This window comes from Amblyomma mixtum, chromosome 8 (genome assembly GCF_055824585.1).
Source record: "Amblyomma mixtum isolate Tamu chromosome 8, ASM5582458v1, whole genome shotgun sequence".
NCBI classification, from domain to species: Eukaryota; Metazoa; Arthropoda; class Arachnida; order Ixodida; family Ixodidae; genus Amblyomma; species Amblyomma mixtum.
In genome coordinates, this window is record NC_143019.1 from 90119303 (window position 1) to 90185631 (window position 66329).

Genomic DNA, 66329 nt, shown 5'->3' on the forward strand with positions numbered 1-66329 from the left:
TTTACCTTCCATATCAGGTCCTCTTGCATTGTGTTGGAATGAGTGAAGAAGAAGAATGCGGCTGTTGTCAGAAAATTCAGGAAATTTCTCAAAAGTAGAGGCAGGCACGCTGCTTCACGATGACGAAAAAATTCAAAGATGTACGCCTCAATAAAAGAGTCTTAGGAAACAATAGGAAAACAGTGAATCATTGAGAAACGACAGGGGCTCTGTAGACAAGTGAGAAGGAGCACATGTGTGAGCTTGGGCAGTTTCACTAACTTCCATTCTCTATTTGAAGAAGATGAGGCATGCTGCACATGGACAACTTGTGTACATTGTCTGGAAACGACTGCGCAGGCTGAACAGACAAATCTTGCCAAGCTGCGTGTTCAGTTCTGTACGAACAGTATCCAGCTGCAGATGGCAGTTGCACAGGAATCAAGCATTCTAACACTTGGTGACCGAAGTACACATTACGAAGGCTATAAGGTTATGCACGCAAGCCGTTCGTAATGTGTATTCATTTGCCCTCTATCAGAATTCGTGCAATTTCCGAGTGCCTTCGTGAAACAAATTTTCATTCAGGCTTGGCGACACCAGACTTCTGTGTACTGTTCTTGATAAAGATGCGACCGTAACAAGCAGGGAGACGCTTTCAATAAATTTGTCATTTATTTGTGAAGCTTCGGTAAGTGGCCGGTAGAAACAATGTTAGAGAATGAGCAACATGGGAGCGAGACAGTACTTGCCCATTCCAAACAGTAATAATTCGGGTGTTTTATTTCTAGTGGTTTTTATCATATCTGCAAAGACAAGTCATGGCACTCCTCTGATTTTCAGAGCTCGAAGCGATATGATATTCTCACCATTTTCCAAACTGAGCACTACATTAGTTCATCAGCTCCACCACACTGTGCTCCATAGCAAAGTCCTTGCACCTACAACAATACTTACTCATTGCTTCAAAGGCAAAGAAAAATGTTTATAATTATTGGCTATATTAATCAAAAAATGAAAATATTCAGCTCGTGTTGCTAGATTTGAACTGTGGATATAGGTTATTATTGATGGCATACGGGTTTTGTTTGTGGAGTCACATTAAACGGGAAAACGAGTACATATGCCGTGCACTGTGAATCCCTCATAATTCCCCACAGAGCTGAATAGCTTTAAAACATCTCAGTAGTCTCACTGAAACAGGGACAAATGGAAGCTATTTCTTACGCGGCCAAGCCGTAATTTGCAATGTAAGAATATAAACAAAACAATACCAAAGCTAAGCAGGAACACCATGGGCAAAAGATTATTACCATACTTCACATCACTCTTCCAATGGCCTGTAAATAACCCTGTACTATGCCAGCTGTGAGAACTCTACCCAAAAACCTCCTAATGTCACCTGTCCCCTCCTTGCGCATTTAACGGCAACACCAGCATCCCCATCCAACTCCAGGCGTTCGTGCCGTGCGCCGCGTGCGCGATTAACAAGTGACAGGACACTACGAGCCCGTAGTGTTTTCTTTTGTTTATACGCGTATATGCGCAGTGATCGCTTGCGCGCAGCTATATTTTGGACTGTGTCCGGTCACTTGCTCGCAAGCAGCCCATACTTCTTTACTTTTTCTACTCTGTAAATAGCGTGCATAGCTCTCCCCTGTCCTTTCTCGTTATTGCGCCCCTGTGTGCTTTACCTCACTGTCCTCTCCCTTACCTTTCAACTACCGCCGAGGGCAACCGGTGTGGTCATGATATTTGTCATCGCCTCTCACATTTACGGTTTCTTTAGAGCGCGAACACCTTTGCACATTTTCGCACCTCGCCGACGGGCATGTGTACGCGACAAGCGAAGCTACTGCTACAAAAGCAACCCCCAACCCTTTTCTCACGTTTACGTGAATTTGTGCATCTAGTGCTCTTCTTGAGGCGATAGCTTGTCATGGAGGTAGAAACGGCATTGGAGCTTTGCGCGAAGGGAGTGACTGCGCCGGCCTAGAGCCGTGCGGAATTTACTGCTATGCCCACGTCGCGCATGAGAAATAAACTCTGCAAATAGTCCGTGTCGCGAAAGTGGCCCGAAAACACTATGCTGCCGCTAGACGGCTTGAAGTCTTTTCGCTTGATAGCAGCCACCCACTGAGTTGCAAGCTTTTCTTTTGGGAGCCCATGGTAAACAACGTCATCGCTCTCGCTCGTGTCTGAGCAGCCGTGCGCCGAATCGAAGGACGGTATGGACAGTGTGGTATACTGAGCATTCGGGAAAAGTCCTCAGCGCTTCTGTACAGTAACAGCCGAAAATCGCCAACAAAAGCGCGGAAACGAACACCGAAATAGATCAAGACAGGAGCAAAACAAAGCAAATTCTTGTGCCGAAGTGAAAAGCGAGCCCCACATACAGAAAATAGCGCAGTTTCTGCTTCTCGTCTTTCTCGTTTTCTCTGTCCGAGCACTTTCGGCTGGTGTCGCGCGCAGGGGCGGGGCGACGGCCAATATTTGCAGTATTGGCCGCCAGCTTCGCAATCGTTACTGCAGCAGCTTTGCAATGGAGTGTTGCAGAGCTGCTGAAACATAAATCGTATAAAACTGCACAATTACATTATGTCCAGAAGTGATTTCAACCACCAAGTGTCCTTCCAATTCGGTAACCGTTCTAGCTTCCCTTTAGAAGGTACTGAATGCCGTAAATACAATCTCCTGCTGAGAGGTGCCTGAAACTTCCTTGTGATCAGACAGAGCACCCTGAATCAAGTCCATTGTTATGTTGCGGCCAGTTAGTGTTGATATCTAATGTAACAAACAAGAATTAATGCAACTACATTGAAGTCTTAAAACATTCAGAATGCCACTGTATACTTGAACGAGATCATGCATTTCTCTCTATGCCTTCATAGAAGTAACAGTCTATGTGAAAAATGTACATCCAAAATGGTCTCCTTCTAAGGCGTACAGCACATACCCTCTATCAGATTTGCCAGCCCCAAGCTTGAGAGAGTTGATGATGTCAATAATAGACATCTTCGCAAGTTCAAACGGTTGTATTTTAAATTTACCTGCATGAATGAACACAATATAAAGTAGACACCATAAGCGCTTAAACTGGCGATTGATGTTTATTATCACGTGTTTGCTTTAGTAAAATTCAGTGACTAGTGTTAGCGCTTGTCGGATCACTTCATGTTCTTGGGCTTCGCGCTGGTAAATTTACAATGAAGATGCGGGCTCGTCCTGTCTTCAAGAGATCAAGGTCACATAAAATGTAAAGGCAGCCAGATGCACTGCCACGAAGGAATAGCATTGGGCTGCACAATTCTGATCAAGGCTGCCCTTTGTCTTCGTGGTGTTAATTGCGAATTGTTAGTTTTCAACCAGGCTGAGAGACTGCATGATTCGTTCCTTTTCTTTTGTTCAATTTCTCTGAGCATATTGTCTGAGAGGCTTATTGCAAGGCAATCGGTCCACAGCACATTTTTGTATTTTGTATTGCATAACCGAATTAGATTGCAGAATGTAGGGTTTTATGTCCCGAAGAGACACAGGCTATGAGGGACACCGTATTGAAGAGCTCTGGCTCAATTCGACCACATGGGGTTCTTTAAACAGTGTTGACATGGCGCAGCACACGGACATGGTAGTATACCGCCACCTGAAATTGGCCGCCGTGACCGAAATCGATCCTCGGGATCTGGGATAAGCAGCCGAGTGCTTGAGCCACTGATCCGCCACCGCGGGCTATTCATGAAGAGAACGGGTAGTCATTGGCGGAAAACACACGAAGTACGCTTCCTAAAGCCTAACGTATGAGAGCGGAAGCATTCTTCCAAAGGTAACTTCTGCGACGGAGTACATTAAAAAACTCCAAGCGAGGAATTTTAAAGCTTTATCGGATCGCTGTAATGGACGCTTGGCTAAGAGGAGAAAGACTGCCAACAATGTTTCTGTGGGCCTATAATGTCCTTATTTTTTTTTCTGCTAAGCAATAAAGAACACCAAGACGCGCTGACGTCAGGAGCTACCATCAGTCTGTTACTGTATTGTCGGTGGACATTTTCAATAAGGCCACGCGATTAAAAATCCTTTCTTGTCACCCAGGATGACAGCTCAGTGTGAGACCTATAGTTCTCTCTTAGGCCACCCGCAAAACTGCCTTTTTTTGTGGGGACTCAATGAGATATCTGCAATAAGCCAGAAATTTAGGCTGGAAAAAACCCGTTTGGAAAAGAAGTAGTTTTGAAAAGAAATGAAATTGATGCTTGCTTTCTATAGTGCGCGTATGTCTTCGATTTCTTCGTGTTATTGATCAGAAGTGTCTTTAGAATTGCGGGCTGCTTAACTGCAGAGACTGTTCTGTGGTTCAAGAGCAATTATTAACCAATGTCTCTAGACTCCTAATGCGGGTACGATTTTTGCTGCCCCATGACTTTTTTCAGGCAGCTTTGCTGGCACCGTGACTCTTTTATTAAGTTATGAAGCCTTGTGATGAACAGATTACTTAGCAAATGCCCTGAGAATTATACATAATGGCGGCAGACTGCTTCGAAACGGCCAGCATTTAGTTTTTGAAAACAATAATGGCATTGTAAGCAGAATGCAACTGTGATTATATGAAAAATGTAGAAGTTATGGGAAACTGGTAAGTAGGTTTCATTAATAATGGCCGCGCCTTTACTTCCTTTCTTAATTTAAAGCAATGAGCTAAGACATATCTAAAATTACCAGCTATACAGCAGACACCTAAATTAATTTTTCCCTTGCGTTCGCGTTGGCGAGAACCACTACTGCATTCCAGAGAGAGAACAGACTCTTTTTGCTGCATTTGACGAACGCTGTGCAATTCTCTGGTGAGTTCATATGAAAACGATGTTAGAACGCTTGTGTAAAACAAAACTTGTCCACTTTTGAACAGCACGTGCAAAAACTGGACGCTTACTATTCGGGACAAAAGTAAATGACCATCCGTCCAAGTTGTTAACCGCGCCTACTGCATGCGGGTGCCGCCTGAAGATATACGTGTGGTGTCGAGACGAGGTTTGTTGGATTGGGGGTCAGCTACTTTTGCCTCCGAGAGTACACCGTTCATTGTAGACACCGGGAGATCTTTCTTTCAAAGGTTTTTCTTTTAAAAGCCGCGAGATAGGCACCTGTGCAGGCTATGCAGGAAGAGAGTACAGCAGTCCGGACATTTTCGCCGGATACTAATCCGATTATACGTGAAAAATTGCCTAATACATGTATGAAATGCTTTGCTTGATTTCAGAGGGCAAGATTAGATTGCAAAGTCGAGGGTGTCGATATCGAAGAAGACCCCAGTTTTCAAATTTTCTAAATTGCCACGTGCTGCGAAATGTCAGTGGTGAAAAATGCACTTTCGAAATCACGTTCAGTCGGCTTTTCTGCTTAGGAAGTGCACAAGTTGCCTTGCTTCACGTGGCTTCGCGGCAATATTCATGTTTTTTTTAACTTCCCCAAATACAAAAAGTGTGTATTTGCTCAAGGAGATAAGAGACCGGTGCCATTCTATCAATATGAAACGAGGGAAAGCCAACTAAGCAACCATTGAAGAGCGCATTTTTAACCTGTCATATATAAAATCAGAAGGCAAACGCTGAATATATTTAGAATGGCTCTCACGTTCCCAGTTACGAACCTTCGATTTAAAAGCTGATTAGAAATTTTAGCTAGTTATTTGTCAAAAGTTCGGCTCTGTCAAGCACATATCTGCTTTGCTCATAAATCGAACTGCACAGGCTACATTGAGGTAAATTACACTATTTTTAAAGCAACAATTTCTGAACGTCCCAAGACATCCCCGGCTAAATGTGCTCAAGCGCCTTGTTTGTTACGTTTTTATCGACGGCTGCTGGACCTAAATTTTAACCAAAATACCCCGATAAATGCCCTGAGGGAATCATGGGGTCCGCTCTTGCCTATATAGCTACATATGTTGCTGTGATACGTTGATAAAAGGAAGGTGCGGTCACAGTTTCCTCAATATTCATGGTTTTATAGGATTTAACGTGAACTGATATCGCGGGTTGACACGCCTCTAATATCCCGCGGCAATCCATATGTGACTGGCGCGGCCGGGATCGAACCTCTATTTTTTGGTCAGCAGCTGATCACCATAACGAGTCAGCCACCACGGCGGCCAGAGTTTATCAGGGCTAGTTTAATGTTAATTGTGTATATATCAACCTATTGAAGTCCACGTGCAGTGATGATTTCAGGCCTTCCATATACGCATTTCTTACGGTTATGCCTCGGTGTGAGGTTATGTGAAAGGTTTTTCCACTAGACTTCTGCGAGATGTGGCTCCCTGCAGAGTCGCCTTTTCTTTTTTTTTTCTCTTACGTGGCGGTTACAGCTGGGGAAAAAAAGTAAGTGGAGAAGACAGCAAGGTAGCCTTCGCGATAAAAGCAAACAACCTTTCACCCGCTTGGTACAGAGACCAAGACTCAAGCGCAGAAATTCGGCGGCGTCCACGGTGGCTTTTCAGCTCGTCTGTCTTCGGATCACAATTTCAGTGATTATTAACTCTACGCTACTGAAACTTCTTGGCGTCTTTCCAGACAATGTGATTTTGTCACAAAAACACACTCACAGTCTCACAGTTTGTGAGACTCACAGTTTGTGACACTCACAGTCGCAAATCCTCTCCACCTCGTCGTAATTTCTTGGTAACAATATATACGCGTCTAGCGAGCCATCGCAGTGTACCCAATTCGCGCGGTGAACATAAAACAACAAAACCATGTGTTTCAACAAGAGATGTCGGGCTAGCTGGCTTGACACTTGTAATGCCATGAAAGGTTATGCGCAAAAAAAAAAGACGAGCGCCTCAGGCGCTCAGGCGCCTCAGGCGTCAATTTGTTGGCCTTCCTTTGACCTCGCACTCGCATTTTCGAGCGCCTCAGGCGCTCGTCCTGTCGTGTCTTCTCTCTTCATGTCGTCCTTTCTTTGCGCATAACCTTTCATGGCATTACAAAAACCATGTGTGTTGGAAATATATGACAATGTTTTTGCCAATGAAGCCAAGAGTAGAGGCCCATATACAAGGCTTTTCTTCCCACGTAGCGAATATAGTCCCCAGCTGAAGTTATTTGCATTCCTTTAAAGCACATTATACGGTAACACTCATTAATTATCGCATATTTCTTAACGTAAATGTGCATCTCCAGCATTACAGGATGTCATAAAAAGTTACAAACACAAATACCCTACTTGTCAGTGAAGTTCGGCCACGTTAGTCATGATACAACCAGACATTGCCCAATGGAATCATTTTGCGTTTCCTCTCTCACCTTTATTTATAAATCTTTGCCTCCCTCACCCTCATCCTCACTTCACAAAGTTCTTCGATCCTCTTTCGCCCTCAGCGTCAATTTGTTGGCCTTCCTTTGACCTCGCAATCGCATTTTCGACCATTTGGGTTTCTTTAACCTGCACTGAGATCGCACAGTATATGGGCCTGTAGCCTTTCGTCTCCATCGAAACGCGGCCGCCGTGGCCGGGATCGAACTCTCCTCTTTCCTCTCAGCACCCGAGCGCCATAGCCACTCAGCCATTGCGGTGGATATAAAAACAGTTGGATCATGGCGGCTTCATGCGTTGCCCACATACATACATTGGCTCAGTTGGCAGCCTTCCCTGTAGAGTCAGCATAATAACTCTATGCGTCTGTGTGCGCTCCGAACTCGGGCAGTGATCTTGGATGATCGAGTCAGTTTTCAGTGCTCTGCCCGGCGAGTATCGTGGTCAATCGCTGTGTTTTCACCGGACACTCGGATCTGCTGGGCTCGCTATCATCTGAGTAACATAATTTCATGGTGTATAACTGTTTCCTAGACATGTTCCGATATATTCCGGAGCGGAGGGGATAGAGGGAAGCGGTTGTAACCGCAGTGCGGTGTCTGGGGGCTGTACTTCGTTAGCTGTCCAATCTAAGTTGGCCGTTTCACGTCCGCCTGGTCCTAGTTCTTTAGTCCCTCATATATACCCGCGCTTTCAAGTGTCTGCATATCGCAAGCGTCATATTGCATATTGCAGACAATGAAAGACAGAGGGCAGGTGCGGTCGCCTGCTGTTAGAGCTCTGAGGCTGATCAAATGCAAGCCAGAGGTGAGGCCCGGTCACCAATCAACCAATAGCCTGGGCGCTTTCCACAGTCGCTTGACGGCCGTGGGTATACCTGAATGAGCAATGACAAAAGACCAGATGGACGCAAAATGGTGACTTCGAAATTGTTTTATGTTTTGTGAGGTTTAACGTACCAGAGCAGCTCAGACTATGAGAGACGCCGCAGTGGAGAACTCCGGATAATTTCCACCACTTGGGGTTCTTTAAGGTGCACTCACATCACACAGTGCACGGGCCTCTACCGCTTCGCCTGCATTCAAATGCGAAAGCAGCGGCCTTGATTGAACACGCGTCTTTCGGGTCAGGAGCCGAGCACCTTAACTGCTGAACCAGCAAGGCGGCTAGTGTTGTATTGGTTTCACGAAATTGCAAATGTTTTTCCCAACAAGGTGTACCTTCAAAAACGAAGTTAGTGAAAAAAAATTTCACCAAGAAAGATTTTTCTAAAACGAATTTAACACCATTGCGATCCGCACATGTTTTTGTCGGGAAAAGCTCATCAGGCCAAACTTGAGCCCTCCACTTCAACGGAAGTGTGCAAGTGAGCCGTCGCGATCGCTCAGTAAGTATGGTGCTCGGGTGAAGGCTCGAAAGGCGCGGGATCGACCCCGGCCGCGGGATAGCATTTATATGGAGGCCGCTTGCTGGAGGTTTGTGTACTCTGCGATGTCAGCGGACGTGAAAGAACTTGAGGTAGACGATTTTATGCGGAGCGCCCCACTACGGGGTCCCTCCTCTTAGTCACTTGAGGACGTTACGTCAAATTAATCAATCCAAACTGCGCCGACTTCTTGGTCGCTCTGGTGCGAAAATACCTGGCATTACACTCCGCATAGGTCGACATCCGGTAAACAAAACAGATGAGGCTATATTTACTTTCCAATGTAAACGTACATCAAAACCCACAGGAAACGTCAAAAGGCAGACAGCTGGGTTGTATGTCATTTGGAGCCAAAAAAATACAGCGAAAGCGGAAAAACAGGAAAATTCTCTGAAAGACGCTCCATGTTTTTTTAATTTTTTCCCCAATTGGTTCGTCGCTTGTGGCTCACTTTTGTCGCTTCTTTACCGTGGGTTTCAGAAAACACGCGCCAGGTCATACGAGGCGTTCATGGGCCACTTTGAATTTCATACGAGGAAGGTGTGCGGTGACACGAGGCACATATCTGATCTCATGTGTGTACATGCGCGTATCGTATCATTTGCAGTCTTCTGCATGTTGTTCATATGGACACATTTGCAACGCGTGTGAGGAGAATGTTACATATGAATACACCCAAGACAAATTTGAGACTGGAATGTACTCGTACAACCACATATGGGTTAATTCCGCATACGAGAGTTTAGTAGAAACATTTAACTTGCATTTAGCATATTTACATTAATACGGGACATGGATCTACGGATATATTATGAAAACTACAGGAAAACTCGACATCCTTATTCGGTGTTCTTATAACGAAGGAGAACTCTAATGCATTTAAGGCTGCAACTTATGAAATATGCTAATGGCTCGATCAGAATGGAAGACCACGATATAAAAGCTGAACACACAGAATACGAAATGTGTTGCTGGAAATCTAAGAAAATAAATTCTCGTTTTACCTACAGAAATCTGATATTTATGACCCAGACACGAAGCATACATGTATAGCATTCTGTTATACACATTGTTTTCACACTAATTAAAATCTGACATCACTATGTTCTTTGGCTTTGCAATGCTCCCTTCCAAAACACCATGTGGTTAGTTTTTGTTCTGTTTGAAAACTAATTACAGAATGTAGCGCCAACTCCAGCATACCTGTAAATCTTAATAGATGGCAATTTTTGCAATTACAGTGCTTTCACAACCAACTGCGCAAAATCAAGAAAAATAAAGAGCTGGTGAATCATTGTGTAATACAGGCAAAAGCAAAATAATGCGAGGAATTTATTCTTAACATGCCACGTATACAGCCGAAAAGCCAAAACCATTCGCATGCATATAATATTTTGGCCTTCAAAATAAAGAAAAATAATGATAATGATTCATTTCAACCGAAGGCGGCACGCACAAAACAGGAAAAAAAAGAGAAGACCAAAACAACAACGTTGTGTCATCATCTGAAATTTTTTAAAATACAAAGCACGTATATAAACACTGATCTCGCATTTCTTGCGGGGTATGCAAATGGGGAAAAATGTAATTTCTGATCTTAAGCGTTCAATAAACACCAATTATTTTTATGCCCACTTACATTAGTTTTACTTACGCATGTGTCGACTGCTTTTTTAATGTCATATGCCTCGGCTACCTTAAGTGTCATCACATCTCCATGCCTGAATGGCACATTCGTGCAGTTTCGGTTTTCGTGAACACTCTTGGTACGCACCACAATGCTCCGCTATTGTGCTACGTAGTGCGTAGAGGACAGACAGGTAGCTAGCTGCCTTAACACGCGTTTTTTCAAACATTTCCGATCCGTATCGACCAGATCGTTGAGTGACTTATCTGATAATTGGGGCTCGTTCAAGGAGTGTTCAGCCCATCTGAACCAAACGATGTGCAATTCAGGCTAGAAGACATGTTAACATGCGAGGTATCAGAGGCATTTCAGATTAAATGACGCGTGCGTAAGCACTACTACTGCTGAAAGCGGAAATCATTTTATCAATAGCTTGTAATAAAAGGTTACCTACTGCACCATCTGCGCAATGCATTTGCTATGCGCGAACCGCGTCTTTTTAAATATGTTAACTGCATTAAAATTTAAGTTGATAGTTGAGCGCCGTGTTGTGCTTCCCGCCTTCTTTTCGATCTGCACGTGCCGGATTTCTTTTAATCCAAACCAAATAACCCATAATTCATACGAACTCGCCAAGTTGCACATTTATAATGAGAAAATAAACTCAAATTATTAACGCTTTCATATTGGACACCGGAGAGCGCTCACTCCGTATAGTAAGCCTTCTGTAATGAAATGCTCAGCTCCTCAGACTTCAGGACGGACATATTCTGGACATATTATGTCCAGACTTCAGGCTGGACATAATACACTGTGTATTATGCATTGGAAAATTTTGGTGCCACTGGAAGGCAGTAGTGCGAAATGAGAACATGAGTGTTCACGAGGGCCTAGTTCCTCAAATCACCTACTCATTTCCTGTTTGCTTCGAACAGGTCTGACGTACAAGGCAGCCTGAAGGCCTCCGCTGCTATCCCTTGACAATCGCTTGTACTCGTCGGCTGTTTCCGGTCGGCCAGCTGCTGTCGCTTGCACACGTGGCGTGATGGTATCAAAGCTGCCGTCACCGGCGTCCCTGCCTTGATGCTTTGTGGCCGTTTATTTCAGTGATTCCTCTTTTTGCCTTGCGTTCGTTCATTTGGTTCTTTGCCGCGGCTAACGCGTTGACGCTGCAGCCGGGCTATGAAGGGGAATGGAATGAAAAGTTTAGCTTTTTTTTTTTACTACATGGAATACTTCCGCATTCTGTGACATCTCACACAACGCGGCCATTTCCGCACTTCGCTTGGAACTTCACCTTGGCACTTTAGCAAGGTCCTTCGACCTTGGCTGAAGCATCCCTAAACGGAAATAAATCAGCCACCGCGGCGGTGATCTATGTAGGCATCAAATGTTACGTAGTTTTTCGTCTGCCTCACCGTTTTTATTTCCAAGGGAGAATAGAGAGATGCACGACTGCGATCCAGTACGACTGAACAAGCACGAAAAAATGGCCGCAATAAGTACAGCTTTTTGCACTGAATTTAATCCTAGTATCAGCGGAAATAATCTGAGCGCCGACATATATAATCTGAGTGCCACGCAATTTATTCTTAGTGCAACGCACTTAATCTGAGTGCCAGCGTGTTTAATCAAAGAGCCAAGCTGTCGCTGTGACGCACCCCATCGACACTGGCGATGCCCCTCCGATCCGCTGCTGGCAATATCGGGTGTATACGGAACGACAGGTTATCAATGCGGAGGTAACACAATGCTTTCTAAGAACATTACTGGGCGCTGTAAGAGTACCTGAGATTGTCCAGTCATCCTAGTCGAGAAAAAATAATGGTTCGTGGCACATTTGCATTGGTTTCCACTATCTAAATAAGGTGACTAAAAAGGATGCATACCCAATTCTTCGAATCGATGATGCCTTGGATTGTGTCTACAAGGCCAGGCACTTTTCCTCCATCGACCCACGATCCGGCCATTGGAAAATTGCCATGGATGAGCAAGACCGTGGGAAGATGGCGTTTTTTACTCCAGGTGGGCTATACCAGCTTAAAGTTATGCCTTTCGGCGTGTTCATCGCTCCAACACATTCGAACGCATAATGAACGCCATATTGCAAAGTTTTAAGTGGTCAGACGTCTTTGCTATTTAGATGATGTCATTGCCTTTTCACCAACATTTTCACTTGCCTTTTCACCACCTCCGTATTGAGGAGCCTTTCTCGTAGCAGCTTTCCAAGCTTCATGGCAGATAGGTTTCCAAATGCCCACCTCACCCGCCTGTCGGTGCATGTTTTGATTCAGTTCAGGAAAGGGAAGACACGTTGCGAAGGTGCTGAAGTGGTGGCGCGGCGTCAAACGGTGGCTACCTTACCTGCCCACTATTGCGGAACTTCTAATGAAAGTCGCGGTAAAGTGTTTCTTTGCTGTTTTTTACACAGCTAAGACAACGTTGGAGGCCTTTGAACCGCAGTTAATGGCAGGCTGGATAAAATCGGCGGAAATAGATTTCAGTGCACAGTATCACATAAAACTAGGTTCACCACTTCTACGAAGAACGTGCTTTATGACATACCGCTGCCTTGTGGAAGGAACTAATACGGGCAGACAGGCAGTTGTCTTAAAGTGAACCTGAGCGAGCACTTAACTCGTTGATGGGGAAGGCGACCTCAAATGTAGTAGTAGTAGTAGTAGTAGTAGTAGTAGTAGTAGTAGGTTTATTTGGCCATATTATATACAATATGCCCTCGAGGTGAGGCTAAAGGAGGTAGACCAAGCATGCCTCCTGACAATTTCGCAAATGTAAATTGGAGGACCACCTGACAGTTTACACGCCGGATATCCATGACACTTAAGAGGTGAATGAAACTGACAAAGAGATATCTAGAAAGATAGTTGAGGCATACTATATAACTAAGCATAAATACACGTGTGTAGCAAACCAGATGGTCAACCTTCACCTCATGGAATTTGTTTTTTTAGACGTTTTGCTAGCACAACGATGACTATCATTCAATATCCTCCCTTTCATTACTTGGGTCACGTGCAATAGACAGCGCAAGGGGTTTGCATCGAATAATAGGTGGGTGCAAGGTGGAAGTTCACTGTGCAGGGAGGTGGGATTAGCAAGAAATGCAAATATTGCATGAGCACGTAAAAGTGCCTATGGATACCTGTTCTCGCTACAAATGACGCGAAAATAAGAGGCAAACACGGTTTTATTTCTGCCCACAACATTTAAACACGACGGCTCCAGTGGAAAGCACAATGTCGCAACATTGATGCCCCCCCCCCCACAGCACTTCCGTCGTGACGCCACTGTTTGCTCTGCAAGAATCAAAGCGGTTTCGTGGAGAAAACCAGGTACGACTTTCCGAACGGTCGCGTTTTCGATCTTCGACGCAAAGAATCAGTTGGTCAGGGCCCAAGCTACTGCTACGTTTTTGGTCAGCAGTAATAGCACCGTACAGTCCTTCGCCGTTTGCCTGCGGGTAAGCTCGTGTTAACTCACACCGTGTTTCTTCAAGGGGATTTTGCCGGATAGTGTACCGTGCTCAGGACTTTATAGACGCTATGCGTTCTTTCATCAGCTTGAGTAATATTAGTTCCATCGGGCAGTTTCAGATGTTTTGTGTATTGATGGTTACCTGCAAGTTAGCGTAAGCAAAAGCCTAACTCGTTAGTACCAGATGACTACAAGAAAAAGCACTGGTGCATCATAATTCTTCCACAGCTGAAGGCAGTCAAGATCAAACTCCTCTGGCTTCCAGAACTTCTAGAGGATGTGCACATTCGGGGCGCCCTACGATTTTGTGGCATAGTGACATCAGTCATGGCTGAAAACCGGATGGTCACAAACAAATCGAGCAGATGCAAGCATTGAATCGGGCTGTTGTGTTGACACTGGCTGATGGTATTATAATCAGAGATGTTAGCAATATTTTGACTGTCGGTGGAAGTCAGTGCCTGATTTTAATTTCTCCAAAGCAGTCCTTCTGTCTACGATGCTACAAAGGGGCCATATTCGATGTCACTGCATACTCGACGTTGCGCTGATTGCAGGCGTTTTGGCTACTCTGCAGACGAATGCGTCGTTTTCTATGCGGTCATGCTGCGGAGAGGCCCTCATCTTACGGACGAAGCCCTACACGAATTTTTCAGGCTTGCTGCTGATGCACTGGATTCGACTGGCGGCCTACCAGAAGCAGCTCCTATGGGAGCAGGTAATGAGAGAGAGAGAAAGAGAGAGAGAGAGAGAGAGAGAGAGAGAGAAATGGACGGAAAGGCAGGGAGAGACAGAGGGAAAGACAGAGAGAGCAGGTAATGAAGTCTCGTCTAAAGATTAAGAGGTGGTTTTAGTGCAGCAAGCGCTGCACTAAAACTGCTGCTCACCTTTTGCAGAAGGGCAGCTGTCTCCTGACGCCGAGTTACTCCCGGATTCCGCTGCAGCGGAAGAACCTCTCCTGTGCATCAGTGCGGAGAAGGCTGTTGAGTTCCCGACTAAAACGTGGTCTGTGTTCTGCAATGCAGTTTGGTGGCATGGGTAGGTGCACCATGGAAGAGTCTTATGAAGCCTTTTTCAGGTGCTCAGAACCCCAGCATGGACGCCGACATCACGGCAGCAGAAGTCCGCGCCGCCTTCAACCAGAATAAATCCACCGCCGCCACCAGCGACGACCACATAACCAACAAGATGCTTCGTAAACTCGACGATAAGTCCGTCGAGGTATTCACGGACCTCTTCAACCAACACTGGCATGAGGGTCGCTTTCCAGACACTTGGAAGCATGCCAAAGTGATTTTCATACCTAAGCCAGGCAAGCGACTCGAGCTGGGCAACCTCCAGCCCATCTCGCTCACGTCCTGCTTGGGAAAGGTCATGGAACACGTCATACTCAATAGACTCCACACTCACGTAGACCAAGAGGACCTTTTTCCCTCCACTATGATCGGCTTCAGGGCCGGCCTCTCCACTCAAACAATTCTGTGGCAAACCTACACGGCATCCTCGATCCGAGACCCATCCGAGCTACACGAACCATCCTAAGCCTAGATGTCAGCAAGGCTTTCGACAACGTGTCACATGCTTCCATCCTGGCAAACCTCTCACAAATGAATGTAGGCACTCGCACTTACAACTAAATTGCCGAATTTCTTCATAACTGTACAGCAGGACTTCACATTGCAGACCTCCTCAGCCAGAAGATCACCCTACGCACCCGAGGAACACCACTAGGAGCAGTCCTATCTCCGTTCCTTTTCAACACTACATTGAAAGGCCTCCCTCAACTCCTGGAAGACATATCTGACGTTAAACACTCAATATATGCCGATGACATTACCCTCTGGGTCAACTCAGGCTCTGACGGGGAAATACAAAACTTCCTCCTAACAGCAATCGACAAAGTACACTCCTTTGTACAGGAAAAAGGGCTCACATGCTCCTCCACGAAGTCCGAATTAGTAGTCATCAGGGACAGACGAGTTCGCTCCGGTCCCCGACCCGCAAGAACCTGCTGTGCTTCAAATCGATACACATCCCATACTTCCGGTCCGCACCATCTACGTGCTGGGTATGGTAATGCAGAACAACACGCAAAACTCGGAGGCCATTCAGCGCCTCCGCACCGCAGCCAATCAGATCAACGGCCTTATCCGCCGCATCGGCACCCGACGCAGAGGTATGAGGGAGGATGACCTCTGTCGGCTCACGCAAACTTTCCTCATTAGCAGGATAGCCTACTCCTACCCCTGCTATCCCCTCCGCCGGAAGGACGAAGTAGCTGTGAACAGCATTATACGTTCAGCGTACAAAGCGGCACTGGGGCTACCCCAGTACGCCAGCACACAGCATGTCCTCCAACTCGGCATCTACAACACGCTCACAGAACTCATAGAGGCACAGAAGACCGCCCAAATCCACCGCGTCTCCCGCACTAAACACGGGCGGCTCATACTAGACCGTCTCAACATTAACCCCATATGCGACGTCCACCCCATGACGCTCATTCCGATAGGGGTCCATAGCCGCCTAGTTATAAAACCAATCCCCAAAAGCATGCTACCTGGCCGCATGATACGCCGTCAGCTGAAAGCCCAAGCACTAGATGCCACATACCTTGCCCATGAACACGGAATATGCGTGGACGCTGCACGGTAAAGTGCAGACACATACGTGTCTTGTGCAAACACGCCGCAATCCACTCTCGTCACCGTCGCCACAGTAGGAGCCCACTCTCCCACAGCGGCACAAGAAACCGCCTTCGCGTTGGCCATCGCTGACCCACGTACGCGCACAGTCGTAAGCGAATCCAAAAGAGCGATCCAAAATTACTCGGCAGGTTTTATCTGCCGCCCCGCTGCACGCAACCTTCGCGGCTACACTCCCGACCATAAGATCAACCTGGTTCGGGTATCGCCCATACTAGACACTATTGAAACGAAGGGGTCGACCGATTAGCCCGAGGAATAATCAACCGCGCGGCCGGCCCCATGGACCCATACGCTGTTGCCGAGGCTCCCCAGACCTTTGCCGAAATCATCAACATCCACAGAGAGATGAGACGCCAGTTCCCGCCTCCCCACCCCGGCTTAAATCGAGCGCGAGCCACCTTGCTCCGCAGTTTGAAGGTACACTCTATCCTTAGCCATTCTAGACTTTCACTCATCACGGACGGGGAATACGACCCCGTCTGCCACCCAGGCGCACATCCTCTGGGGTTGCGCAGGAAATCCGCTCCCCTCGAACCTTACTGCCAGCTCCCTCCAGCATCCAACTGGCACTCATTTCGTGGACGCAGGAAGTCGCCCCCACCTGGGGGCCACACTAAGCCCACCTGCCCTAAATTCCGCCAATCTATGGCAATAAATTGCTTCTCTCTCTCTCTCAGAGGACGAGCACGCGATAATAATTGGCCATTAAGTTCAGCCGAACCAGAAGGTTCCATTGATCAGCTGCCACTTTAATGTGTATCCAGACGGCGGGCCACGGTCTGGTCTGCGGACCAGTCACGTGGAGTCTACCGTGCGTGACCCGGCCGGGCCCGTCCGGCGACAGCAGCCACACTACGGACAAGAGCAGCAGGCGACCAGGCGGGCCAAGTTAAAAGCTCTGTGATCCGATTGCAGCAGCGCTCTTCTCACGGCGCGTTGACGCTTCGACATTCGGCGGCGAGGGCAAGCGCAGTTCGCCGCCGCGGCAGCGATTCCGCCTCGATCGGTCGATCGGTCCTGGACCGATTTCTGCCGCATCGAGGAGGAAGTTGCATTTCCACTGCAACAAACATGGCGGCGCGCTTCGAAGCAGGACCGCTCGCTTTGGACTCAAGTCGTCGTTGTTATTGCCTTTTTTATTGCGTTCACTGTCCATAAATGGGGCACCAATCTTTCGCTTTGTCTCACCTCGCCTATAAGGAAACTTATGTGCGTAAAATTTGCTTTATTTTTTATTTAGAGTGATGAATCTGCGGCTTCTAGGCTAAAGAGGAGCGTAGGTTTGTTGAGAGACATGGTTCCCGTCTTAACAACTAGATGGCGCCACTACACTTTAAACACTTTAAACTATATCGATTCTGGAAAAGGCAGATCAGGAAAGAATTTTTCTATGATAACTCAAGAGGCAGTGCCCTACTTTTTGAAGCTAGATCAGGGTGTCTTAGAACGCGCAGCTACAAAAAGAAATTTAACGAAGAAGATGACACATGTGCAGTGTGTGGTAGATCTGTGGAAACAATTGAACACCTCATAATCAAATGTGATGGTATCCATCCGGATGTCGATGCAGGCACAGTCACTCTTTCTGAGGCCCTAGGGTTTAAAGATAACAATGGTCATGTAAATAAATCTGCAGTGGAAGTCAGCAAAAAGCGATTGGAGGATTGGTGGTTGAAAAGCAGAGATGTGGCATAAGGTTAGAATAGTAGGAAACCGTAGGCAAAGTTGATGGAGAATCTTAATGAGAATTGCAACACAGTAAACAAAAAAATAATAAATAAAGAAAAGCTGAGCATGGTGGCAATTGCCACCACCCCGTTTCAAAGGGGGCGCTCCTATCCATCCATCCATCCATCCACGAATACACCTATATGGGAGTAAAAAGGGAGTAAGTTGTCCTCTAGTGAACACCCTTTAAAGAAGGGTGTGCACTCAACTAAACGTGGGAAATGTGAAAATTGGTGTAATCCCCCCAAAATACTGAGTTCAATGGTGCGTAGGCAGCGTCATTTTATGTTATTTCCTAAACATATCTGTGTACGCCGCAAGCGGTGTCATGGCGGTGACGACGTGCGTACGAGGAAGCATTTCGGAGACGGTGGATTTCGCTCGCTTTCATGCCGAAGTGTAAACGAGCCACAAAGCTGTACTGTACTTAAAAAGTAAAATGTAGCATCTTCAGACCAAGCTGACATGTCGACAGTGCGCGCAAGACTGCAGCTTTCGCTGGTGTCGCCTTGGAGCGCAGAATAATAGCAGTGGTGAATCGATTGCCTGAAGAGACAAATGTTACGTGGTTGCCAGACTTGAAGTGAGCCAGTAGGCCACAAAGTCCGTGGTCCACCGCCAGAAAAAAATGTTCTCGCACTTCTCGCGCGATTCGGCCCGCGGACCTCGTTGGCCGGAAGCTAGACCCCACGTGACCGCTAGTCTGCGGGCCAAAACAGGTCCGTGGTCCGTCGTCTGGATGCACCTTTAGAAGACAAATGGGCCTGATGTACTTTGTGGAGAATTTTAAACCGCCTTAAAGCCCCTCTTGAGTACCATTCTACAGAAAATTACCACTAGTGTGAATATCGGTATTCTGCCGCAGACGTTGAAAAAGTTACATTATATTTATACCAAAAAGAACTGACCAGAAAAATTGCGTTATGTACATTGGTCGCGTTCGAGTAACTGGGTTCGAACCAGACCGCGGCGCCGCGTTTCGATGGAGGCGAAACGCAAAGGGCGCCCGTGTGCTGTGCGATATCAGTGCACGTGAAGGGTCCCCAGGTTGTCGAAATTATTCCGGAGACCTCCACTACGGCACCTCTTCTTTTCTTTCTTTTTTCACTTCCACCTTCCTCCCTTCCCCTACGGCACGGTTCAGGTGTCCACCTAGATATGTGAGACAGATGCACTCCATTTCCTTTCCTCAAAAAACAATTTACCAAAAACCAATTTGGGCGGTTATATGCCCATTACGTTATTTAAAGTAGTCTAAGATTTTTGCAAGTGGTTTGGTGGATCGGCTGCACTTTGCACTGCCGACTGTCACTGAACCTGGGGGGGAAATCTGACTGTGCAGCCTGCTCGTGGCCCCCCCCGCCACCGAATACGGGCCGGTGTGGTTTCGGCTACTAGGCTTTGTTTCGGTGCAATGCCAGCAGTGGGGATGGGATGGCCGGGACCCATCCTCTGGGGATGCAAACCCCCAATGGGAGTGGCAGCGACTCCCAGACGACTGTGAGGGCCAGTCGTGCACGTGAGGTCCGATGCCTGAGCGGAGGCAGGCCTGGGTTTATACTCAGGTTGGACCCACGAAATCCGGCCCGGAAGGCATGTCAAAACGCCAAAAGGTTTTCGAATACATGCTACCTTCCTTCCTCTGCGCGCGGGGGCGTGCAAGTCTGGCTACCGACGCGTCGGTTTCTGGTTACGGAGAAACCAGGTCCGCGCGGGGGTTCATAGTGGCCAGGCTCTGAGGACCGCCGCCCCGGGGAAGCGGCCTTACGGCCGGCCGCAGGCTTAACCGCCTGCGGGATGCCGGGGGATGAGGGCTTAGTACTGCCTCGTAAGAGTCTGGCGAAAACCGAAGATGTGTGGAGTACCGGTGGAGTAGGCCCGGGTCATCTCATCCTAAGCCACGTTCTTGGTTAGTGGCCCGGTCGCCCAGCCTTGAACACTCTCTCCTCAGTAGGAGAAGAGTAAGCTAGGAGAGGAAATAAGTGCATGGATGGTTGGAGGAAGCACAGATGGGCCCCCCGGAGTCTGACCGGTTCTGAGGCCGCGAGGCCGTTGACGAACTGGGCGTCCACTGGCGTGGACAATCACACATACTTCCGGTGTCCGAAAAACCGCGAAAAACCTTCAACGGCTAGTAGCCGGCAGGTGGGAAAAGCCTTCTAGTGAGCGATGAGGAGCCCCAGGTAGCTACTGACCCCGTGTTAGGTTTTCCTGTCTCCGACGGTCGGAGCCCGTTGCGTATGGTGGGTGGTCGGGCATCCCGTGAGTGGGGCCGCACCATTGGGCAATCTCGATGCTCTCCCTGCCCTGGCCAGGCGGGCCAGTAATGGAGTCGAGATAATTGAAGGATCAGAGCAAAAATCTCGCTGTCCCCATTCCCTTCCCACGTCCCATTTCCCTTTCCGCTACTTCCCAGGGGAGGTCAGGGGAGCCTCCCCGGGCCCGCTCTCTCGGCTGTGGGTCGCTAATGTAGCATTATCCCTAATATTTTATTTTTCCACCCACGGGTGGTCAAATTACAACTTTCCTACGGGCATCCTCTTTTATTTTCCAATTGGGTTAAGCCTGTTGTGTGTAAACGGTGCAGGCAGGGGCCTATTATTTTTATTTCCTTTTCGGTTGCCCCAACCTATTCAATGTCACTGAACCTCATCAGACATGTGGTTTCAAGGACGCATTCATTCAAACTAACCTACATATTGCCCGACCAGGCCTACAGTTTTAGGAACCTCAGGAACAACCAGCAATGCTTAAAATTGGCCTTGGAACGGCCTCTGATCGTGGTCGGCACAATGTTCTGTTCTCAATTTCAAAACTTGTTAAGTTTAGTTCAGTTGTCTAATAAAGAATACATCTTTGTTACAATAATTTCTGCGCCCGCTGGATTGTGAATGGCTTTCTTCCACATACTGTGCCCATCTTTTCGCCCAGCAAACAGGAACGTAGTGCCACTCTAGATTTCCATATCAGAGATAGTGAGCTCAAAGCATTAGCTTATGCAAATATCTTGCATATGCACAGACAAGCCTATCGTGGATCCAGCTGTTCGCTTGACTGAGCAACTTGGAACAGTGTCGGATGCCCACATGAATCGTTCCAAAAGTGGCGATCTGTTGTTTGGGCTGTGTGAGGACTCTGTGTGAAGATTGCAGGTCTTATTTTTAAATAAACACAAAAGTATAAACAATAAACGAGGCGGCTTTTAACGGAAAGGAAACCAATTACAATATGAGCGAGAAGAAAGGAAAGGAACAAGAGAACAACGCAACAATACACGGGAAAAACACACGGGGGAACAGAACAAAGTGCTTATGATAAATGCAGGAAAAAGAGTCAAAGAGGAAAGTTCACACTACTTGTCTTATTTGAGCAACGAGCGGCGAGGACTGGCTGCGCGTCGGGTAGTCAAGGAGTCTCTTGGCGTTCCAAACGCCGATGCAAGGCTACCGCAGCGGCAGCGTTCGTGGGCTCCCGGCACGGTTTCCAGGTCTGGTATCCCGGAAAAAGGTCACGTAGGCGCCCGAAGCGGCCTATGTAGCGCAGCTGACGGATGGACGGAGAAGAGTAGCGCCTGAGCCTGGTGGTTGAGGCTCTCGACGATGGAAGTCCAGGTCTGGTGGCCCGGACGTCTGCGGCTAAGGCCCAAGCCCGGAACTCGGGGAGCCAGCAGAACTCGTCCACGTCCGTCGCCCACCGCGCTCTTCTCTTCTCTGCCACGTAATCCTCTTCGACCTGCCCCGCGTTCCCCTCCGCACGCGCTCCTCGTGCTTTGTCTTCTTCTCATGAACGCCGCTGGGTGGCGCTATCTCCTTACAGAAGGCCCCCTCTTCGGAAGTTTTTTCCAAGGGAAAGAACTCGACTTCAGGAGAGCGACACCAGACGCGTTCGCCGATCGCAACACAGAACACCGCACCACAGCGCGCACACTACACACCACACACAATACGACGGTCGTCAATGTTCGAAGCGTTCACAGACCTTCGTACACACAGCACAGAGAGCACATGGAAAGTCAACGTAAAGCGTCCATAGAGGGCGAAGAAACACGGAAAGCATAAAAAATAGATAGCCGACACTCAGAAACAAACATGAACAAACAAAAACAATTCCAACAACAGGTGTGGGCTACATTCTTCCGTATTCCATTGTTCACATCAAATCACATCACCGTCGCGAGAACTTTTTCGGCTAGTACTTCCGTTTTCCTTTGTGAAACCGTTTTCTCCAAACCGACCTCGGTTTCCACCATGATTTTACATGTTCCCGTCCTACGATGTTATACACTCTGTTCTCCCTTGCCTTCGACACAGTCTGCTGACACATATCACACGATCTGACATAACTCTTAATGTCAGCCTGTACACCGGGCCAGTAAAACTCACTGAGCACCCTAGCTATTGTTTGCCGTATTCCATGATGGCCGGATAATGCACTCTTATGCGCCAACTTCAGAACTTGCGTGCGTAAGCCCTTCGGTACCACCGCTTGCTCAACGACTCGGCCGGGACACTCTTGGTATGTCCGGAAGAGAACACCTTCATCTGTATCAAAAGAGTGGGTGGTCTGTCCCTTGCCACGAAATATTTGCCCCAACTTCCTGCGACACACCTCTAAAGTCGGGTCTTCTTCCTGTTTCAAGCGAAACTCCGGCCGTGACAAGTGGAGTGTGTTCAGAGTGGGGCTTTTACTACTCTCTGAAACATTTGCTGTCACCATAAGGGAAGGAACATCGACCGCACCCGTCATGGCAAGGGAAACTGCCTGATCAGTGAGAACTGGCGGGTCAACCAAGAATGGAGGTTTAGCCCCGGGGACATTGCCTATTATAATGTCGTATAAGGGTGTAGACAAGCAGCGCGCGATGGCCTTACCCGAGAAGTATGGAGAAGAAATCACCACCTCCGCTTCCGGAACTTCTACACGAGTCCCATTGGCCAAGAATAATGTGGCCTGTTTCCCTGTAAGCGCCGCTGCCGGTACAAGGGACTCACGCACAACAATGCCGGTACTGCCCGTATCCCGTAAAACCGAACCAGGCTGGCCGAACACCTCGCCGTGCCCCACTGGCATAGCAACTTCCACCGGGTTGGAAGGACAGACCATCTCCCCCAACTGGCCCTCTACGCGCGTTACCTCTGCAGGGTTATCGGGATGTGAGTATCGAGGTGTCATGCAACAGGAGGACTCCTCACGGTCTCCTGGCCTCTTAGCTTTGCACGACTGGGCATCATGTCCTACCTTGCGGCACCAGGTGCAATACGATTGCTTCGGCTTCGTCCGACAATCCGACGCCTTGTGCCCAGTCTTGTCACAAAGAAAACACCGAAGGCGAGACTGTGGACCTGAAACCTCGTCCTTGGCTTTATTCACCGTATGCTCCCCCTGTTCTTTGAAGAACAACAAGTTATTTTGCCGCTGTACTTCAAGAAAATGATCGGCAGCCTCCGCCAGCTTGGCAACTGTCTTGCCCTCCCGCTCACGTAAGAAAAGGGCTAAACGAGAATGACAGTTGTTCAGAAATTGTTCGCTCACAACCATCTCGCGAACCACCTCAAAAGTGCGGCCTTCACCCCGCATCTCGACCCAACGGTCAAAGAAGCTAAACAACCTGGCAGCATATTGCGAGGCCGTTTCTCCATCCTGGGGCTTGCTCTGGCGAAACTTCTCTCGGTAACCTTCCGCGGTGAACCTAAACCTCTGAAGCAAGGCAAGCTTCGCTTTGTCATAATCCACGGAATCCTCAGGCGAGAGCCGACCGAAGACCCTAAGTGCTTCGCCGCCAAGGCACAAGCTCAACGCCGTTGCCCACTTTTCTTTTGGCCAACCCTGCCCCGTGGCCACATGCTCAAACCTCTTTAAGTAGGCATCGAGGTCATCCCGCGCTTCATTGAACTGTGGTATGAGGCTGTGCGGGTTAATGGAGCTGGTCGATGAGACGCTACGCTCTCCACGGTCACTCGGAAGATTTGCGCCACCCTCCATGAGCCTTATTTGTAGCTGCAAGTTCCGCGCCTCTAACTCCAAGCGTTCCTTCGCAGCCTCTCGCTCAGCCTCTACATTCCGTGCCTCTAATTCCAATTTCTGCTTCGTAGCTTCTCGCTCTAATTCCAATTTCTGCTTCGCAGCTTCACGCTCAGCGGCTCTCTCTTCCCGTGCCTTACGAAGCTCGTCCTCCACCCACGCTCGTAACTCCGCGCCGCACAAGCCCATGCGCTCGCCCAAAGCAACCAAATCTGAAGCGCTCATATTGTTCCTAAATTAACACAACAGGCGAATAAATAAAAACCGACCTCGTCCTGTCGTAGTGGACGCCAAATTTGTGAGGACTCTGTGTGAAGATTGCAGGTCTTATTTTTAAATAAACACAAAAGTATAAACAATAAACGAGGCGGCTTTTAACGGAAAGGAAACCAATTACAATATGAGCGAGAAGAAAGGAAAGGAACAAGAGAACAACGCAACAATACACGGGAAAAACACACGGGGGAACAGAACAAAGTGCTTATGATAAATGCAGGAAAAAGAGTCAAAGAGGAAAGTTCACACTACTTGTCTTATTTGAGCAACGAGCGGCGAGGACTGGCTGCGCGTCGGGTAGTCAAGGAGTCTCTTGGCGTTCCAAACGCCGATGCAAGGCTACCGCAGCGGCAGCGTTCGTGGGCTCCCGGCACGGTTTCCAGGTCTGGTATCCCGGAAAAAGGTCACGTAGGCGCCCGAAGCGGCCTATGTAGCGCAGCTGACGGATGGACGGAGAAGAGTAGCGCCTGAGCCTGGTGGTTGAGGCTCTCGACGATGGAAGTCCAGGTCTGGTGGCCCGGACGTCTGCGGCTAAGGCCCAAGCCCGGAACTCGGGGAGCCAGCAGAACTCGTCCACGTCCGTCGCCCACCGCGCTCTTCTCTTCTCTGCCACGTAATCCTCTTCGACCTGCCCCGCGTTCCCCTCCGCACGCGCTCCTCGTGCTTTGTCTTCTTCTCATGAACGCCGCTGGGTGGCGCTATCTCCTTACAGGCTGTGGGGATGTACACCACCTGAATATGCTGGCGTGGCATTGATTTATGTACCACCCAAGTGCCTTGAAGTACCATTCAGCGCGTACAGGCATGGCGAGAACGGTTGGAAAGATCACGTACAGTGGTGAGCAGCCTTGTCTAGAGCGCTCGGGCGGTGCACTTCCTTGCAAACAAATCCAGATTTTGTGGCAGCCTCTAGGGTCCAGCTGCAACGCTTGCACGGAAGTAGCGCCAGATATTGAATAAAGCAGAAATTTGGGCAAGTTGGTATGTATTCATTTTTGAAACAGCGCAACAAAGACGGGACGTGGAGCGCTGTTTCAAAAATGAATAGCGCCAGATAGCCTCTTAAACAAAGCAGGCACGAAAACTTTGCCCTGTAATGAGGGGCTGCTCTCTGATTTCGGTTTTTGTTACCAAGTGCGCACTGCTCAAGCGCTCTAGACAAGGCTGCTCACCACTGTACCGGCTGTTCAACTACTTGTCCCACATGGTCTGTCAATATTTGGTGTGTAACTTGCGTCTAGCAGCAAAATTACTGTGTTTTGCCGACTATTCGCTGCATCAGGATTTCATTTATAACTTACAGATAATTGTTCCAACTTTTATTTGGGGCTCTGCCCTCGAACCCATGCAGCGTGGTTATCTTTTCCGACCGGTAAGCTCTGGAGGGCTATTAAACCTTTAATTGTAGCGGATTTTATCACGATTTGTTTTTTTGCGGCACTTCCCACGCACATACTTTGAGCGATTTTTAAGATATAATTAGTTACTGCTTTGTCCCCACTGATTGTGTTCTCTATCTTCTCTGACCTTCCTTGTTTATGGGAATTTATGCATAACGTGTATTTTGCTGTGAATTTTCTGCCCGCCCGTTTTCAAGAGAGTTCTTATTTTTATTGTAACGAAAACGATTCTACAAAGATTTCATATGAATGCTTTTCTCACGACGTATTCTCAATTCAGTGCACATTGCATTGCGGGACGTGAAGTACTAACACGTGTGTGAAACAATTGCTTTAATCATGCATTAAGAACTTCTTCTACAAGCTACGTACGAAAACATTGCGCGCGAAGACTTGGCTTCAGACAAAACTGCACTTTTGTGTCGCCTGTGACGCGCGGCCTCTTAACATTCCGGCTACAAATGAACATCGGGTCAACAATTTTAAGACCGCAATTCGGTTCTGGAATGTACTGTAATGGATCCTGAAAAAGTGAATTTATTTAACTTCTAGTATCAAATTATACCTCATCCTAGTGCAGCATATCTATGAAGCTCTTTGTGTGTTTTGTTTGATTGGACTACTCAGCTTATGGAAGACTCGAATGATGGACCGGATCTGTGAACCAGTTGTTCTGTGGAAATCTAATTTTTGCCAAATGATTGTTCATTCGACGAAAGTACAAAAACAGACCAGCTTTAAACCGGAATAGTGCTCCCTCTGGTGATATGCTCAGCCTGCCGGCCGTCTAATGCTGTGCTGCCCTGTCTTTTTTATATGTTTTCGTTGCGTTTCCGAAATCCTTTGTCAATATTTCTTGTAATTAGAAGATAATGGTAGCGTAATAAATACTATGCTTTAAAAGAACAGCTCTTTCGTGGCCTGTGCGTTGCGTGCTCGCCTCGCAGTCTGAAAGTCCAGGGTTAATTTTCCTGCACCTTTGGAAGCAATTTTTAAATTTCTCAAATTTTTTTTGACGTTTTCTCGGATTTTCGCTGCCACATCTACGGTGAAGGACGACAGCGACTGATTTTGTTGGTGATGATTCATATAGTGATTTCACATTACAAATAAAGCAGTGCTAGAACTTGCCGGGCTAGTTGTTCTCAAGTAAAGGAGGGAAGGCGGAAAGTGGTTACGAGGAATACATTCACTCATGACGTCAGTGTTGAGTTTCGCTTCCCTGCCCACCTGAAATGGGGGTCTGCACGCTACCTCAAGTATTTATGCTGCGTGCACCTGCATTGTGGATTGCTTCTTTGCCCGGACAAAAAAAAAGCGATAACATTATCTAACTTGTTCGAAAAAAAGTGGGGTTAAAGGCTTCGCATGCCGCTATTCTTTTTTTGCGCTACGGTGAAGAGGGTGCCTAAGTTATTTAAATTGCTTTTTTGTGTACAGAACTGATACGTGCCTTTAGTTGATGCCTTTAGTTGATATATGCATTTTTTCCCAGGATTCCTTTGCCGTATTTGGTTTGGTTTGGTTTATGGGGTTTAACGTCCCAAAACGACTCAGGCTATGAGGGACGCCGTAGTGAAGGGCTCCGGAAATTTCGACCACCTGGGGTTCTTTAACATGCACTGACATCGCACAGTACACGGGCCTCTAGAATTTCGCCTCCAAAGAAATTCTAGCCGCCGCGGCAAAAGACCTGCGTCTTTTGGGTCAGCAGCCGAGCACCATAACCACTCAGCCACCACGGCGGCCTTTTGCGGTATTTGTAGCATGGCCAAGTTTTGTAAACGGCTACAAGAATACCAATGCATAACTGCTCTAACGAATATGGTTAAATAACGAACAAAGAAGACGAGTTTGCTTGGCAACGCGCGAACGCGCAGATTGTGCATAGCCAGCGCTGGTTGGGAACCGCTTTGCATACAGAGGGGCTTGAAAATTTGAGTGAGAAGTTAAGAAAGCCCAAAAACATTTGTTGCTAAAGTGTAGTTCAAAAGAAGGAAGTTAAGTGTACAAGTGCTCTTTTTAATAACAAAAGCTATGTGGCTAAACAATTTGAAACTGCCATGCAGAGGATGATCCGCGTAAGACGCTGAGCTCGCGCGCCGCGAGTTGTAGCTTAGGGATGACACACGGCACACCTATGCTAATTTGGCCGATCCCTAGGAAAAACGACAAAGACAAAAATAAATCTAATTAAAGTAAATTGTGGTTGTAGTCATCGCCGCGTTGCACAGAGTTACTGTTCAATAAACAAAGAACGAAAACACGCAACGCATTGATTACCAACTAGCCCCCCATCGTATACTGTTCAATAGCAGCTGTCTCGCTGCCCTCCTGCAATCGCCGAATTATTGTCCACCAGTTTTGGATCTGATTTTGCGCTTTTTGTGGGAGTAAACTTTCTGGCGCGATAGAAGTATCCTTTATAAAAGTTCTTTTCTTTACAAAACTTCAAAAAACTTCAAATCTGCGACAATATATAGATCCAATTTATTCGTTCTGTAGGAAAATATTGAGACTTCACTGACCTTTGCATCGCAGGTTTTCAATGCAATGCTCCCATAAAGAGGGTTGAATGCCCCATGCTCGCTGTTTGTTTCATACTGTTTATTCACTTCGCTAGTAATCTGAATGGTACAAGTTCGACTAATGAAAATATTCGTGGTAGAATGATGATATCGGTGGCACAAGACTAAAATAAGAGTTTGTTTCTAAAAAGTCCGGGCTAAAGGTTTATATACAGGCATATAGCCATACGAGTTAAACTATATTAGTGTGCAAAAATTTTGTAGGCATGGTTAAAGTTCTGTCCCACCATTTCAAAGCATGAGCTGTTTGGCAGTAGAGAGCGAGTAAACTTTCTTCTCCACTGACCACTAGCTCACCATTCCTCCCGTCTCGCCTGTTATAGTATTCCTGTTACATCAAAGTGACAGCCCTTCTGTACCTCGTGCTTTGTTTATTTCCAAACTATTCTTGACACAGGCTACTGTTCCGCAAAGGATCATGTTTTGCGGCTGTTCGTTTCTATACTCATAGAATTTTTTTTCCAGGTCTCCTCTTCCATTTACACAATAACATGACAGCTTAATTTGCAGCATTTGGTTTGGTTTGGTTTGGTTTATGGGGTTTAACGTCGCAAAGCGACTAAGGCTATGAGAGACGCCGTAGTGGAGGGCTCCGGAAATTTCGACCACCTGGGGTTCTTTAACGTGCACTGACATCGCACAGTACACGGGCCTCTAGAATTTCTCCTCCAAAGAAATTCAACCGCCGCGGCCGGGATCGAACCCGCGTCTTTCGGGTCAGCAGCCGAGCACCATAACCGCTGAGCCACCGCGGCGGGTTATTTGCAGCATTTGAGAGATATGGTTCACTTATGAATAATACTGCCTGTAAATAATTTATCGATAATTTGTGAATCAGCGTGTGCACTTCACAAATTAACTTCACAGATGATTTCATATTCTTGATATCAACTCCGCAAATCCTTCGATTAATCTCTCATTCTAGGGCTTTCGAATAAGTGAAGGTATGCGTAGGTCCTAGAAAGCGGTGAAATCAGAATGCGCCTGATGATAGCATGTCAGGCAACGGTTCCGAACATCCTTCTCACTAAACAACCATAGCGCTTCATCGCTAGCATCCCCACTACTCCACCTCATCTGATTTCTGTTCGGGAAAAAGGCGGAAGCCTCGAATGCCGCATCGTTGTAAGCAGAAGTTGTCGACAGAAATGTCACGCTTTTCAATTGGTCGAAACGCTCGTGACGTCACAGTGCGCGAATTTGAAACGGGGACAATTGTACTTTCGCTACTAACCATGCAACCAATTAAAGGGATCGTATAGTGATGCTCCAAGTAAGTTGGTCAAAGTTTAGTTAATTGCTTACTTAACCAATTAGCCTAATTCACCTTTCTAGTCAGACCAGATGAATAAATAAAACCGAGTAGGAAATTGGCCGAGCTCGGGAATCGAACCCCGGTCTGCGGCGTGCGAGACGAGCACGCTACCACTCCGCCATGCCAGCTCGATGGTTTGGAATGAACAGAGGCGCGTATAGTGTGTAAGTGATTGTGCGCAGTGGCCGCTCGCGCGCACTTATTTTCGGACAATGCTTGGACATTAGCGCGCGAGCGGCGCGAACTTGATTACTTTTGTATTTTGTAAATAGTGTACAAAGCTCTCCGCTGTCCTTTCTTGCTGTCGCTCCCCTCTATACTTCTCCTCACTATCCTCTCTCTTTCCCTTTCGTTTCCGCCGGCTGCAGCTCGGGTGCTTAAGATATTAGATAGCAATTGCCGCGGCCGGCAACACTCTTTTGCTTCACTTTTTTTTTCTTTTTTTTTTAATAAACCACTACCACCACCACCGTATAGTGAACACGGTGTCTTCGTTCTCTCCCATCTTCCTCCCTTCCCGTTACGGCGAGGTTTAGGTGTCCACCAAGGTATGAGAGCCAGATATATTTCGTTTCCTCAAAAACCAATTTACCGACGAGCAAGGAGTAGAGCCGAACGGGCGATGGCGTTCAATGGTCTCCCTGGCAGCGTTGCAAGGCGCTGTCGCGTTCCGCTCTTAGAGGCGAAGCTTAACACCTTAACCACACATTAGTGACGCAAGCAGCGGCACCGCGTTTAAGGCTTTCGCCTCACCGCACTTTAGGTGAACAAAGTGCCCCCTCATTTTTTTTTTCTCTTTGCACTGCCTGGGCTCGTTCCCCGATGATGATTCACTTCTGCCCGAACTGCATCCGTCCAAACACGCCGGCAGGAAACGTGCCACAAGCCAGCTGAACATTTTTTTTGTCCTTGCGTCGTGCAGCTGCGGCGAGCGGGTGTTCGTTCAGACCTTCACGTGTGCACGATGTCGTGGTGGTTGTGTTCAGCGTAACCTCGTGTTTTTTAGTCCCAGTCAAACTCGCAGCGGATGTGAGCGGAGTGCGCTTGCTTAAAACTTTTACCTCGCTTTTGCAAGCTTCTGCTGCTGAGCCACCACATCGCCACCAGAGAATTCGAATAGGTGAGTTCGTGTTGCTTGTATACGCCATGGTGTAAGGAAGATGTGGAAACTTAAAACCGTGAAACCTCTAGGTTTGGTTTATTGTATTTAACGTCTCAAAGCGACTCAGGCTATGAGGGACGCCGTAGTGATGGGCTTCGGAAATTTCGACCACCTGGGGTTCTTTAACGGGCACTGACATCGCACAGTGAAGCCTCTGGAGACTGGCCGAAGAATTAAGTGTGAAGACTCCAATATTAGCAGCGTATGCTACAAAGACACACCAGTAAGCAGGGAACAGATAACCCAGCACTGCAGCTACAACAGTTCTGCAAATACAAAGAGACTCCTCAAGACTATAGCTGAGAGTTAAAAAAATATCTCGGCCAAACGAGACGTGACACCTCCTCATTCATTTACGGCTTCTACGTCACTTTCAGTCACTGTATTATTATTTATTTCATCCTTTATCGTGAGCCGCGCAGCGTACATTCTTTATTGAGTTTTCTGTAACGTGGGAAATAACAACCGCAAATTTTGATGGATATTGAATGTACTGAAGCGCTGAGCGAAAGTTATGACTCATGGAGAAAGTTAACGGTGGTCTACTGTCGGTGGCTTTCGCTCGCGGTGCTGTTTTGTCAGCTTCAAATGCGACGTTTTAGAGCATGCAGCATCATAATCAGCGGTAAATGAAACCGTGATCCTTATATATGCCTTGTTATAGCTAGAAAACCTACACCGACATATTTGCCTGCTCTTTGGGATAAGGCAGCGTGGTCGTTCTCTGCATGAAAGCAAACAGCCACATGAATGTTGAATCTGGCGATTTCGATGTTGTCTAAAAGGATATTAATGTGCATTCAATATCGCAAAACTCACTGCGCAAACCTGGCGGGCTTTTGACATTAAGCAAAACGGTGTGATGGAGCATAGCGCTAATCTTGTTTGTCTTTCGTCGTCACCATCACCATCTGCCTAACTGGGTCAACTCGTCAACAAAAGCATCTGCCATATTCTTCTCGTAAACCCAGTACTGCTTTCTAGCGACTCCTTAATTTTTCTCAGTAATATGAAACAAAGTTACGTCTAACCAAACCACCGTTGTTTTTTGTTCTTTGTTTAAGTGTACCTTTGTTATTTCACATTTACGTTTTTGTACACATCTTGTGCGCCTAAATTTTTGGGTAGCTGCACGGAAAACTGCGCCATGTCATAACTTCTTTTAAGTATCATTTAAAATTCTTTTAACCTCGATAGGTAAAGAGGCGCGAGGCGCCGCGTTTTATGAAAGCCGAGTGTACGAAATAAAAAAAAGAAAGAGAAGAGCACACATGCAGCGAGCACACACATGTACAGATAACGTGCACAGATGCAGCTCGAAACAAACGGGGCAGCGAGTGGTGCTAGAGGCATAGGCTTACAGAAAGGAAAACATGCCGATTCACAGAGAAGAGTGTTGTGTGATTAGAATTTGATTTCTTGCATATTTGACACCAATGTTTTGAACTCCTGAGAGGCAAATGTCCGCGTTCTTGCTTCGCGCCGTCAGCACGGCAGTTATTAGTATGTAATGCATTCTTTGTATTACAATTTAATGTTGAACTCCAGCACAATAATTGAGTTGCTGCTGGAACACCATGAGACAGCTTAACACAAGCCTGTTCTTCAAGTTTATGATACTGAGCCATAGAGGCGATACAGGACACAATACGTTCGGTGACACAGCGAGGCGTTAAAGAAATCTCCGTCTAGAATTCGAAATCTTGCAAAACGTGGAGAAAACATTTCGTGCATAAGCTAAGTTCACAGCGAAGATTAACCTGAGCTGTGTGTCTCGCTTCCAGCTGCGCGTATTGACTACTCAATTGCTGGTCCATTACGAGCAATATTTCCTCATCATTTGTCGTGTTGCACCTATGAGGAAACATCTATATTTTGCATTTTAGAGTGATCACTTCTGAAACAGTTTCCTCGGGGCAAACGGCCTCGATGGGACAGTCGCATATCGTAATGAAAACTACCACTTTCATTCATTGGCAATACAATGATATGGTTTAAGATGGTCGCCAAGAAAACGGCAATGCTAACAAGATATATCTCAGCCTAAGGCGCTCCTGTACGTGGCACCAAGAACTTTTAAACGCAGGCATGGCTTTTTAAAAAGTAAACTTCATAACGCTGAACGAGATGCTAAACAGAAAGCTTAGAAAACCGTAACCAGACTGTCTTGGAACACGCGGATATATACTGAGATACTCAACAACACTGTAAACTAGAACGAGTTCAAAGGAATGCACTTAGACTTATTTTTGCGCCTACCAACTGCGCCAAGTAACAGCTGTTCTTGCTAGGGCAGAACTTCGATCACTGGCCACGAGAAGAAAGGTAGCCTGCCTGAAGTTCCTTTATTGTCGCTATTAAAATAAAATAATCCCGTATTCTGGCTTGTACCTGCGACTTCGCGGAAGACTATCACTTCGCATCAATAACCCTTATCATATTACGCCCTTTACAACAAGAGTTGATGTTTGTAAACATTGTTTCCTTCCAAAAAATATAACCTGCATTCAGAAGACACTACATCAACAGCAAAATTTTATGAAAAAAATCGACAATATCAGCTGCGTAAATGTTGTCAGGGCGTTTTTCTTTAATCGGCTTAACGGTATTTTTTTAATACTCAAATATTTCATTGTACTACATCTCACCTTGTATGCTGTGTGAACTGGAAATTCTTCATTGGTGTTGCTGTTTTATTCATCTGATTCCTCCCTGTAACATTGCCAAGTGGCAATAGTATTTGTTGTATAAATAAATTTAGAGAATGTTCCACCGGTCCTATCGGGTAAGGTGGCCCAGGGACAGCGAGGAGATGAAATAGGACTGCCAGTCGCGCGGTTTAGTGCAGGTTTATAAGGAAGAAATCAAGCAGGTAAAATGAGGGGCTAACGAAAGAGGCAAAAAAAAAAGCAATGTTATTGTCGCTTCCTTCTTTTGGCCTTCGTCTTTTGCACTGGTAGGTCTTAGCACTGAAATGAGAAATGGAGGTGGCAATGCCATTATCGAAGTGCGACTGGTTTGGTGCAGGCACGCCAAAATCTACGGAAGATGGTTTTTAGGCGCTAATTCTCGAACTGTTTCTTATTTTAGCGACCATCTAGACAAGTCAGGACCATGTTGCTGGACAACATGTGCAAGCTGGTGGACGGCTTCCTCGTCAACGACTTCCTGCATGACGACAACGTGCGCTCGGCGCTCAACTACAAAGCGAAGCCCGGAGACTTGTTCGTCGTGAGCTACCCTAAGTGTGGAACAACGTGGACACAGTATATCTCATTCTGCATCCTCAACAAGGGCCAACCTCCGGAAGACTACACTGACTTCATGCTGCGGTCCCCATTCATGGAGCTTCTGGGCGCGGAGTCGGTGCACCGGATGTCTGGTCCAGGAGCCATAAAAACGCACATCCCCTTCGACCGGCAGCCATATCACCCGGAAAGCAAGTAGGTGCCACAACAATATTTTAGGATATTTTAGACGCCCTGTCTACTAGTTTGACTGCATGCTAAAGATGACATAACCTCCACTTTCCACTCTTTTTAGCCAACCCGATTATTATTGCTCTTTATAAATGCTAGCTTCCGTACATCTACTACTCCTCTCTGGAAGAGCATAACAATGCCGTTTTGGAAATTTTGTTACTCCCAAATCTTTCTAACATTGTATAGCACTGATTACATTGCGCATAGAAATGAACGTTTTCTTAATCAGAAAAGGCCACCGCACGTTTAGAGTTATCGTCGTGCGAATATCTCCAAAACACTTCAGCATGTCGCAGCGTTTCAGCAAGTATTGGCAGGTGTGCGGGATATTTGTTACCTTTGATCCGCTCCACTGACATTATCGCTGGGGCGATCTGCAGAGATCTGCAGTAGGATACGTGTTGCCCAAGCATGATCCGCGCCAGCCACGGGCGGCGGGTGCGCTGGGTTTTTGGTGTTGGGTTTCGGCGATCGAAATGTTGAAGTAGACCGGTGAAATAAGCAATAAAGATGTGCAGAGGTGTGGTCTTAGTGGAGTGGGCTGTGCGGCACTGACAGTTTCGTAAGTTTTGAAATCGCCGGATTGAATAAATAGCCGTGGTGTGTGTGTGTGTGGGGGGGGGGGGGAGGGGCGTATTGCGACCTGCGTGGAGGACTCAAGCAACGATTACCGCAGGATTTCGCTGAAAAGCATCCATAGACCAAACACGAACAGCATTTGACGCGCTATACACATGTTGCTAAATTGAGGCACTCCAGCTACTATTTCGCGGCGTGCATCATTTTTAATACGCTTCTCATCTGCTATCTTATCTTCAAGGCAGAATCCACGAAAGAGCAAAAATTATTTCGGCGCCATTAATAACTGAGGATTCCATTCCAGATTGCCCATTGAAAGTAGCTTTTATGTTCGCAAAACAGTACTTGGTATCTTCTATTGGAGTGCTAAATAAGAATAAAATTCCGAAGAGCATCCATTTCGAACAGCCAGGGCATGGCCAGGAAAACGAACGCGTGTACATGAAGTCGGCTAAAAGTGTAATGCTACATGAGAGGCTACGCCTACCGTAGCTGTGGGTTCTGCTTTTGCATCGTGAAAAATAGAATGAAATTCACCGCTGTTTCGTCCTCATCTTTAATTCCGATTTATTCCAAAGAAAATGCATTGGGCTTTACTGGAATGTTAATACAGTTTACTGCTTTAAGACATTTCATTTCTTCACATAGATTTTTCGCTCATGCATAAAGAGTTCTGCTATGCTGTTTCTCAAGGCCGCATATTATTTTTGCATGCAGCCCTGAAACCAACGATTTGCACTTCATATTTCGGTGGTAGGCTGTTTGCTCGATAGAGAAAATTAGTGAAGTGCAACAGCACTGTAACCCAAAATGTCAGATTACTCCCATGTATGTGTGTCCGAAGCCTAATCCTATGTGGCCATCTCAGGGTGGCAGATGGGCTATCTAAGTCACTGGACCGTGTGGTGCCATCAAAACATGCCCATCGGAATGTGAGCAAACTCCCCACCGTTGGCACATGACAGTTCAATTAATGTTTGTTCGGGAGAGTTGCTCTGAAAAAGCAACATGAGTCTCATATGCCCCATTAATGGCAGCATCTGCTGTCGTTGGGCTGTGGCGTTTCGCTCAACCACTGTACCTCTGTGCCAGAAGCCCTGTGAGGGCTCCCCGCGATTTGATAATGTGAAGCGTGACATTCCGCGCATACCGGCATTGATCCAATACCTTACCGCGTTATAGCGTTGGGACGGTACTGGCGAGACCCCCTTCAGTTTCTAGCGCGCTAGCGCTTAGAGTGGCAGTTCCCCGCATTTAGCCGTTGTGTATTTATAAGTATAAAGCCTGCTTTTGGTAGATAACATGTGACAACCTGCCCAGGTGTGTAAGTATAGTAGTGAACAATCAGATATGATATTTCTGTTTTTGGAATATAACATTTTTTACCGCACTAAGAACTGTGCACGGGCTTAGTGGTACAACTATCGGAATCGGATTATGGCTCGTCTAGTCCGACACTCTGCCACCTTTGGCTCAGTCGCTCATAAATACCGGTCTTCAAACTGGACTGTGCTATCTGCTTGCGTGGTTGAAGTACTGAGAGCGCATGAAACGTGAACCACCCACCGTAACAAACGGCGGTGCCACCGGTATTCTCGGCGTCTAATGGCGCCCGCAAGCTTTCTATAGGTTTGTAAGCGCGGTGCTTACCGTAGGACGCAGCCACATAGCACAGATCAATAAAATATAATCTCCTTATAATCTTGTTAAAAATGCTAATATAGCTTGAAATTTTTTGCATTGTTACTGCCATTCTGCTATTCATGAGCGCATAATATTCCTCATTCAGAATATCTCGTTCCAAGAAAATGAGTTTATATTTAATAATTAGTAACCATTCCTAAGACTCAGCTTGAAGCTGTCTTTTAGGCACGCACTCTTCACTCAAAAAACACCGACATGCCACTAATCGTTCCCCTGTTTCTGTTTTAAGAAGGATAAACGACGATTATAATCACGGCTATGTCAATTTATTACGCGCAGGAAATGAAGTTATTTACTTATGCAGTCGTGGTTGATTTCGTATTTTCCAAAGTTTTCGTTGTTGCATTGATGTGCTGCCCTGAAGGCACCAGCTAGACCAGCAATTTTGGGTCGCCGATCAAATTTAAGAGTTACGATACAAATCATCGGCATTACTCAAGGAAAAAAAGTGTTTGCAACGTGCACAAAAAGTAGTTGATAAGTGGTGAATACCTAGAGCCGCGATAATTTTAGCTCATCGGCAGGCAACGGTACGGTCTTTACTAGCGTACGGGTAGAACATTTGGGGCGGCAAAGGCCCTCTGTACTCTACGAAAATGTAATATTCACTTTTGTTCGGAGACATGTTCAGTAAACAAAAGCGCTTCGGATTTCTAATCAGCTTAGGAAAGAAACATTCTCTACAAGAATATATAGAGTAACTCACAGGATATCTGCCGAGTTTACTTGTGGTTTATTTGTGCGAAAACTTTTCAATTATAAGGAAAACACCATGCATGAATGCTCACGTCACAGAAAAAGCAAGCCATCTAATTGTACACGATAAGCGCTACAAATTCTACTGTTCAAAAATGATCATCTGTTGTTCTCCATCTTTAGAAATGTCAGGTGAAATTTAAGGTATTTTTGGTAAAACATCAAACACTCTTCCTGTTTCCTTTTTCCATCTCAGGTACATTTACGTCACACGGAATCCATACGATTGCTGCGTGTCCTACTTCCACCACGTCCGAGATTCACCCGTCTACAACTATACCGAAGCCACATTCGACATGTTTCTAGACGTCTTTGTCCAGGGCAAGGTCAGCTGCGGAGATTACTTTGACCACCTGCTATCATGGTACGAGCATCGAAATGATCCCAATGTCCTCCTGATCACCTACGAGGAACTGAAAGAGGACACGGCCGCGTCCGTGCTCCAGATAGCAGACTTCATTGGAAATCAGTACGGCGAAGAACTGCGTCGCGACGCTGCCCTGTATGCTAAGATCACCGACATGGTGAGCGCTTCAAGCATGCGCAAGGCGTTCAGCGAAGGCATCAAGTCTATTATACCGAGTCTGCTGGCTCTCCCACCGGAGAAGGCATTGAAATCGGTTGAGGTCTACCGAAAAGTATTGAATAGAAAGCGCATGACCTCTGCGAAGAGTGAATTCATACGAAAAGGCGTCGTTGGTGATTGGAGGAACTACTTCAGGCCAGAACACATCGAAAAGATGAAGGCTTTCATCGCACTGAAGACACAAGGCAGTGATGTTATGCAACTGTGGGCTGATGCAGGGCTTCCATGAGGCTGAAGATTGACCACCGTGGTCTGCCATGCAGGCAAAGCCGTTTCATGCTTACTCACATTTTATCTGGTGAAAATAAAGCAAAGAAGGAACAGTAACAAAAAATGGTTGGTTAAAGTACTCATTGAAGCCGTTAGTTGACCCAGAAGTTGTCATAGGAACGTAAAACTTGTATCTGCTTGGTAGGCTGGGTATCTAATCTACTAACCAAGCTTGGTAAGCAGGGTTGTTGGGATTTTGCTTTAGAGGAGCAATGTGTGTGCTAGACTAAAAGATTCCGTCTAGCATTGTTGCAGCTGTATTACGACCATGCCTGCTTTGACCACGAAGCCTGATGACCGGATGTCGCGGTTGCCGATGTTTCTCGCTTTCTTCTTCCTCTTTCATTTCTTCTCCGGTTACATCCCGAAATTACCGATCATGCTTACGGCTATCAGTAATACGATCGTTATACACCTTCTCGTTATAACAGACATGTTAGCGGTGTTTAACGAAACTTCAAGTGAGTCATGAGATGCCTTCTAGGTAGGACCCTGATATTCTTCTACATATTCACGCCTTTTGTCTTCATTGACATCGCAGATAACATATGTACGCTAGGATGTCGGCATCATCAAATTGCGGGCAAGGTGCAAGTTGCGATTACGTTACATCTTCTAGAGCTCAGCAGCCTAAGGCCACTGTTGCTGTGCCACCGCAACCGGTCTGAATATTTACACATGCATAATTGTTTTTTGAAGCTCTAGCATTCAGCTACAGCCGCAGCAGGTTGCATAATCTGCTCGGTTGTATCTCGGTAACGGCTTCCAAGATTGTTCGTTGAATGAAATTATCAAGCCCTCCTAGTCATTATCCTAGTCCAGCCATGCAGGACGCAACACCTGCAAGATGTGTTTTGCGAATATATATTATAGAACGATTGCATATATTCTTCGCACATTTGACAATGAGTTCGCCCAGCTTAGGACGCACAGAAAATCATGTACTGTAGAAACAGTACCGGCAGAAATAGAGATCTCGGAAATTGTCTATCACGAGGGAATTCCAAGCGAGTGTATCCGTTAGCGGAACTAACGTATTTAACGTTTTTCAGAGTCACTTTCTTACTGACTGTAGAGAACCGCTTTTATACAATAATCAATGCAGACGCAAATAAAAGTGTGCACACTTCTTTTGTAACTGCGATCGTTCATTTTTAGTTCTGTAGGTAGGTACTCAGGGTTGTACGCGTCCCTAATTGCTGCGGTCGTCGGCAGATCACTTTCTGTTTCTTTCTGCATCCGCTCCGGTATCCTACCTCATGACATTCGACGACTTTTCATCGGCTTCAATCCCTCTGCAGGGCATTGCGACATCGTCAAGTCAGAATGCCACCGTTAGGCACGCCTTCTGAGAGTGCTACTAGCCGTGTAACTGCAGCGTGCACTGGAACCTAGTGCCTCTAAGCGCCAACTTTGTGAGCATCTGTTACTGGCTGACCGAAGAACTGAAGCCCTCTGGCAAGTTCAGCTCAAGATCTTCGCTCCAGTGGCCTTCCTAGTGCTCGAGCAAAGACAACAAAGTGTTCATCCCTGACGGTGCATCGCTTCTCCAAGACATCATTCGGGTGAGGGACCTCGGCCCTAAGTTTCCAACAGTCTCCGAAGTCTCCGTATGAACTGTTCTCTATGGTGGCGCGTATCCCGTCTCGCCGACGAAGAGGACACCAGCTCGAGGTTGTCTCGATCGGGCTCAGGTCTCATTTTCCATGGTGTTGTGTGATTCGTTCAGTCGTTACTTAGCGCTCGTGGTGTATGTTGTGTCTTCGTCTGTCGTCTCTTTTTCGCGTTCCTGTTGTCATGGATCATCGGTAGCAACTCGTCCACATTTGCAATTTTGTCAACTATATTTGGTTCTCTCTATCAGTGCATCGTCAGTTAAAGAATGTAAATTCCCGCCTCGTCCTTGGTAGGAGAGCATTGTAAAAATTAAACTGTAATGGCCTGTAAGCTCCAGCTGCCTGTAATTTGGCGTCGATACTGCATACATTTGTAAATTATATTCTCTAAGTTGGAACCCTGCTGGTATTGGATATGTGTGGTGGCTTCGTATGTAAAATGGTAAATTACTTTTGCTGAGTTTCCAACCTACGGGTATCGGATGTCTGCAACCGATTCGTATATAAAGTGGCGCACACACACCAACAACAAAGAAATCAAGGAAAGTTGTTTTCTTATTCCTAGCTTTAAAAAACTGCACTAACAGCTGTAGAACAGTGAGAAGCCGTCATCCCATCCCTTCAACAATTTTACGCACAGGCGAGTCTCAGGATATGGGCTGTCCAGTATATCTTTGCTGGAGCTTAAGCCAGTTTTCATCCGTACAGACCGTGTAACCGCAAGCATAGTTCCATGTGACAAAGCTTTCAATTGTGCGCACAATTAGGCAGAATTCCGAAGCGCCCTCACCATGTATTACCGTACTTTCTACAAAGAGCAGCTCTGTTGATTAACATGTGCTTGATCCAGCTACAGGATAGCGGACAAGCGACGATAACAGGACGCGGTAAACAGACCTGCACTAGGGACAGAACGAGAGACAAAAACGTGACACATGGACGCCAATTGCACCGGATACGATCGCTCATAAAACAGCGGATGCACAGATGGTGGTTTCCTGTGTCAGGGTTCTGCACTCGAAAATGAGACCCCCAGCCGTTCAGTCCCGATGAAGTGGCTGCATGTTGGAACGAAAAAAAGCACACGAGCCCTGCAAACACAGGCACACTACTGAAGTACACGTATATGTGCGAAAACGCAGTTAGAAACACTAAGCACTTTGGATTCTGTGAGTTGTACCAATAACGGCTCAGGATGTGGTTAGATATTCTGACAACGTCACTATAGCAGTCACCTACTCTATATAAGGAGAGTATCTACTAGAGCTAAAAGAAGGGTAAAACTCTCGCAGCCTCTCTATATTTTGTTTGCTCAAAGTATCACGCGGCAGAAAGTCTACAGGCGATGGTGTGTTTATCTTAGCTAAATAATTTTTTACGCTTCACTGCAGTTTACACGAGAATCAACGAGCATGAGTCAGTTGGGTGCAGGCTCACCACTCCCAATAAAGGAACGATAGATTTGGGCGTATTGTACTGTCCACCAAGCGCACGGCCATAAGTTATCTAATCATTTCACAACATGCTGGGTTCGCTTCCTGATGGTCGTATTTCGTTAGCAAGAAGCTAATTTTCTAAACTTGAACTAAGGCTACAGCACGCATTAAGACGAAACTACTTCAACATTTTTTCATAAGGCTTGCAAATCTGGGCTTCCACAATACGTTGTTGAAACAAATAACACCACAAGCGTGTTATTCTGTAATGACCCGAATGTTTTTCATCACATTGGTGTTTCACCTGGAATAAATGATCATAAAATTGTAACCGCAATAGTTGCTCTACCAAAATTAATTCCTGTTAGCCTTAGAACCCAAATGGCTCAGGCTTCCAGGTCAAATTATAATGTAATCAATCTGGGTTTAGAGGCGGAATTTCAAGCTCAGACAAAATTAATCTGAGAGCGCAGACTTTGTGGAATTCTTTTAAAAGCGTGATGTCATCACTGATAACGGAAAATCGTTCCTATCAAACACATCTCAGACATGCATTCACAAAAGACACTAAAGCGCCCAGCCAACATGCCGACTTTTTGTCCTCCTTCAGTGTATTTCTACTGCACTGACCTCTGCTGTATGTTCTAACTTCAATCTCGCTGACCCTGCTGTTTTAAGAAAACACTTGTATCATGTTTCCTTTATTCCGTGTCTCCTCTTTCCGCGCTTCAGTATCCATTATGAATCTAGACCAACACCGTGTCTCGTCTTTTTGCTCTTTATTATTCACTATGTTCCTGCCCTTGTTTAGTTCTCTGTTTCATCTGTCATGACACACTGCTCATTTGGCGACCCTCCCACTGTTTTAAGCATGAAATGCTTTTAGCTCCCGTTGTCGGCAGTGTGGTGACGTCACGCCGAGACCAAGAGCCATCATCCGGCCTCTGAAACGAGAACATCCGGGCACCGTACGAGACTTAACGAGATTTAACGAGACTCTCTAAGCTCTCCTACGTGACCGGCATGCAAGCGCCGGTTGGTCTCCAAACGAGTCACAAAAATAACTGCTGCCAGTGCCTTCTCAATGTTTATCAAGATATCAGTCGAGCTGTGCGTTTGATATGCACGGAATTATAATTTCCGATTTCTAATAACGCGTGCAAAAAGCGCATACATGCCACAATATTTAAGCATAAAATGCTTTACGGTGCGGTTCGGGGGTCCACCGCGATGACAGAGAATTACTGCGCCATTTCCTGTCCTCAAAAAACGTTGCGTTCAAAGGGCAAGGCATCGCGCCGAACGGGTGGTGGCGTTCCTACCTTCCTGATGTAGGAACGCCACCACCCGTTCGGCGCGATGCCTTGCCCTTTGAACGCAATGTTTTTTGAGGACAGGAAATGGCGCAGTAATTCTCTGTCATCGCGGTGGACCCCCGAACCGCACCGTAAAGCATTTTATGCTTAAATATTGTGGCATGTATGCGCTTTTTGCACGCGTTATTAGAAATCGGAAATTATAATTCCGTGCATTATCAAACGACTGATATCTTGATAAACATTGAGAAGGCACTGGCAGCAGTTATTTTTTGTGACTCGTTTGGAGACCAACCGGCCGTGCTGCCAGTGTTATGGACCTTCGGAACATAAATACTTGAGTGCAGTGGGGTCGTGCGGGGACCCTGGGGCGTGCCCCGAAGTCCTCTGTAATTAAAGTTTTTTCTCTCTCTCTCTCTCTCTCTTCCTACCTTCCTGTAAGGTGCGGCTCGGGTGTCCACCGAGATGGCAGAGAATTACTGCTTAATTTCCTTTCCTCAAAAAGCGTCGCGTTCAAATGAGGAGGCATCACGCCGAACGGGTGGTGGCGTTCCGCGGACTGCCTGGCAGTGCTACAACACGCTGTCGCGTTCCACTCCTAAAGGCGAAGCTTAAGCGTCATTAATTAGCAGTTTATTAGTATTTAGACATTAATCAGTCATTGCACACTAATCAGTAATTTGTCATTACTTCGTCATGAATTATGTGTGGTGGTGGTGGAAAACATTTATTTACACATGCACTACTGGAGGTATTGCATGAGCTGACCCAGAGGAGGCCAGCCCTTACAAGTACTAGGTGGAGGTCCCTAGTTCGGGACCCCAGTGGCGTCGGCCGCAGCCCGGGCTCGCGCGACCAAGGCCCGTTGGGCCTGCAGGTCAGAGCAGCCGAGCAGGGTCGCCTCCCAGTCCTCCCGGGTTGGGTTGGGGTGAGGGGGGATAGCAGGGTTGGAGGGGCAGGCCCACACCATGTGGGAAATGTCCGAAGACTTCTCCGCACAGTGCAGACAGCTGCCCGAGAAAGAAGGGTCGAAGTGTTTGAGAGCTGCCGGGCACAGCAAAGTATTGGTATACAGGCGAAGCAAAAGCTGCTCCTCCGCCTTTGAGAGAGCTTTACACGGGCGGGGATAAAGACCATGGCCAGATTGATAATGTAAAACAATGTCTTTAAAGGAGTAAGCGGGAGTGAATTCGAGTTCCTGATCGTCGGGGTCGGAGGGGAATGTCCGGTGAGAGAGCGCGCGGGCGGCGGCGTCAGCTGCCTCATTTCCCTCAAGGCCCATGTGAGCAGGAGCCCAAACGATACGCCGGTGCGCGGGGTCCCCGGTGTAGACGCTGTTTTGGAGAATGCGGTAGGCTAGATATGGTACCCAGCTCTGCTCGACGTTCCGACATGCCCCTCGCGAGTCGGAAATAATTGTTCTTGAATTGGAATCAGATGCAGCCAACGCAATGGCGACCTCCTCCGCGTGTGTTATGTCACGGGCTCGGAAAGTAAGGCCGTTCACTGTTTTGGATTGGTGGACGACTGGGGCTGTGTACCATCCCCCATGGTGGGGGCCTGAGGCATCCACGTAGAATACGCCTGGTTTCGATCCATAGTGGCGGGCCAGGGCTTCCGCCCGCGCCAGGCGCCGGCCAATATGGTCCTCACGATTCATGTTCGCGGGAAGAGGGCGCACGTGGAGGGCGCATCCCCACTGGGATGGAATACGTACGCGCTCTTTCGATGGAGGCGAAACGCAAAAGGCAGATTTGCAGAAAGAAATGTTTACGCTTGCTAGTGGTGAATTTCTTGATGTACGGAACGAGCGCAAATGTTCTCTTGGTTCATTTGCGTTCAATAAAGGATTGAAGCAGGAAATAAAATAGAAAAATATTTTACGTAGCATATGCTCAAATGCTGAAAAGCTGCAAAAAAAAAAATTCTGCATTTGTCTAAAAGGCCAGTCCACTTTCGACCGTTCCGCGTAGTAGCACCAAGGTATGCACGAGGAGTCCTTGGCTTCGTGACTGGTTCCTACATGGAAGTGGCCGTCGTGTCTAATGCGCAGGCGCGCCAAATGGAATGAAAGGCGTGCGCTGCAACCTACGCGTGAGCAATTTATTTATTTATTTTTCATGTGATTTTTTTTACTGCACGTCATTTTAATGCTGTACCCAGTCGCCTGCTATAATCCTTCGGCGTTGCAGGGGTGTATTCAAAATAGACAAGTTGCATGTTATCATCAGTAGTAATCGTGAAAACTCCGATCCAGGGCCGAATGCAGCGTCACAGACTATGTGCCTGCGATGCATATCAGCATGACCGCTTCTTCCCAAACGAGTGATCTGGATAGCGGTATTCGTTTTCACATAATGGTACCTTGGTTCGGCAGAGAGATTTATCATGTTTCAATTCACCTAAACTGCATTACCTGCGCCAGTAATTCCAATCGGAGCCCATGGCGACCTGTACCTTGGTTTTTCTAGCCGTACCAAGTTATAGTTTTGAATTTTAGGTGTGCAACTGCAAAGGGGGTGTAAACGCTATTTTGTTAATATTTCTTAGGAACTCAAATGGGAAGTGGTGGTTGTGGGTGTGGCGAGAATTCTGAGCACTTCTCTTTGCTGAATTGGTACATATATACCGTAGCGAACCACGACGGCCGCGCCTGACACCACATAGGCAGATCATTGACGAAGCTCCGATGAAGACGAAGTGCCGATGAAAGACGAAGTGCCGCCGCGCTGCACGAGATCGGTTCAGTTGGGCTGGCCGTCTTCCGCGCTGTCCGCCGTTCTACTCGCCGTTTTGTGTCACCCGTCGTGAACTTCGTCCCTGTTCTATTCGTAAAGAAACCCCCTTTCTGTATATATATATATATATATATATTGTAACAGTTGCTACACTGAAAAGTAACTGCAGCGGCTGAACGAGGGCACCAGAGAAACGGACCTCCACTTCAGCGTCGTCTACTTCTTGCGGCTGCGATCTTTTTCCTCTTCTACGTCCAATCCTCGTGTCACTGCCCCCTCTTCAGGAGCATCGCCCCGATGCGGTGTTACCGTCAGACCGAAGAAAAAGTGTTCAAGAGTTGCCCCACGAGTCTGACATCACGGAATATGACTGCATGCAGCCGGAAAGTCAGTCAGGGGGTCGCTCGTAGTACGGCTTCATTCGCACCACATGCACAACGTCGCTGCGCTTGCCGTTGTGCGATGAACGAGCTGGCGAGGCTGGTGCAACTTCGTACGTTACGTCGCTGAGGCGGCGGACAACAAGGTAAGGGCCGAAGTAGCGGCGCAGTAACTTTTCGGACAGCCCGCGGCGACGAACGGGCGTCCAAACCCACACATAGTCGCCTGGGTTGTAGGTAACGTGGCGGCGTCCAAGGTTGAAGCGGTCAGCATCGATCTGCTGCTGACGATGAATGCGGTGTCTGGCCAGTTGCCGCGCTTCTTCCGCACGCTGAACATAGGTGGCGACGTCGACATCAAGTTCACTCTCACTGTCAGGGGGGTCCACGGGTAGCATAGCATCCAGGGGGGTGGTAACCTGTCGACCGAAGACTAATTCGAACGGAGTGAACTGCGTCGTCTCTTGCTGCGCGGTATTATACGCGAATGTTGCGTATGGAAGAATTTCGTCCCATGTCTTGTGCTCGATATCAATATACATGGAAAGCATGTCGGTCAAGGTCCTGTTGAGGCGTTCCACCAAGCCGTTTGTCTGCGGGTGGTAGGCCGTTGTACGTCTATGGCTGGTGTGCGTGAGCTTGAGTACAGCCTGAGTGAAGCGGGCCGTAAATGCAGCTCCACGGTCAGTAATGATAGCTGCAGGAGCGCCATGACGCAGGACGATGTTGTGGACGAAGAAGTCGGCGACTTCAGCAGCAGTACCGTTTGCAAGTGACGCGGTCTCAGCGTATCGGGTCAAATAATCTGTCGCGACCGCAATCCACCGTTTTCCTTTGGACGACTTCGGAAAAGGGCCGAGGAGGTCTATGCCAATTTGCTGAAAAGGGGTCTTTGGTGGTGCTATGGGCTGCAGAAAGCCTGCTGGCTTTAGAGGAGGAGATTTGCGCCGTTGGCAATCCCGGCATGTTGTTACGTATCTACGCACGGATTGCAGTAAATTGGGCCAGTAATACTTAAGCCGAATCTTTGCCAGTGTGCGACTGACCCCCAAGTGGCCGGCGGATGGTTCATCATGACAAGCGCTTAAGATTTCGGAGCGTAACTGGGATGGCACAACAAGCAGAAACGTCTCCTTGTTGCTGTCAAAGTTGCGCTTGTAGAGGACTCCACGCCGCAGAATGAAGGACTGTAGTCCACGGCGAAACACACGAGGTACATGAGCATTCAAACCCTCCAGATACTTAACGAGTGGCGCCAACTCAGAATCTGCTCGTTGAAGCTGCGCCATACGGGAGATGCTAATGGCACAAAGAGTAGGGCAATCTTCGGTGATGTCTTGCGTAGCCGGTTCCACGGGCGCTCGTGATAAACAGTCCGCGTCTTGGTGCTGCCGACCCGATTTATAGACGACCGTAACGTCGTACTCCTGTAAACGGAGGCTCCATCTAGCCAACCGGCCGGAAGGGTCTTGAATGCTGGCTAGCCAGCATAGCGAGTGATGATCGCTGACAACACGAAACGGTCGGCCGTAGATGTAAGGTCGAAACTTACTCAGAGCCCAGATGACGGCAAGGCACTCCTTTTCTGTCGTCGAATAGTTCCGTTCCGATCGAGAAAGTGTGCGGCTCGCATAAGCAATTACTCGCTCTGCTCCGTTCTGCCACTGTACGAGGATCGTTCCGAGGCCGACATTGCTGGCGTCAGTGTGGACATCAGTCTCTGCATTCTCGTCGAAATGAGCTAGTATTGGTGGACTTTGAAGGCGGCAGCGGAGTTCCTCGAAGGCTGCGTCTTGGGCACTTCCCCATACGAAGGGTGTGTCATCTCGAGTCAAGGCAGTCAATGGCTCAGCTAGGCGAGAAAAATCTTTAACAAAGCGGCGGTAATACGAGCAGAGGCCCAAAAAACGTCGGAGGGCCTTCTTGTCGGTTGGGCGTGGGAAACGGGAGACGGCGGAAGTCTTGTCGGGGTCTGGAAGAACACCTTGTGCGCTAACAACATGTCCTAAGAAACGGAGCTCCTCGAAGGCGAAATGGCATTTCTCTGGCTTGATAGTTAGTTGTGCAGACTGGAGGGCTTGAAGGACAATGCGCAATCGCTGCAAGTGTTGTTCGAAGCTAGACGAAAAGATGACCACGTCGTCCAGGTACACAAGGCACGACTGCCACTTCAAACCAGCTAAAACAGTGTCCATCATGCGTTGAAATGTGGCCGGAGCGGAGCAAAGTCCAAATGGGAGCACCTTACATTCGTACAGACCGTCGGGTGTCACGAAAGCCGTTTTCTCGCGGTCTCGCTCGTCCACCTCGATCTGCCAATATCCGCTTTTCAGATCTAAGGAAGAGAAGAACCTGGCGTCCCGGAGTCGGTCGAGGGCATCATCGATCCTCGGGAGTGGGTATACGTCCTTTTTGGTAACATTATTCAGTTTCCTGTAATCAACACAGAATCGCAACGTGTTGTCTTTCTTTTTCACCAGGACCACCGGCGACGCCCACGGACTTGTTGACGGCTGTATAACATCGTCTGCAAGCATTTCATCGACTTGCGTTCAAATAGCTTCGCGCTCTTTAGGCGAAACGCGGTATGGACGCTGACAAACTGGTGGCGTGGTCGAATCGGTGACAATGCGATGCTTAGCTACCGGCGTACGTCCGACCTTGGAGCTCGCCGCGAAGCAATCTTTAAAATCAAGTAGCAGCGACGACAGAAGGTTCTTCTGATGAGGTGACAACTCCGGGTTGATTTTAACCTTCTGAAGGGCGTTACTTGGTGCGGCATCGTCGTGAAGATTCACCTGTACGGGGCACAGATTCGGCAACCTATCCACGTCGTCGAGAAAGGCGACGGCCGTTCCCTTGGCGAGGTGCTGAATTTCATTCGTGAAATTCGTCAGAAAAACTGTCGCACAGCCGTCATTCAGTTCGACGAGACCGCGCGCGATAGCCACACCCTTCTCGAGCAACAGCGAAGGGTGACTGTCCGCAATACCTTCGTAGTCGTGAAACGAGTCGTTCCTCACTAACACCAGTACACTGGACCGTGGTGGCAGCATTACGCCGTCTTCGACTATACGCAGAGCGTTGACTCCTGGGCCTTCTGTGTCACTCTGCGCCACGGCTTGCTTCGTCGAAAATCTGACTCGCGCCTCGTGTAGATCGATCACAGCACCGTTTGCCTGTAGAAAGTCGAGGCCCAGAATCAAATCTCTCGAACACTCGCTCAAGACGACGAATTCACCCACGTAGACGAAACCGCGGATGCAGACTCGGGCTGTGCACCTTCCGGCCGGGCTAATGAGGTGACCTCCAGCTGTGCGAATGCTAGGGCCCAACCATGGTGTCAAAACTTTGCTCAATTCCTGGGCGAGGGTGTGGCTCATCACTGAATAGTCAGCACCAGTATCAAGTAAAGCGATGGTGTCAGTTCCGTCAATCGTCACACACAAATCAGAAGTAGCGCGTCGGATGCTGTCGCTACACTGCCCCGGTGAGGAATCAGCGTATCGGTATATCGGCGGCGGAGGATCTTCAGTTTTCCCGACAGCAGCGGCCTTGCCTCCGGAGACCGCTGGAATTAGTTTTCCCGATGTGGACTGGGAGAACGCCGCTCAGGGTAGCCGGCGTCTCGGCGAGGGCTTGGGGAACGGTAACGCAGCGGAGATGACGACCTAGGATCGTAGCGACCGTATGTCCCAGGCCTCTGACGGGCTGACAGATGAGCTTCAATTTCGAATGGTCGTTCGCCATTCCGGGGGCAAGGGTCGTCGGGCGCGAAACCACGCAGACCCACTCGGCGGTACGGGCAGGCCCTGTAAAGATGTCCCGCCTCACCACAGTGGTAGCAAAGGGGCCGCCGGTCCGGTGCACGCCACACATCACACTTCCGTGGCCGCTGGTAAGCTGGTCGATCAGGCACACGGGAAAGACCAGACGGCTGCGCTGCGTGAGTCGCGGTATTCACGTCGTAGCCTGACGTTGGGGCCCGGCAGAGGACAGACGCATAGGTAGGTCTGACCTCAGTCTGTCTTGGGATCTCAGGCAGTTGCTGCTGTGCTGCTAGGCGCACCTCGTCCCGGACGACTTCAGACAGCGATGTAACAGACGGCGCGCTGGGAGGCAGCTGGAGGGCTTGTAATTCCTCCCTGACGATCGACCTGATTAGGTCCCGTAAAACGGCCGCATCACTCCCTAGCGGCATCGAAGAAACAGCGGGCCCAAGCGTGCTTACATCCCGATTGTACTGCCGGGCTTGTTGCAGGAGCGTCGTCTCCATTGTAGTCGCTTCCGTGAGGAATTCGGCAACAGTACGCGGTGGACTGCGCACAAGACCGGCGAAAAGCTCCTGCTTGACCCCGCGCATGAGGTGGCGGAGCTTCGTCTCCTCCGCCATGGATGGGTCAGCACGCTTGAAGAGGCGTGTCATGTCCTCCACATACATGCGGACGCTTTCGTTAGCCCGCTGGTTACGGGAGCGAAGCGCAGCTTCAGCTTTCTCCCGGCGGTCTGCGTTGGGGAATGTAGCTAGGAGATTTTGGCGAAATGCCTCCCAGGTGGACAGGTTGCTCTCGTGGTTTTCGTACCATGTCCTAGCGGAGTCCTCGAGCGCAAAATACACGTTATGCAGCTTACGGTCGTCGCTCCAGCCGTTGTAGCGGGCGACCCGCTCGAAGGTGTCTAGCTAGTCTTCCGCATCTTCGTACACGTCACCGTGAAAAGATGGCGGTGTTCGCGGCGTGTGGTAGAGGATGGGCGCCGGGGACCTACTGTCTGTGGCCATTTCCGGTGGGACCGCCGGTCGAGGCTGCGTCATCCTCGTCGGGTTGGCAAGAGGCCCGAACTCAGGCGACTCACCGCGGAGGCGGCGGCTTGGGCGCTGATGGACCGGTGTGAGTTCCGTCTTTATCTCGTAGGCGTACGCAGGTCGGGAAGCGTACCCAGCACTGCTCCACCAGATGTGTAACAGTTGCTACACTGAAAAGTAACTGCAGCGGCTGAACGAGGGCACCAGAGAAACGGACCTCCACTTCAGCTTCGTCTACTTCTTGCGGCTGCGATCTTTTTCCTCTTCTACGTCCAATCCTCGTGTCAATATATATATATATATATGAGCTAGTTGGTGCATGATAGGATTGAAAGCGCACACAGAGCGAGGACACAGAGAAGAAGCGACAAGACACGAGCGCTGACTATCAACTGAATGATTTATTGGAGTAACATGTGTATGTACAAAATAACATTCCGACAACCAAGTGCGCATGTTCGCAGGTAAGGTCACTGACATCAGGCAGCTTTGTCCAGATATGCGATTTCGCGGGAATGAATGATGACCGAAGGGGTGTTTACGAACGTGTCAGAATTCTTGTGAATGAGGTAGGCTTCTTTCAACTCTCTAGTTAATTCTTCTTTTTGCTTGTACAAAGCTGAAGCATCATTGAACAACGGCATGCAAGGAGAGTGCAAAGGACGCCTGTGGCTGCACTACTTATGGTGCAGTGCTACGTTCGAGGAGTGCGCTTTTTCTAAGGAATTTCATGTTCATGTACCCTAGTGTTGAGACACCTTCCTGTTTGACCGATATAATTTTTGCCACATGTGAATAGAATTCTGTACAAAAGCCTTCTTGCGTGCATTAAACTAGGCAGCATTTGTGCTAAAGTAAAATCAAAAATAGAGGACAAGAAAAGTTTGTGCAGGCAATGGAAATTCAGGTAAAACGTGAAGTTTCTTTTCATCCATGCGCAAAAGGGGTTGCGTACAGAGTTCCATTCACATGTGGCAATAATTATATCAGGAAGGCGTTTGAAGATTAGGCAACGTGATCATGAAAACTCCTTACGAAATGCGCCCTCCTCGCACCTAGGGCTACATCATAGGGAATGCAGCCACATGCGCCCTTTAGACTCTACTTGCACGACTTTGTTCAGTGATGCTTCAGCTTTGTGCAAGCACTGAGAAAAATGAACTAGAGAATTAAGAGAAGCCTACCTCATTCACAAGAATTCTGACAAGTGCGTAAGCACCATCCCTTCGCTCATCATTCAGCCCTGCGACATCGCATATCTGGGCAAAGCTGCCTGATGTCAGTGACCTTACCTGCGAACATGCGCACTTGGTTGTTGGTTGTCAGAATGTTACTTTGTACATATAGATGTCACTCCAATAAATTAGTCAGTTCATAGTCAGCGCTCGTGTATTGTCGCTTCCTTTCTCGGTCTTCGTCCTGTGTGCGCTGTTCAATCCTGCCGTGTACAACTAGCTCAACTCTCCGTACTTTTGCAGTCCATTTGTATAACACACTGAGCCCCTTTATATGTGACAGTAATGTTCTTCACGACAACCAAGCCGCCCTGGCCTCTGTGACTTGCCTTGTGCGCCTTCCAAGCACGAATGGCTTCATGGTATGCCCATTGGAAGTTCTGGTATTGTGTGATGGGCTACAATCATCAAAATGTCACAGTCGCACGAAATCCCGCATCATATCATCAGAGTGGCGGCGACGGTACAGGCTCTACAAGGACAGGCTCTGGTTGTCGTGCGGCAAAGAGAGACACAGAGTGCAACGCTTCCGTGAGTGGTGCTAGGTGGTGGAAAGGAACACCGAAATCCTCTGGACCACAGCGCATCCTTGGACACTAGTGAAGAAGCCACGCCGTCCCGAAGGAAAGCTGTTGATTCTGGGTGGACAGCAGGTGCCCGAAAAACACCAGAATGTTATAAGAATGGGAACAAATCTCTGTGTTTAGCCGACGCTTACAAAACTAGAGACAATAGCATTGGCAAGTAATATCTCACGCCAACTCCGCAGGACCAACGACCTAGGTGCATTGTTGACTGCGTTGAAGCCGTAAGTTTTAAGCAGGGAAAAAGTATCAGGGCTTGTAGCCTATGACCATTCGTTAATTTTTTGGCGTCCCAAAAACTGAGGCCAGTCCTTTCCGACAAAGACGAATTCTTCGTAGTTACGCCAGACACCATATTCAAAGAAAAAGCGAGACTAGCTATCAACATGAATTTCAGGATTGTAAATGCCTGGTAAGAAGAAAGCAGATGACGTATTAACAGCTTTTGAGCAGTCAGGGCCTGGAGCGCATATATGCTATTCTGTAAAACACGCAAAAATCAATTCGTTAGAAGTATTTTTTGCAGCGAAGACGCATAAACCGGGGATTCCATTTAACGGCATTATCACTGAAGGACACACGTGGCAGTATGCGGTGTCAAAGTTTTTGAAGAAGGGCCTTGGCGCACTTCCAATCGAGCGCCCTTTCCACGTGTCACATTCGTTTGCTCTTGTGGAATTTTTGGCGTGCCACAGCCCAGGTGCCTGTACGGCCTTCAGTATAGACGTTCAGGACCTGTACTATTCGCTCACGCATGATCTTGTGTTGGCATGTAATCGCAAATGTTTGACAGATGACAATGATGAGCAAAACTTCATCCGCATGGTTGGCATATCTGTGGAATCTTTCCTGGAACTGTAGTCCATATACGCTTGCAGACGGAATTTTTTCAGCTTAATGAAAATTGTATTTACAGAAAACTGGTGTGTGCATCGGGTCAATTGTGGCACCAGTTTTGAGGAAAATTTATCTGAGTTATGTTGACGAGGCCGTCAATAATAACATACCGGTAATTGTAAAAAAAAAGGTATTCAGATACGTCGACGATTACCTTCTTTTCGAAAGAACGCGTGACCTCTCGAAATGCGTCGAAGGCATTCTGGAGATATTTCGGGAATGTGAAAAAGGCTTAAACTTCACTTTCAAAACCCTGTATGGTGATATGCTTTCGTTTCTTGACATAAGGTTGAATTTAGGGCAAGATCATGTTTGTTGGATCTATGCACCAAAATCGAATAAGCCTTTTCTCAGTTTCAAATCCGGCCTTTCCAAGTTAGCTAAGTGTGGCATAGCCGTTTCACACATATTTTCGGCAATCTTCAAATACTGCGAGCATGCAATTAAGAGTAGATTTAATGAGCAGGTGCACACATTGAGGTCAGCAGGCATCCTCTACGATGCGATCTTGCTCGTGTGCACTAAGGTCCTGAAGAACGTTACGGCTTCTACAAAACTAAAGGCGTCTGAAACAGCCCCTTAAGAGGAAAAGAAAAATATCGCAGTCGCACCGGCCGCATAGTGTACGAAAAGTTGGACACCGGTATTGAGTAGAAGTTATGTTTCCTGCGCCCATTAAGCTAGGCAGTATTTGCGCTAAAGTAAACAAAAATAGATCACAAGAAAAGCCGTGCAGACAATGGAAAACGCCAGGTAAAACATGAAGTAACTTTTCTTCGGTGCCCAAAAGGGGTTGTGTACAGAGTTCCATTCACATGTGGCAAGAATTATGTCGGTCAAACAGGAAGGTGTCTCAACATTAAGCTACGCGAACGGAAAACTCTTTAGGAAAAGCGCCCTCCTCGAACCTAGCACACACCATAAGGAATGCAGCCGCAAGCCCCCTTTACGCTCTCCTTGCATGCCTTTGTTCAATGATGCTTCAGCTTTGTACAATGAAAGAGAAAATTTAATTACAGAAGAAAAACAAGTCTACCTCATCCACAAGAATTCTGACATGTTCGTAAGCAGCCCTTCGTTCTTCATTCATCCCCGCGAAATCGCATATCTGGACAAAGCTGCCTGATGTCAGTGATCTGATATGCGAGCATACGCACTTGGTTGTCAGGTTGTTCTTTTGTACATATACGTGTTACTTCAATTGGTCATCCAGTTAATAGTCAGCGCTCGTGTTTTGTCGTTTATTTTCTATGTCCTCGTCCACTGTGTACTGCTCAGTCCTGTACCCTAACAGCTTGCACCCACACTCCCCTTTCCCGTACGCACACGCATGCACAGACACACACTACTGCTGCAAAATGCATCTGCTAGTTGGAGAAAGTAAAATTTTTCTGAAACAACAGCCATTCGCATGACAAGCTGATAAAAATATACTGCTCATGAGTGGAATTTTAGCAGCAGTGTGTCACAGGCTCTCGGGTGAGTAAGCTCATTTTTTACTTTATTAATAGAACGGTCCGTGTAAGTGGATATATTTACCGCCGTCACATCTGGCCACCTCGGATGAAACGAACTTTCGTGTGTTAACGTTGCATATAACGAGCCTAAATGCACCATCTGGGATATCACGATGTTGAGGGTGTCAACCTAGGACATACAAATGCAAGTATACCACCACTAGAAAACCGCAATCACTGTCTGCGTAATCGCAAAAAGCGATACACTGTGTTTTTGAATCCAGATAATGGGATATCCTTAGAACATACTGAAACATTCAGCAAATCCACCGAGGATCACCTAAGAGTTTTTTATTTACTGGATCTGCATGTTACAGCGAAGGTAATTATTTCAAAATACACGATATGCTGTATTGACAGCTATTATGTTTCACAGAAGATTCTGTGCGGTGATTCTGCGAGGAGTTTCAGAACAAGGAGAACAGAATGAGGAAGGTTTTTACAGTCGTGCTGAAGAGATTCCTTCTTTAAGCTGCCGCATGTTCCACGCTGCGATTTCCAATGGGCTAGATTTGGCTAACAGCCCATGCAATTACGGCTTTCATTGGTCTTACTGAAGGGACCGTCAAGCCTGGGCGGAAAGCTAATCGCCCGGCGCGCATAGTCGTATGTCAGCAGGAGGATCTCGTGATGTTTGCGTCGTGCCGACCAGATGTACCCCCCGCACTTGTTACGGGATATTTTAGGCCAGAAAAGTAGCGTATTTTGTACGCGGGGACAGTGCACCTTCAGTGTCTTAACAATTTAAAAGCGTTACTAATGTAGCAACTCCAGACAACTGCTTAGCTGAAGTATAACCGTTTCACGGCAGGAAAAGACTGCAAGGATGCGCACCCTGATGCTGTAGGATGTGCCTGAAGCCCTGTCACGCGTCTTAGCTTTTGCACTGCATGCTACTGTCATTTAGAGATAGAGACCATGCCGCACTCCAGATCTGCGCTGTCGCCGCACTCCTGATCTGCGACATACCATCGTGAAGGCAGTAGCCACGCTACCGCGCAACCGCGGCCCGCGCGGCGCCTTCCGAATATGGCTCGATAGCTAATGCGTTAATGATCATGTAAGCAGAATGTCTCTCTACACAACATTCATGAATCTTTGGGAGTCCTCTTAACACTCCTGGCGCTGTGGGGAAGTGGTTACGCGACGCGTCACTGCACTTGGATAGCAGGTGCCGCCACCCGGGGCCTGCGTGATCCAGGTTGGTCTTCCTGAGTAAACTCGCGCGGCCAATCAGCAGTTAAACCGCCAGGTGTCAGGTCGCACGAGGACGCCATGCTTGTATGGTACCATCGAGTTCCAAGTGTCAACATACACGCGCACGCATACACGCACGCACGCACACGCACACACACACACATGCGCGCGCACTCACACACACGCACACACCCGCTCACACGCGCACGGACACACACACGTACACACACACGCGCGCAGACGCACACAGACGCACGCACACACATGCACACAAACACACACGCACGCACACGCGCAGACACATACACGCACACACGCACACACACGCGCGCACACGCATACACACGCACACACACGCGCGCACACACACACACGCACACACGTGCACACACACGCACACGCGCTCACACACGCACACACTCGCGCGCACAAACACACGAAGAGATGATATTGCGCTCAGTGAGGCAAGTAAGGCTTACGCCTTGAAAAGAAATGCTAGCAAAATTTGAACGAAAATAGAGCTACTCATCTTTATGAATAAATTGCGATTTTTCCTGCTGGAGTACTTTTTGCACCCGTGACGAACGTAGCGCAAGAAAGCAGCCCCGCAATGCTGCAAAAAGGAGACAACGGCCAGATATAGACTGATTTCTGACATGAAGGGTGGCAGCAATGCAAATTTGAAATCCTGCCTCGGTTTGCGCCTCGTTTTGCAGAACATAGCGTAAACGCCGACTGCACCAAGCCAACCAGGACACAAAACTACACGCATTCAACATGCTGATCAGGCCTGCGATAGAATACGCGTAGGTGATCTGGAACCCTCATCACGTCTATCTCATCAACATGTTGGAATCTATTCAAAACAAAGCTGCTCGTTTCATCCTTTCCCGTTACTCTCGGTATCAAAGTGTAACAGCACTGAAACTATCGCTCCATCTCTCGCCTCTGGTCATGCGCAGAAAATTCAGCCGTTTATCCTTTTTCCATACTATCTACCACAGCAACACACCATTTTCAAGCTCTCATCTTCTCCCGGCACCGCACACATCGGCTCGTGTAGATCACATGCAGAAGATTAAACCTATTTTCGCTCGGACAGAACGATACAAATACTCACCATTGGTCTTGTCTATCGAAGAGTGGAATTCGCTTCCTTCTAGCATTGCGACTATCGCTGAAACATCCTCATTTCAAACAGCTCTTTGGTCCTATTTAGAAAATTCTAACATATGTTGATGTGCGTTCTTTTTTTTTTCTTGGTTGCTCTAGTGTGTGTGTGTGCTGGCCGTAACGTTCCGCAAAATGTTAGATGCTGTGTTTAGCAACTTTCGAAGCCGGGATTTTTCTTGTTTTTTTGCGCGGTTCGCTACATGTGAATTTTTTTCAAATACCTCATATTAGCCTTTTTTTTGTTTTTTTTGTTCCTCTTATTAACTTGTACCTGCCTTCTTAACCTGTTTACTTCTGTTTTCAGCCGTTTGTATTCTGTGTTTTATATCTGTTGTTTTCTTTCATGAATCCCCTCCTATGTAATGCCCGCATTGGGCCTTTAGGGTATTGAAATAAAAAAAAATAAAAAAAAAAGTAGCAAGAACAAGAAGGACAGTTTGTCTGAGACTTGAGGACAAATAAGGCGTTTGTTTTCCTCCTGGGATTTTACTGAAACTTTCAGCGCAAGTTCTGCGCAGTTTTCCTGTCATTTGTGTCCAATTTCGAGGCATGATGACGTATTGGTGTAGCACTCAAGAAATATAAACGTTTTCATTTTGTGACCTCAATTAGGGCGGTTGCTACTGCCAACTTTGCGTCTTTGACATCACAGGTTGGCACGCTTGATAATATTTGCTCCGCGTCTGCTGAAGGAGATAATTTAGGCTGGTATTTCTCTTCAGACAAATAACAACCGAAGCTATTGTTTCTATCGGACAGTTTGGCTAATCTAGCCGTGCTAATTAACTTTTGGACTGTATCCACGACGTCATGGGCTGGTATGTCATTACGTCTTATACCATTGTTACACTGGCAGGTTTAACTACGGTTACTTTGATCGCGGCGATGCCAACTGCGGCTGACGCATTTTACACGGCGTACGAAAACAAGGTTACGCCGTTAACCGGGGTTGTGGCAAACCGAGCTTGGCAATCTCTCTTAACTCTTTAACCGAGAACATGACGGTGGCCGTGGACGGAGGCTCCGCGTAAGCAGCGTCGGCGTCCGCGTGCGGTAAACCCACGAACTGGTAAATATCATCAACGCAGAGCCTAATATGGCTATCGGCAGGTAATCTGGGTCACCTGCTGGGAGAACACGCAATGCCAAGGTATACGCTGCGATTACGGCAGATTTGAACGCCGGACTGACGTCATGCTTGCTCACCTTCGCCGTTGAGCTAGCTCGTTGAAAGATAGATAACCTCAACAAAATGTACCGCTAAGTGTAAATTGTGGCACATCTAACGCGTATTGCTGGTTGCTGTTTAATATACGTCGAACAAATTATACGTAGAGACAAGCGGAGCAAATTTTTCAAGCAGTGAAGCTGCGACGTGCGCCGTAGCGCTAGCACTTCTGTTCTGCTGCATGCGGTTAACTATTTACCTCCATTGCTCACGGAAATAAAATTTATCCTTATCCTCAATTACCGCGTTCGTCCACTCGTCTACTTGGGTGAAACAGGCGAGAGCCGTTTTTAAAAATACAAACAATAGTAAATATAACGTAAAAGTGTAGCCAGCCGGTTGCGCTGGGTTAACGCTCTCGGCGCAGGCTAACTGGTGCTGCGTGGCATGCGGTCAAATAAAAAGACTGGTAAATTGGTGAATTGCTCATTAAAACTTCCTGTGGAGCTGATATGGGTGCCTGAGCACTCCGGGAATCCCGGAAACGAGGCTGCCAACTTTTTACCCCGAGGTTCTTTAAACCGGGCTCAGGTGGCCTCGGATCGGGGATTCACGAAGGAGCGCATGCACACATTCAGTGAGCTGACCCAGGCATACAGAGCCTTACGCCAGCTCTACCCCCCGCCCCATCCCTCCCTAGATAACAAACACGCAACACTCTGGCGCAGACTACATACACACACTCTCCCCTCACCTGCTAACCTAGCCCACTATCACCCATCCTTTCCCACTCCCGCATGTGCCCTATGCCCAGAACCCTTCGCTTCTTCCCTCCACATCCTTTCCCTCTGCCCGGCGGACCCTCCCCCGCGGGGCCTGGAGAACCTCAAGACCTGGGAGGACTGGGAGACCCTGCTGCGCTCGGAGGACCCGGCCGTGCAGACCATCGCCACCGGCCGTGCTGCCAGTGTTATGGACCTTCGGAACATAAACACTTGAGTGCAGTGGGGTCGTGCGGGGACCCTGGGGCGTGCCCCGAATCCCTCTGTAAATAAAGTTTTTTTTTTCTCTCTCTCTCTCATTAAAACTTCCTGTTGGGTGACTTGGAACAACCACATGCCGCCGGTGGGATCCGAACCCACGACCTCCGAATTACGCGTCCGGTGCTCAACCTCTGATCTACGGCGACGGCTGTCAAACCTTCTGCTTTTCTAATCAATTAGCTTTAAGCGATAACATATTCAGTAATATTGTAAATTGATCAACACCACAAAATAAATAAATTAATTTAAAAAAAAAGGAAAATTCCCCTGTGCCCCTTGGTTTCTCTGGCTGTTGGCTTCTGTCAGATTTATAACGAGCCCCTCATTCCCGTTCACTTGTTTGCTTAATTGCTTAGCGAGGGCATCGGTTCTGGCAGCCTTGATGCCATAGGCAGCATAAGAGGGTTCTCACGCAACTTCCACCCTCTCCGTTCGATGACGTTCTACGTCACACCTGTGGTAACTCAGGACGTCCTACGTCCGCCGCTTATGAACGTGGGTGGCACTGATGAACACTCTCAAGGTTAGGTTACCTGTAAACATAAATACCCCCAAAAGCAGAAGGTTTGACAGCCGTCGCCGTAGCTCAGAGGTTGAGCACCGGACGCGTAATTCGGAGGTCGTGGGTTCGGATACCACCGGCGGCATGTGGTTGTTTTTTCTTCTGCTTTTTTAATCAATTAGCTTTAATCGATAAAATATTCAGTAATATTCTAAATTGATCAACACCACAAAATAAATTAATTAATTAAAAAAAAAGAAAATTCCCCTGTGCTCCTTGGTTTCTCTGGCTGTTGGCTTCTGTCATATTTATAACGAGCCCCTCATTTCCGTTCCCTTGTTTGCTTAATTGCTTAGCGAGGGCCTCGGTTCTGGCAGCCTTGATGCCATAGGCAGCATAAGAGGGTTCTCACGCAGCTTCCACCCTCTCCGTTCCATGACGTTCTACGTCACACCTGCGGTAACTCAGGACGTTCTACGTCCGCCGCTTATGAACGTGGGTGGCGCTGATGAACACTCTCGAGTTTAGGTTACTTTTATTTTTATTTATTTATACAATACTGCAGGCCGTTAAGGCCCAAGCAGGAGTGGGATAAACATACAGAGAACTCCGACGACCAGCAGAAGACGACGCCAACAGCAGAATGCAGTAGAAGCGATACGGAGCATGAAAATAAAACAAGTCGCAACAAACAACAAACAATTGTTAACGGTCAAGTACTTGTTCAATGGCGGAAAGCACATTTTCGGGTACAAACACATGAGGGGGTAGGTTGTTCCATTCTGCTATAGTTCGAGGAAAGAAAGAATATTTACAGTTATTGGTGCGGGCAAACAAAGGAGATAATTTATGCGGATGGCAATGCCTTGTTACTCTAGTTGTTGAAGGTTTCACATACAATGAAGGGTCAAGACGGAACTGAGAATGGTAGAGTTTAAAGAGGAATTTAATTCTCGCTAGCTTTCTCCAGTACTCTAAGGGTTTGATCTTGTTGATTCTCATTAATTCAGATGGGGAGTCATGTCGTCGGTACCGGTTATATATGAAGCGAACTGCTGATCTTTGAATCCGTTCAAGTTTGCTAATGTCTTTTTTAGTGAAAGGGTCCCAAACCTCGCATGCGTACTGCAATCTAGATTTTATCAGTGTGTTGTAGGCCAGAAGCTTTACATGGGAGGGGCTATATTTGAGTCTGTGTCTTAAGTGGCCGAGTTTGCGGCGCGCCGAGGAGCAGATATTGTCAATATGAGCGGACCAGCTTAAATGTTCAGTAACCGTTACACCCAAATATTTAAAAGAGTCAGTTTGAGTTATGGGGATCTGCTTGATAGTGTACTGGTGAGCAAGAGGAGACTTTTTGTTTGTGATACGCATGAAAACAGTTTTATCAGGATTCAGTTTCATATCCCAGCGATCACACCAACTGGAAACAGCATTAAGACTTTCATTAAGCACAGCCTGATCATTGATATTTTTAACAGCCTTGAAGAGCAAGCAGTCATCCGCAAATAATCTAATACTGACGCTTTCATGTATGACGGAGGTTAAGTCGTTTACATAAATTAAGAAAAGAAGAGGGCCTAGGACGCTGCCCTGCGGGACACCAGAATTGACAGAGAGGACGTCGGAATGGTGCCCTTCGAAATCAACAAATTGCTGGCGCTTATCAAGATATGACGATACCCAGTCAACTACAGTTCGTGGCAAACCCAACTCGTCAAGTTTGAATAACAGACCGGAATGAGTAACCTTATCGAATGCCTTGCTGAAGTCCAGGAATATAACGTCAATCTGACCGGAACTATCGAGAAGGGAGGAAAACGAATGAATTGTGGAAACTAGCTGTATGGTTGTCGACAGGCCTTTGCGGAAACCGTGCTGGAAAGCAGAGAGTATGTTTTTACTATCGAGGAAATCAGTGATGTAGTTGGAAATGATATGTTCCATGAGTTTGCATGAAGTGCTGATGAGAGATATCGGTCGGTAGTTGGTTAACTGAGAGCGGTCACCTTTCTTAAATACAGGCACGACACGTGCGAGCCTCCAGTTAGATGGGACATCGGCACTAGAAAAAGACAAACGAAAAATGACAACAAGAAACCGGGCAAGCGATTCAGCGTAACGGCGCAAGATGGCGTTTGGAATACCATCAGGGCCGCTCGATGATTTACGATTAAGATTTAGGAGCATAGAAAAGATGCCCTCATAGGATATAAATTCAGGGCTGACACTGCTCGTGCCGTTAAAACAAGAGGGTCGGGGGCGGGAATCTGAAAAAACTGAGTGAAAGAAAAGATTAAATTTATTGTGGCTATCTGCGGCTTGTCGCGTACAGTTTTTTTGCCGGTCTTGATGTGATCGATGGATTTGCGTGTATCAGAGGTATGGTGGCGCCAGAATTTGGCAGGATCGCTCTTGATAAACTGCGGTAATGTGGAAGAATAATAAAACTGCTTACTAGAGCGAAGTTTTTCTGCAAGTAAAGGTCCTAAGTTTAGAAGCGCAGGGTTGTTCTTCGTGTGCTTTCTGAGCCGTTTTACTCTGCGTAATAAATGAATTATTTCGCGGCTGATCCATGGGTTTTTACGACGCACATTCTTAGTTTTGCTCGGAATGAAGTGTTGAATACAGAAATGGCAAGCAGATTTGAATTTATTCCATAGATTATTGACATCATTTCCCGTGAATTTTTCTAAGGCCATTTCGAGGTAATCAAGAACTGACTCATCGTTAGCCCTACTAAAATCTTTAACTGTGCTCCTGTTTCGAGTAGATTGGGTTATGGTTTATGGGGTTTAACGTCCCAAAGCGACTAAGGCTATGAGAGACGCCGTAGTGAAGGGCTCCGGAAATTTCGACCACCTGGGGTTCTTTAACGTGCACTGACATCGCCCAGTACACGGGCCTCTAGAATTTCTCCTCCAAAGAAATTCTATGTTTCGAGTAGACGAGTTATTAGATGCGTGTATTCTGTATGTGAAAACTACAAGCTTATGATCTGATATTCCGTCTTCAACTGCAACACTAACATCATCGAGAGATCTGGTATGAAAGATAAGGTCTAAAACAGATGATGATGTTCCCTGCACTCTGGTTGGAATATTAACCGCTTGGGTAAGGTCACAAGCTAGCATGATATCTGAGAGGATACTTTCATGGAGAGAATTTGACGATATAAATAACATAAATACCCCCGAAAGCAGAAGGTTTGACAGCTGTCACCGTAGCTCAGAGGTTGAGCACCGGACGCCTAATTCGGAGGTCGTGGGTTCGGATCCCACCGGCGGCATGTTGTTCTTTTTTCTTCTGCTTTTCTAATCAATTAGCTTTAAGCGATAACATATTCAGTAATATTCTAAATTGATCAACACCACAAAATAAATAAATCAATTTAAAAAAAAAGAAAATTCCCCTGTGGCCTTGGTTTCTCTGGCTGTTGGCTTCTGTCATATTTATAACGAGCCCCTCATTCCCGTTTCCTTGTTTGCTTAATTGCTTAGCGAGGGCCTCGGTTCTGGCAGCCTTGATGCCATAGGAAGCATAAGAGGGTTCTCACGCAGCTTCCACCCTCTCCGTTCGATGACGTTCTACGTCACACCTGCGGTAACTCAGGACGTTCTACGTCCGCCGCTTATGAACGTGGGTGGCGCTGATGAACACTCTCAAGGTTAGGTTACTTGTAAACATAAATACCCCCAAAAGCAGAAGGTTTGACAGCCGTCGCCGTAGCTCGGAGGTTGAGCACTGGACGCGTAATTCGGAGGTCGTGGGTTCGGATCCCACCGGCGGCATGTGGTTGTTTTTTCTTCTGCTTTTCTAATTAATTAGATTTAAGCGATAACATATTCAGTAATATTCTAAATTGATCAATACCACAAAATAAATAAATTAATTTAAGAAAAAAAGAAAATTCCCCTGCGCCCCTTGGTTTCTCTGGCTGTTGGCTTCTAAAATAAGGTGATATTTATATTGGTTATGTTCGGCGATGCGTTTGAGTATTTCGTGTAAGTGCAGAAGGCCGCTCATTGTTAACTTTTACTGGTTTTTAAGTACTTCTCTTCGTTTTAGAGTGGTTTCTCGTTTTAAGGCTTTATAAAGGGAGTTCTAGTTCTGAGGGTGATTCCGATAAGTGATGGTGTTTTTCAGCGGGTGGAAGGGTTTAAAACGCTCGTCGTCATCGCTACTTATTCTTCTCAGAAGCGTTGCCTGTCACACAAAGTCATACAATTATGCTTGACATTCCGGACATTATGGACACTGTGGACATTATTACGTGCAGTGAATGACTTTTGTTTGCAGGGCGACAGGAGTCGCCGTCGTGTCTTGAGTGATCGCTTTTCCGTAATCGAGCGACACTAGTCGCGAACTGTACTCTTGTAATTTTTGAGGGACTGTGGTCCCTTATCGTGTAACCATGGGGTCCAATAAAATTATCTTGAGAGCCTTGTAGGATGACTTGTGAGTTCTGTGTATTGCTGTTGGTATGTAAGCTTCATATAGAGTTTGCTGTTAAGCTGGCCATGTGGTAAAGGGACAATGGCGTCGAGAAAATTCACTGGCGTTTTAGAGTACCGCAATGTAAATTTAATGCTAGAGTGGAGTGAAACCATGTGCGAGACGAATGTTTCGGGGTCTTGACCCTTTGTTTCCATCTACCAATGTCGTCTATGTAGCGCAGGTGTATGAGCCGTTGTTACAAAAAATAGCCGAGAAGTTCAGATTCTGGTAGCGCTATATGAGTTGTTGCGAAGGGAGTGAGCATACTTGTTCCAAATACTTGAACGTAGTAAGGGGATTGGGATTCCGAAGAGTTGAGCGTAAGTACTAATTGGTTTGGTTTGGTTTATGGGGTTTAACGTCCCAAAGCGACTAAGGCTATGAGAGACGCCGTAGTGGAGGGCTCCGGAAATTTCGACCACCTGGGGTTCTTTAACGTGCACTGACATCGCACAGTACACGGGTCTCGAATTTCTCCTCCAAAGAAATTCAGCCGCCGCGGCCGGGATCGAACTCGCGTCTTTCGGGCCAGCAGCCGAGCACCATAGCCACTGAGCCACCGCGGCGGCGTAAGTACTAATTGAACTAGCCAGAGACAATTCATTTTCATGCGGGTGTAGATTTTGAGTTACAGCGTGTGAGAGCGTGTCGATCCGTTCATTTATGAGAATATTTGTGTACAAGGTTGTCACAAGTGTAACCAGTATTCTATCCACTGGGATAATAGCTGCGTCATTAAGAGACTCTATCATTCGTAGGAAGGGCAGTCTGCTCGGGACAAAGGAAGGATGCAAAATTGAATTGCGTCCAAGACAACGATTCATAAAAATTAACAAGTTATCTGTCAAGTCTTCTGCGGCAGCCATAAGGATTTTAGGAAGTAGGTACAAATGCCCTGCTTGTTTAACGGATTTTTGAAGTTCCAGTCTGACTGCGCGATTAGTTCCGTGGATAATAAGTATGCGAATTTGCTCAGAATTACTTTGCAGAACCTTGAAATTGGATCGGAATCTAATTTATTACAATGCCAACGTTTGTTGAGTTGCCTGATGGACACTTTTTTACGTTTTTCAGCTGACAGGATGGCTATCCTACCACCGTTTTCTGCCGGCTTCATCACTTTATCGGTTCTAGAAAAAATTGGTTTAGAGTAGCCTGTTCTGTCGAGGAAAGATTTCTTCGCTTTCGAGCTAGCTTTTTTTTCCTATAAATTCTTTGGGGACAGATTTAATAAGCCTAACTCGCGGCTGCGTTCGGCGTTCGGGGTCCACTAGCTGTGTGCTCTGAGAGTCCTGAAATTAAGGCTGACCGCTTCAGGTTGGTGAACACGTGTTGACCACATGTTAGAAGCTGTACGTAAATTAGGAATGGGGTTTGCCGTTTTTTCATGAAGTATTCGCTGAAGGTCATAGCCGAGGAGATTAATGTTACTTGGGCAAAATGTGAGGCCAGGCTTCAGAATATATTTCTCGTTATCATTTTTGGATACCGAATTTTGAACTACATTACTGTCATCGTCCTGAATTGTTAACGGCGTATCTTCTGGCTCTAGCGAACTGGACGGCTGTTGTTAAACTGTCTAGTTGTGTCCATTTCTAGCTGAAGTTTATCTGGAATATGTTCAGGATACTGTCTTTTGTGAAGTTTACGTTCTTCCCTGGCTTCACAATCAGTCAGTGCCTGTCTTTTGTTCGAAATAGTACTATGTTACTAAGTTGGTCATTAAGACAATTTTGCTGTTCTTTACAATGTTCGTATAAAGAGGCGAAGCCCTTGAAAACGAGTAGAAGCTAACAGTGAGCGGCCTCCGGCATTA

The 66329-nt window shown here is 47.3% G+C and overlaps 1 protein-coding gene and 1 non-coding gene across 2 annotated transcripts; both read left to right on the plus strand.

Annotated features, from left to right (window-relative positions):
• Nucleotides 1-30834: 30834 nt before the first annotated feature.
• Nucleotides 30835-39065, plus strand: LOC149333457 (sulfotransferase ssu-1-like). The gene is made up of 3 exons (XM_089556058.1): nt 30835-30991; nt 34124-34476; nt 37751-39065. The coding sequence occupies exons 2-3, from the start codon at nt 34148-34150 to the stop codon at nt 38367-38369; spliced, it is 948 nt and encodes a 315-aa protein (XP_089412184.1). The 5' UTR covers nt 30835-30991; nt 34124-34147; the 3' UTR covers nt 38370-39065.
• Nucleotides 39066-63233: 24168 nt separating this feature from the next.
• On the plus strand, nt 63234-63305 carry TRNAR-CCU (transfer RNA arginine (anticodon CCU)). The gene has a single exon. It is a non-coding gene; the product is annotated as a tRNA-Arg (tRNA).
• Nucleotides 63306-66329: the final 3024 nt, after the last annotated feature.

Bases quoted from the DNA above. Each gene is read 5' to 3' on its own strand.
- LOC149333457 (XM_089556058.1), top strand. From the start codon at position 34,148: ATGTTGCTGGACAACATGTGCAAGCTGGTGGACGGCTTCCTCGTCAAC. The intron at 34,477-37,750 runs GTAGGTGCCACA...TTTCCATCTCAG, and splicing joins CCATATCACCCGGAAAGCAA to GTACATTTACGTCACACGGA.